The sequence below is a fragment of the Pristiophorus japonicus genome, chromosome Y (assembly GCF_044704955.1).
Source record: "Pristiophorus japonicus isolate sPriJap1 chromosome Y, sPriJap1.hap1, whole genome shotgun sequence".
Taxonomy (NCBI): Eukaryota; Metazoa; Chordata; class Chondrichthyes; family Pristiophoridae; genus Pristiophorus; species Pristiophorus japonicus.
The window spans coordinates 2468968-2541056 of NC_092011.1; positions in this window are offsets into that span (position 1 = coordinate 2468968).

The following is a 72089-nucleotide window of genomic DNA, read 5'->3' on the forward strand; positions in this document are numbered from 1 at the left end:
TCCTAGTGTTCCCAGTGTATTTTTTCTCCCAGTGTTCCCAGTGTATTTAATGTTCCAGTGTTTCCATCGTATTTCATCTCCCAATGCTGTCGGCGTATTGCTCTCCCAGTTAGCCCAGTGTATTTACTCTTACAGTGTTTCCAGTGTACTTACTCTCCCTGTATTCACAGTGTAACTTCTCTCCCGGTGTTCCAGTAAATTTACTTTCCAAATGTTCCCAGTGCATTTTCTCACCAATGTTCCCAGTGTATCTACACTCTCTCAGTGTCCCCAGTGTATTTACTCTCCAAGTTTTCCGGGTGCATTTACTATCCCAACATTCCCAGTGAATTTATTCTCGATGTATGTCCCGTGTATTTACTCTCCCAGTGTTCCCAGTGTATTTACTCTCACCCAGTGTTAGCAGTGTATTCACTCCCACATATTGTTCCCCGTGTATTTACTCTCCCAGAAATCCCAGTGTATTTACTCTCGCAACGATCCGAGTGAATTTATTCTCCATGTATTCCCCGTGTATTTACTCCCGCAGTGTTCCCTGTGTATTTACTCTCCCAGTGTTCCCAATGTATTTAATCTCACCCACTGTTCGCAATGTATTTACACTCAAAGTGTTCCCAGTCTATTTACTCTCCCATTGTTAGCAGTGTATTTACTCTCTCGTATTGTTCCCCGTGTATTTACTCTCCAAGAAATCGCAGTGTATTTACTCTCCCAGTGTTCCCAGTGTAGTTACTCTCTCTCACTCTCCAGTGTACCCAGTTGCCAGGTGCATTTACTCTCCCAACGTTCCCAGTGAATTTATTCTCCATGTATCCCCTGTGTATTTACTCTCCCAGTGTTCCCAGTTTATTTACTCTCTCAGTGTTCGCAGTTTATTTACTCTCACTCACTGTTCACAGTGTATTTACACTCAAAGCGTACCCAGTGTATTTACTCTCCCGGTGTTAGCAGTGTATTTACTCTCTCGTATCGTTCCCCGTGTATTTACTATCCCAGAAATCCCGGTGTATTTGCTCTCCCAGTGTTCCCAGTGTATTACCCTTGCAGTGATCGCAGTGTATTTACTTTCTGCCTGTGTTCCCAGTGTATTCATTCTCTCATCGTGCTCCCAGTGTATTTAATCTCCCTGTGTTCCCAGTGTATTTACTTTTTCAGTGTTTCCATCGTGCATAAACTCCCAGTAATCCAGGCGTATTTACTATCGCAGTTTTCCCAGTTTATTTACTCTACCAGTGTTCCCATGTATTTACTCTGCAAGTGTTCCCAGAGTAATTACTCTCCCAATGTTGCCAGGATTTTTGCACTGCCAGTTTCCCAGTGTAATTACTATCCTAGTGTTCAAAGTTTACTTACCCTCCCAGTGTTGCCAGTATATTTGCTATCTCTCAGTGTTCCCAGTGTATTCACTCTCTTCCAATGTTCGCTTTGTATGTACTCTCGCAGTGTTGCCAGTGTATTTACTCTCCCTGTGTTCCCAGTATGCTTACAATCTCTCAGTTTTCCCAATATATTTACTCTCCCAGTTTTCCTGATGCATTTATTGTCCAAGTCTCCCCGTCTGTTTACTCTCTCAATCTTCGCTGTGTATTTACTCTCCCAGTGCATTTACTCTTGCAGTGTTCCCAATATATTTTATCTTGCTGTGTTCCCAGTCTAATTATTCTTTCCTAGTGTTCCCAGTGTATTTTCCCTCCCAGTGTTACCAGTGTATTTAATGTTACAGTGTTTCCATCGTATTTAATCTTCGAATGCTGTCGTCGTATTGCTCTACCAGTGTTCCCAGTGTATTTACATTTACAGTGTTTCCAGTGTATTTACTCTCTCTGTATTCCCAGTGTAATTTCTCTCCTGGTGTTCCAGTGAATTTATTTTCCAAATGTTCCAAGTGCATTTTCCCACCAATGTTCACAGTGTATTTACTCTCTCTCAGTGTCCCCAGTGTATTTTCTCTCCCAGTTTTCCGGGTGCATTTACTCTCCCAACATTCCCAGTGAATTTATTCTCCATGTATGTCCCGTGTATTTACTCTCCCAGTGTTCCCAATGTATTTACTCTCACCCAGTGTTAGCAGTGTATTCACTCCCTCATATTGTTCCCCGTATATTTACTCTTCCAGAAATCCCAGTGTATTTACTCTCTCAGCGTTCCAGTGAATTTATTCTCCATGTATTCCCCGTGTATTTACTCCTGAAGTGTTCCCAGTCTATTTACTCTTCCCAGTGTTCCCAGTGTATTTACTCTCTCTCACAGTCCAGAGTATTTACTCTCCCAGTTTTCCGGGTGCATTTACTCTCGCAACGTTCCCAGTGAATTTATTCTCCATGTATTCCCCGTGTATTTACTCCCGCAGTGTTCCCTGTGTATTTACTCTCCCAGTGTTCCCAATGTATTTACTCTCACCCACTGTTTGCAGTGTATTTACACTCAAAGTTTTCCATTTGTATTTACTCTCCCAGTGTTAGCAGTGTATTTACTCTCTCGTATTTTTCCACCTGTATTTACTCTCCAAGAAATCGCAGTGTATTTACTCTCCCAGTGTTCCCAGTGTAGTTACTCTCTCTCACTGTCCAATGTATTTACTCTCCCAGTTTGCCGGGTGCATTTACTCTCGCAACGTTCCCAGTGAATTTCTTCTCCATGTATTCCCTGTGTATTTACTCTCCCAGTGTTCCCAGTGTATTTACTCTCCCAGTGTTCGCAGTTTATTTACTCTCACTCACTGTTCACGGTGTATTTACACTCAAAGTGTACCCAGTGTATTTACTCTCCCAATGTTAGCAGTGTATTTACTCTCTCGTATCGTTCCCCATTTATTTACTATCCCAGAAATCCCGGTGTGTTTGCTTTCCCAGTATTCCCAGTGTACTTACCCTTGCAGTGATCGCAGTATATTTACTTTCTGCCAGTGTTCCCAGTGTATTCATTCTCTCATAGTGCTCCCAGCGTATTTAATCTCACTTTGTTCCCAGTGTATTTACGTTTTCAGTGTTTCCATCGTGCATACACTCCCAGTAATCCAGGCGTTTTTACTATCGCAGTTTTCCCAGTTTATTTACTCTACCAGTGTTCCAGTGTATTTACACTGCAAGTGTTCCCAGAGTAATTACATTCACAATGTTGCCAGGATTTTTGCACTGCCAGTTTCCCAGTGCAATTACTGTCCTAGTGTTCAAAGTTTACTTACACTCCCAGTGTTGCCAGTATATTTGCTATCTCTCAGTGTTCCCAGTGTATTCACTCTCTACCAATGTTCGCTTTGTATGTACTCTCACAGTGTTTCAAGTGTATTTACTCGCCCTGTGTTCCCAGTGTACTTACTATCTCTCAGTAATCACAATATATTTACTCTCCCAGTTTTCCTGATGCATTTATTCTCCCAGTCTCCCCGTGTGTTTACTCCTACAGTCGTCGCTGTGTATTTACTCTCCCAGTGCAATTACTTTTGCAGTATTCCCAGCATATTTTATTTTGCTGTGTTCCCAGTATAATTATTCGTTCCTAGTGTTCCCAGTGTATTTACTCTCCCAGTATTCCCAGTGTATTTAATGTTCCAGTGTTTCCATCGTATTACATTTCCCAATGCTGTAGGCATATTGCGCTCCCAGTGTACCCAGTGTATTTACTCTCCCCGTATTCCCAGTGTAATTTCTCATCCGGTGTCCCTGTGTATTTCCTTTCCAAATGTTCCCAGTGCATTTACGTACCAATGTTCACAGTGTATTTACTCTCTCTCAGTGTCCCCAGTGTATTTACTCTCCCAGATTTCCGGGTGCATTTACTTTCCCAACGTTCCCAGTGAATTTATTCTCTATGTATTCCCCGTGTATTTACGCTCCCAGTGTTCTCATTCTATGTACTCTCCCAGTGTTCCTAGTGTATTTACTCTCACCCAGTGTTCGCATTGTATTGACATTCATAGTATTCCCAGTGTATTTACTCTCCCAGTGTTAGCAGTGTATTTACTCTCACATATTGTTCTCCGTGTATTTTCTCTCCCAGAAATCCCAGTGTATTTACTCTCCCAGTGTTCCCAGTGTACTTACCCTTGCAGTAATCGCAGAGTATTTACTTTCTGCCAGTTTTCCCAATGTATTCATTCTCTCATCGTGCTCCAAGTGAATTTAATCTCCCTGTGTTCCCAGTGTATTTACTTTTTCCGTGTTTCCATCGTGCATTATCTCCCAATAATCCCGGCACATTTACTATCGCAGTTTTCCCAGTTTATTTACTCCAGCAGTGTTCCCGTGTATTTACTCTGCAAGTGTTCCCAGAGAAATTACACTCCCAATGTTGCCAGGATTTTTGCACTGCCACTATCCTAGTGTTCAAAGTTTACTTACCCTCCCAGTGTTGCCAGTATATTTGCTATCTCTCAGTGTTCCCAGTGTATTCACTCTCTACCAATGTTCGCTTTGTATGTACTCACGCAGTGTTTCCAGTGTATTTACTCTCCCTGTGTTCCCAGTGTACTTACAATCTCTCAGTGTTCACAATATATTTACTCTACCAGTTTTCCTGATGCATTTATTCTCCCAGTCTCCCCGTGTGTGTACTCCTGCAGTCGTCACTGTGTATTTACTCTCCCAGTGCATTTACTCTTACATTATTCCCAGCATATTTTATTTTGCCGTTGTCCCACTGTAATTCTTCTTTCCTAGTGTTCCCAGTGTATTTACTCTCCCAGTATTCCCAGTATGTTTAATGTTCCAGTATATCCATCGTAATACATCTCCCAATGCTGTCGGCGTATTGAGCTCTCAGTGTTCCCAGTGTATTTCCTCTCTCAGTGTTCCCAGTGCATTTACTCTCCCAGTATTCCCAGTGTAATTTCTCACCCGGTGTCCCTGTGTATTTACTTTCCAAATGTTCCCAGTGCATTTACTTACCAATGCTCACATTGTATTTACTCTCTCCCAGTGTCCCCAGTGTATTTACTCTCCCAGTTTTCCGGGTGCATTTACTTTCCCAACGTTCCCAGCGAATTTATTCTCTAAATATTCCCCGTGTATTTACTCTCCCAATGTTCTCATTGTATGTACTCTCCAAGTGTTCCTAATGTGTTTACTCTCACCCAGTGGTAGCAGTGTATTTACTCTCTCGTATTGTTCCCCGTGTATTTATTCTCCATGAAATCCCAGTGTATTTATTCTCCCAGTGTTCCCAGTGTATTTATTGGTCCAGTGTTCGCAGTTTATTTACTCTCACTCACTGTTCACAGTGTATTTACACTCAAAGTGTACCTAGTGTATTTACTCTCCCACTGTTAGCAGTGTATTTACTATCTCGTATCGTTCCCTGTGTATTTACTATCCCAGAAATGCCGGTGTATTTGCTCTCCCAGTGTTCCCAGTGTACTTACCCTTGCAGTGATCGCAGTGTATTTACTTTCTGCCAGTGTTCCCAGTGTATTCATTCTCTCATCGTGCTCCCAGTGTATTTAATCTTCCTGTGTTCCCAGTGTATTTACGTTTTCAGTGTTTCCATCGTGCATAAACTCCCAGTAATCCAGGCGTATTTACTATCGCAGATTTCCCAGTTTATTTACTCCAGCATTGTTCCCGTGTATTTACTCTGCAAGTGTTCCCAGTGTAATTATTCTCCCAATGTTGCCAGGATTTTTACACTGCCAGTTTCCCAGTGTAATTATTATCCCCGTGTTCAAAGTTTACTTACCCTCCCAGTGTTGCCAGTGTATTTACTATCTGCCAGTGTTCCCAGTGTATTTAATGTTCCAGTGTTTCCATCGTATTTAATGGCCCAATGCTGTCGTCGTATTGCTCTCCCAGTGTTCCCAGTGTATTTACTCTTACAGTGTTTCCAGTGTATTTACTCTCCCTATATTACCAGTGTAATTTCTCTGCCGGTGTTCCAATGAATTTACTTTCCAAATTTTCCCAGTGCATTTTCTCACCAATGTTCCCAGTGTATTTACTCTCTCTCAGTGTCCCCAGTGTATTTATTCTCCCAGTTTTCCGGGTGCATTTACTCTCCCAACATTCCCAGTGAATATATTCTCCATGTATGTCCCGTGTATTTACTCTCCCAGTGTTCCCAGTGCATTTACTCTCACCCAGTGTTAGCAGTGTATTCACTCCGTCATATTATTCCCCATGTATTTACTCTCCCAGAAATACCAGTGTATTTACTCTCTCAGCGTTCCCAGTGAATTTATTCTCCATGTATTCCCCGTGTATTTACTCCAGAAGTGTTCCCAGTCTATATACTCTTCCCAGTGTTCCCAGTGTATTTACTCTCCCTGTATTCCCTGTTTAATTTCTCTCCCGGTGTTCCAGTGAATTTACTTTCCAAATGTTCCCAGTGCATTTTATCACCAATGTTCCCAGTGTATTTACTCTCTCTCAGTGTCCCCAGTGAATTTATTCTCCATGTATTCCCCGTGTATTTACTCCAGCAGTGTTCCCAGTCTTTTTACTCTCCCAGTGTTCCCAGTGTATTTACTCTCTCTCACTGTCCAGTGTATATACTCTCCCAGTTTTCCAGTTGCATTTACTCTCCCAACGTTCCCAGTGAATTTATTCCCCATGTATTCCCCGTGTAGTTACTCCCGCAGTGTTCTCTATGTATTTACTCTCCCAATGTTCCCAATGTATTTACTCTCACCCACTGTTCGCAGTGTATTTACACTCAAAGTGTTCCCAGTGTATTTACTCTCCCAGTGTTAGCAGTGTATTTACGCTCTCGTATTGTTCCCCGTGTATTTATTCTCCAAGAAATCCCAGTGTATTTACTCTCCCAGTGTTCCCAGTGTAGTTACTCTCTCTCACTGTCCAGTGTATTTACTTTCCCAGTTTTCCGGGTGCATTTACTCTCCCAACGTCCCCAGTGATTTTATTCTCCATGTATTCCCTGTGTATTTACTCTCCCAGTGTTCCCAGTGTATTTATTGTCCGAGTGTTCGCAGTTTATTTACTCTCACTCACTGTTCACAGTGTATTTACACTCAAAGTGTACCCAGTGTATTTACTCTCCCAGTGTTAGCAATGTATTTACTATCTCGTATCGTTCTCTGTGTATTTACTATTCCAGAAATCCCGCTGTATTTGCCCTCCCAGTGTTCCCAGTGTACTTACCCGTGCAGTGATCGCAGTGTATTTACTTTCTGCCAGTGTTCCCAGTGTATTCATTCTCTCATCGTGCTCCCAGTGTATTTAATCTCCCTGTGTTCCCGGTGTATTTACTTTTTCAGTGTTTCCATCGTGCATTATCTCCCAGTAATCCCGGCGTATTTACTATCGTATATTTCCCAGTTTATTTACTCCAGCATTGTTCCCGTGTATTTACTCTGCAAGTGTTCCCAGTGTAATTACTCTCCCAATGTTGCCAGGATTTTTACACTGCCAGTTTCCCAGTGTAATTATTATCCCTGTGTTCAAAGTTTACTTACCCTCCCAGTGTTGCCAGTGTATTTGCTATCTGCCAGTGTTCCCAGTGTATTTAATGTTCCAGTGTGTCCATCGTATTTAATGGCCCAATGCTGTCGGCGTATTGCTCTCCCAGTGTTCCCAGTGTATTTACTCTTACAGTGTTTCCAGTGTATTTACACTCCCTGTATTCCCAGTGTAATTTCTCTCCCGGTGTTCCAGTGAATTTTATTTCCAAATGTTCCCAGTGCATTTTCTCACCAATGTTCCCAGTGTATTTACTCTCTCTCAGTGTCCCCAGTGTATTTATTCTCCCAGTTTTCCGGGTGCATTTACTCTCCCAACATTCCCAGTGAATATATTCTCCATGTATGTCCCGTGTATTTACTCTCCCAGTGTTCCCAGTGCATTTACTCTCACCCAGTGTTAGCAGTGTATTCACTCCGTCATATTATTCCCCATGTATTTACTCTCCCAGAAATACCAGTGTATTTACTCTCTCAGCGTTCCCAGTGAATTTATTCTCCATGTATTCCCCATGTATTTACTCCAGAAGTGTTCCCAGTCTATATACTCTTCCCAGTGTTCCCAGTGTATTTACTCTCCCTGTATTCCCTGTGTAATTTCTCTCCCGGTGTTCCAGTGAATTTACTTTCCAAATGTTCCCAGTGCATTTTATCACCAATGTTCCCAGTGTATTTACTCTCTCTCAGTGTCCCCAGTGAATTTATTCTCCATGTATTCCCCGTGTATTTACTCCAGCAGTGTTCCCAGTCTTTTTACTCTCCCAGTGTTCCCAGTGTATTTACTCTCTCTCACTGTCCAGTGTATATACTCTCCCAGTTTTCCAGTTGCATTTACTCTCCCAACGTTCCCAGTGAATTTATTCCCCATGTATTCCCCGTGTAGTTACTCCCGCAGTGTTCTCTATGTATTTACTCTCCCAGTGTTCCCAATGTATTTACTCTCACCCACTGTTCGCAGTGTATTTACACTCAAAGTGTTCCCAGTGTATTTACTCTCCCAGTGTTAGCAGTGTATTTACGCTCTCGTATTGTTACCCGTGTATTTATTCTCCAAGAAATCCCAGTGTATGTACTCTCCCAGTGTTCCCAGTGTAGTTACTCTCTCTCACTGTCCAGTGTATTTACTTTCCCAGTTTTCCGGGTGCATTTACTCTCCCAACGTCCCAAGTGATTTTATTCTCCATGTATTCCCTGTGTATTTACTCTCCCAGTGTTCCCAGTGTATTTATTGTCCTAGTGTTCGCAGTTTATTTACTCTCACTCACTGTTCACAGTGTATTTACACTCAAAGTGTACCCAGTGTATTTACTCTCCCAGTGTTAGCAGTGTATTTACTATCTCGTATCGTTCTCTGTGTATTTACTATTCCAGAAATCCCGCTGTATTTGCCCTCCCAGTGTTCCCAGTGTACTTACCCGTGCAGTGATCGCAGTGTATTTACTTTCTGCCAGTGTTCCCAGTGTATTCATTCTCTCATCGTGCTCCCAGTGTATTTAATCTCCCTGTGTTCCCGGTGTATTTACTTTTTCAGTGTTTCCATCGTGCATTATCTCCCAGTAATCCCGGCGTATTTACTATCGTATATTTCCCAGTTTATTTACTCCAGCATTGTTCCCGTGTATTTACTCTGCAAGTGTTCCCAGTGTAATTACTCTCCCAATGTTGCCAGGATTTTTACACTGCCAGTTTCCCAGTGTAATTATTATCCCTGTGTTCAAAGTTTACTTACCCTCCCAGTGTTGCCAGTGTATTTGCTATCTGCCAGTGTTCCCAGTGTATTTAATGTTCCAGTGTGTCCATCGTATTTAATGGCCCAATGCTGTCGGCGTATTGCTCTCCCAGTGTTCCCAGTGTATTTACTCTTACAGTGTTTCCAGTGTATTTACACTCCCTGTATTCCCAGTGTAATTTCTCTCCCGGTGTTCCAGTGAATTTTATTTCCAAATGTTCCCAGTGCATTTTCTCACCAATGTTCCCAGTGTATTTACTCTCTCTCAGTGTCCCCAGTGTATTTATTCTCCCAGTTTTCCGGGTGCATTTACTCTCCCAACATTCCCAGTGAATATATTCTCCATGTATGTCCCGTGTATTTACTCTCCCAGTGTTCCCAGTGTATTTACTCTCACCCAGTGTTAGCAGTGTATTCACTCCGTCATATTATTCCCCATGTATTTACTTTCCCAGAAATCCCAGTGTTTTTACTCTCTCACCGTTCCCATTGAATTTATTCTCCATGTATTCCCCGTGTATTTACTCCAGCAGTGTTCCCAGTCTATTTACTCTCCCAGTGTTCCCAGTATATTAACTCTCTCTCTGTCCAGTGTATTTACTCTCCCAGTTTTCCAGTTGCATTTACTCGCCCAACGTTCCCAGTGAATTTATTCCCCATGTATTCCCCGTGTAGTTACTCCCACAGTGTTCTCTGTGTATTTACTCTCCCAGTGATCCCAATGTATTTACTCTCACCCACTGTTCGCAGTGTATTTACACTCAAAGTGTTCCCAGTGTATTTACTCTCCCAGTGTTAGCAGTGTATTTACTCTCTCGTATTGTTCCCTGTGTATTTATTCTCCAAGAAATCCCAGTGTATTTACTCTCCCAGTGTTCCCAGTGTAGTTACTCTCTCTCACTGACCAGTGTATTTACTTTCCCAGTTTTCCGGGTGCATTTACTCTCCCAACGTTCCCAGTGATTTTATTCTCCATGTATTCCCTTTGTATTTACTCTCCCAGTGTTCCTTGTGTATTTACTGTCCCAGTGTTCGCAGTTTATTTACTCTCACTCACTGTTCACTGTGTATTTACACTCAAAGTGTACCCAGTGTATTTACTCTCCCAGTGTTCCCAGTGTATTTATCCTTGCAGTGATCGCAGTGTATTTACTTTCTGCCAGTGTTCCGAGTGTATTCATTCTCTCATCGTACTGCCAGCGTATTTAATCTCCCTGTGTTCCCAGTGTATTTACATTTTCAGTGTTACCATCGTGCATAAACTCCCAGTAATACAGGCGTGTTTACTATCGCCGTTTTCTTAGTTTATTTAGTCTACCAGTGTTGCCCTGTATTTACTCTGCAAGTGTTCCCAGAGTAATTACACTCCCAATGTTACCAGGATTTTTGCACTGCCAGTTTCGCAGTGTAATTACTATCCTAGTGTTCAAAGTTTACTTACTCTCCCTGTGTTGCCAGTATATTTGCTATCTCTCAGTATTCCCAGTGTATTCACTCTCTACCAATGTTCGCTTTGTATGTACTCACGCAATTTTTCCAGTGTATTTACTCTCCCTGTGTTCCCAGTGTACTTACTATCTTTCAGTGTTCACAATATATTTACTCTCCCAGTTTTCCTGATTCATTTATTCTCCCAGTCTCCCCGTCTGTTTACTCCTGCAGTCGTCGCTGTGTATTTACTCTCCCAGTGCATTTACTCTTCTAGTATTCCCAGCATATTTTATTTTGCTGTGTTCCCAGTGTAATTATTCTTTCCTAGTGTTCCCAGTGTATTTACTCTCCCAGTATTGCCAGTGTGTTTAATGTTCCAGTGTTTCCATCGTATTACATCTCCCAATGCTGTCGGCGTATTGCGCTCCTAGTGTTCCCAGTGTATTTAATCTCTCTGTGTTCCCAGTGTATTTAATCTCCCAGTATCCCTAGTGTAATTTCTCTCTCGATGTCCCTGTGTATTTACTTTCCAAATGTTCCCAGTGCATTTAGTTACCAATGGTCACGGTGTGTTTACTCTCTCTCAATGTCCCCAGTGTATTTACTCTCCCAGTTTTCCGGGTGCATTTACTTTCCCAACGTTCCCAGTGAATTTATTCTCTATGTATTCCCCGTGTATTTACTCTCCCAGTGTTCTCATTGTATTGTCTCTCCCAGTGTACCTAGTGTATTTACTCTCACCCAGTGTTCGCAGTGTATTGACACTCATAGTGTTCCCAGTGTATTTACTCTGCCAGTGTTAGCAGTGTATTTACTCTCTTGTATTGTTCCCCGTGTATTTTCTCTCCCAGAAATCCCAGTGTATTTACTCTCCCAGTGTTCCCACTGTACTTACCCTTGCTGTAATCGCAGTGTATTTACTTTCTGCCATTGTTCCCAGTGCATTCATTCTCTCCTCGCGCTCCCAGTGTATTTAATCTCCCTGTGTTCCCAGTGTATTTACTTTGTCCGTGTTTCTATCGTGCATTATCTCCCAATAATCCTGGCGCATTTACTACCGCAGTATTCCCAGTTTATTTACTCCAGCATTGCTCCCGTGTATTTACTCTGCAAGTGTTCCCAGAGTAATTACACTCCCAATGTTGCCAGGATTTTTGCACTGCCAGTTTCCCAGTGTAATTACTATCCTAGTGTTCAATGTTTACTTACCCTCACAGTGTTGCCAGTATATTTGCTATCTCTCTGTGTTCCCAGTGTATTCACTCTCTACCAATGTTCGCATTGTATGTACTCACGCAGTGTTTCCAGTGTATTTACTCTCCCTGTGTTCGCAGTGTACTTACAATCTCTTAGTGTTCACAATATATTTACTCTCCCAGTTTTCCTGATGCATTTATTCTCCCAGTCTCCCCGTGTGTTTACTCCTGCAGTCTTCGCTGTGTATTTACTCTCCCAGTGCATTTACTCTTCCAGTATTCCCAGCATATTTTATTTGCTGTGTTCCCAGTGTAATTATTCTTTCCTAGTGTTCCCTTGTAATTACTCTCCCAGTATTCCCAGTGTATTTAATGTTCCAGTGTTTCCATCGTATAACATCTCCCAATGCTGTTGGCGTATTGCGCTCCCAGTGATCCCAGTGTATTTACTCTCTCAGTGTTCCCAGTGTATTTACTCTCCCAGTATTCCCAGTGTAATTTCTCTCCCGGTGTCCCTGTATATTTACTTTCCAAATGTTCCCAGTGCATTTACTTACCAATGTTCACATTGTATTTACTCTCTCTCTGTCCCCAGTGTATTTACTCTCCCAGTTTTCCGGGTGCATTTACTTTCCCAACGTTCCCAGTGAATTTATTCTCTATGTATTCCCCGTTTATTTACTCTCCCAGTGTTCTCGTTGTATTTACTCTCCCAGTGTTCCTAGTGTATTTACTCTCACCCAGTGTTCGCAGTGTATTGGCACTCATAGTGTTCCCCGTGTATTTACTCTCCCAGTGATAGCATTGTTTTTACTCTGTCGCATTGTTCCCCGTGTATTTTCCCTCCCAGAAATCCCAGTGTATTTACTCTCCCAGTGTTCCCAGTGTACTTACCCTTGCAGTAATCGCAGTGTATTTACTTTCTGCCAGTGTTGCCAGAGTATACGTTCTCTCCTCGTGCTCCCAGTGAAGTTAATCTCCCTGTGTTCCCAGTGTATTTATTTTTCAGTGTTTCCATCGTGCATTATCTCCCAATAATCCCGGCGTATTTACCATCGCAGTTTTCCCAGTTTATTTACTCCAGCATTGTTCCCGTGTATTTACTCTGCAAGTGTTCCCAGTGTAATTACTCTCCCAATGTTGCCAGGATTTTTACACTGTCCAGTTTCCCAGTGTAATTATAATCCCAGTGTGCAAAGTTTACTTACCCTCCCAGTGTTGCCAGTGTATTTGCTATCTCTCAGTGTTCTTAGTATAATCACCCTCTACCAATTTTCGCTTTGTATGTACTCTCGCAGTGTTTCCAGTGTATTTCCTCTCCCTGTGTTCCCAGTGTACTTACTATCTCTCAGTGTTCCCAATATATTTACTCTCCCAGTTTTCCTGATGCATTTATACTCCAAGTCTCCCCGTCTGTATACTTCCGCAGTCTTCGCTGTGTATTTACTCTCCCAGTGTCCCCATTGTATTTATCTCCCAATGTTCCCAATGTCTTTACTCTCCCTCTGCTCAAAGTTTATTTAATATCCCAGTGTCCTCATTGTATTTTCTCTTTCAGTGTTCCAAGTTTATTTACTCTCGCATTGTTCCTAGTGTGTTTACTCTCTCCCTGTTTAGTTATTCTGCCAGTGTTCCCAGTGTTTTTACTCCCCCTCAGTGTCCCCAGTGTATTTACTCTCCCAGTTTTCCGGGTGCATTTACTCTCCCAACGTTGCCAGTGAATTTATGTTCCATGTATTCACCGTGTATTTTCTCCCGCAGTGTTCCCTGTGTATTTACTCTCCCTGTGTTCCCAGTGTATTTATTCTCACCCAGTGTTAGCAGTGTATTTACACTCAAAGTGTTCCCAGTGTATTTACTCTCCCAGTGTTAGCAGTGTATTTACTCTCTCGTATTGTTCCCCGTGTATTTATTCACCAAGAAATCCCAGTGTATTTATTCTCCCAGTGTTCCCAGTTTACTTACCCTTGCAGTGATCGCAGTGTATATACTTTCTGCCAGTGTTCACAATGTATGCATTCTCTCCTCGTGCTCTCAGTGAATTTAAACTCCCTGTGTTCCCAGTGTATTTACTTTTTCAGTGTTTCCATCGTGCATAATCTCCCAGTAATCCCGGCTTATTTACTATCACAGTTTTCCCAGTTTATTTACTCTACCAGTGTTCCCGTTTATTTACTCTGCAAGTGTTCCAGTGTAATTACTCTCCCAATATTGCCAGGATTTTTACACTGCCAGATTCCCAGTGTAATTACTATCCCAGTGTTCACAGTTTACTTACCCTCCCCGTGTTGCCAGTGAATTTGCTATCTCTCAGTGTTCCCAGTGTATTCACTCTCTACCAATGTTCGCTTTGTATGTCCTCTCACAGTGTATCCAGTGTTTTTACTCACCTTGTCTTCCCAGTGTAATTACTATCTCTCAGTTTTCCCAATGTATTTACTCTCCCAGTTTTCTTGATGCATTTATTCTTCCAGTCTCCCCGTGTGTTTACTCCTGCAGTCTTCGCTGTGCATTTACTCTCCCAGTGTCCCCATTGTATTTACTCTCCCAGTGTTCCCAATGTTTTTACTCTCTCAGTGCTTAAAGTTTATTTACTCTCCCATTGTTCCCAGTGTATTTTCTCTCTCAGTGTACCCAGTGTATTTACTCTCCCAGTGTTAGCAGTGTATTTACTCTCTCGTATCGTTCCCCGTGTATTTACTCTCCCAGCAATCCCGGTTTATTTACTCTCCAGTGTTTCCAGTGTACTTACCCTTGCAGTGATCGCAGTGTATTTACTTTCTGCCAGTTTTCCCAATGTATTCATTCTCTCATCGTGCTCCCAGTGATTTTAATCTCCCTGTGTTCCCAGTGTATTTACTTTTTCAGTGTTTCCATCGTGCATAATTTCCCAGTAATCCCGGCGTATTTACTATCGCAATTTTCCCAGTTTATTTACTCTACCAGTGTTCCCGTGTATTTACTCTGCAAGTGTTCCCAGAGTAATTACACTCCCAATGTTGCCAGGATTTTTGCACTGCCAGTTTCCCAGTGTAATTACTATCCTAGTGTTCAAAGTTCACTTACCCTCCCAGTGTTGCCAGTACATTAGCTATCTCTCAGTGTTCCCAGTATATTCACTCTCTACCAATGTTCGCTTTGTATGTACTCACGCAGTGTTTCCAGTGTATTTACTCTCCCTGTGTTCCCAGTGTACTTACTATCTGTCAGTTTTCACAATATATTTACTCTCCCAGTTTTCCTGATGCATTTATTCTCCCAGTCTCCCCGTGTGTTTACTCCTGCAGTCGTCGCTGTGTATTTACTCTTCCACTGCATTTACTCTTCCAGTATTCCCAATATATTTTATTTTGCCGTGTTCCCACTGTAATTATTATTTCCTAGTGTTCCCAGTGTATTTACTCTCCCAGTATTCCCAGTGTATTTAATGTTCCAGTGTTTCCATCGTATTACATCTGCCAATGCTGTCGGCGTATTGCGCTCCCAGTGTTCCCAGTGTATTTACTCGCTCAGTGTTCCCAGTGTATTTACTCTCACAATATTCCAAGTGTAATTTCTCTCCCGGTGTCCCTGTGTATTTACTTCCCAAATGTTCCCAGTGCATTTACTTACCAATGTTCACATTGTATTTACTTTCTCTCAGTGTCCCCAGTGTATTTACTCTCCCAGTTTTCCGTGTGCATTTACTTTCCCAACGTTCCCAGGCAATTTATTCTCTAAGTATTCCCCGTGTATTTACTCTCCCAGTGTTCTCATCTAATTACTCTCCCAGTATTCTTAGCGTATTTACTCTCACCAGTGTTCACATTGTATTGATACTCATAGTGTTCCCAGTGTATTTACTCTCCCAGTGTTAGCAGTGTATTTACTCTCTCTTATTGTTCCCCGTGTATTTTCTCTCACAGAAATCCCAGTGCCTTTACTCTCCCAGTGTTCCCAGTGTACTTACCCTTGCAGTAATCGCAGTGTATTTACTTTCTACCAGTGTTCCCAGTGTATTCATTCTCTCCTCGTGCTCCCAGTGTATTTAATCTCCCTGTGTTCCCAGTGTATTTACTTTTTCAGTGTTTCCATCGTGCATTATCTCCCAGTAATCCCGGCGTATTTACTATCGCAGTTTTCTCAGTTTATCTACTCCAGCAGTGTTCCCGTGTATTTACTCTGCAAGTGTTCCCAGTGTAATTATTCTCCCAATGTTGCCAGGATTTTTACACTGCCAGTTTCCCAGTGTAATTGTTATCCCAGTGTTCAAAGTTTACTTACCCTCCCAGTGTTGCCAGTGTATTTGCTATCTCCCAGTATTCCCAGTGTATTTAATGTTCCATTGTTTCCATCGTATTTAATCGCCCAATGCTGTCGGCGTATTGCTTTCCCAGTGTTCCCAGTGTATTTACTCTTACAGTGTTTCCAGTGTATTTACTCTCCCTGTATACCCAGTGTAATTTCTCTCCCGGTGTTCCAGTGAATTTACTTTCCAAATGTTCCCCGTGCATTTTCTCACCAATTTTCCCAGTGTATTTACTCTCTCTCAGTGTCCCCAGTGTATTTACTCTCCCAGTTTTCTGGGTGCATTTACTCTCCCAACATTCCCGGTGAATGTATTCTACATGTATGTCCCGTGTATTTACTCTCCCAGTGTTCCCAGTGTATTTACTCTCACCCAGTGTTAGCAGTGTATTCACTCCCTCATATTGTTCCCCGTGTATTTACTTTCCCAGAAATCCCAGTGTATTTACTCTCTCAGCGTTCCCAGTGAATGTATTCTCCATGTATTCCCCGTGCATTTACTCCAGCAGTGTTCCCAGTCTATTTACTCTCCCAGTGTTCCCAGTGTATTTACTCTCTCTCACTGTCCAGTGTATTTACTCTCCCAGTTTTCCAGGTGCATTTACTCTCCCAACGTTCCCAGTGAATTTATTCTCCATATATTCCCCGTGTATTTACTCCCGCAGTGTTCCCTGTGCATTTACTCTCCCAGTGTTCCCAATGTATTTACTCTCACCCACTGTTCGCAGTGTATTTACACTCAAAGTGTTCCCAGTGTATTTACTCTCCCAGTGTTAGCAGTGTACTTACTCTCTCGTATTGTTCCCCGTGTATTTACTCTCCGAGTGTTCCCAGTGTAGATACTCTCTCTCACTCTCCCAGTTTGCCGGGTGCATTTACTCTCCCAACCTTCCCAGTTAATTTATTCTCCATGTATTCCCTGTGTATTTACTCTACCAGTGTGCCCAGTGTATTTACTCTCCCAGTGTTAGCAGTGTATTTACGCTCAAAGTAAAATAGTGTATTTACTATCCCAGAAATCCCGGTGTATTTGCTCTCCCAGTGTTCCCACTGTACTTTCCCTTGCAGTAATCGCAGTGTATTTACTTTCTGCCAGTGTTCCCAGTGTATTCATTCTCTCCTCGTGCTCCCAGTGTATTTAATCTCCCTGTGTTCCCAGTGTATTTGCTTTTTCAGTGTTTCCATCGTGCATTATCTCCCAGTAATCCCGGCGTATTTACTATCGCAGTTTTCCCAGTTTAGTTACTCCAGCATTGTTCCCGTGTATTTACTCTGCAAGTGTTCCCAGTGTAATTACTCTCCCAATGTTGCCAAGATTTTTACACTGCCAGTTTCCCAGTGTAATTATTATCCCAGTGTTCAAAGCGTACTTACCTTCCCAGTGTTGCCACTGTATTTGATATCTCCCAGTGCTCCCTGTGTATTTAATGTTCCAGTGTTTCAATCGTATTTAATCGCCCAATGCTGTCGGCGTATTGCTCTCCCAATGTTCCCAGTGTATTTACTCTTACCGTGTTTCCAGTGTATTTACTCTCCCTGTATTGCAATGTAATTTCTCTCCCGGTGTTCCAGTGAATTTACTTTCCAAATGTTCCCAGTGCATTTTCTCACCAATGTTCCCAGTGTATTTACTCTCTCTCAGTGTCCCCAGTGTATTTACTCTCCCAGTTTTCCGGGTGCATTTACTCTCCCAACATTCCCAGTGAATTTATTCTCCATGTATGTCCCGTGTATTTATTCTCCCAGTGTTTCCAGTGTATTTACTCTCACCCAGTGTTAGCAGTGTATTCATTCCCTCATATTGTTCCCCGTGTATTTACTTTCCCAGAAATCCCAGCGTATTTACTCTCTCAGCGTTCCCAGTGAATTTATTCTCCATGTATTCCCCGTGTATTTACTCCAGCAGTGTTCCCAATCTATTTACTCTCCCAGTGTTCCCAGTGTATTTATTCTCTCTCACTGTCCATTGTATTTACTCTCCCAGTTTTCCGGGTGCATTTACTCTCCCAACGTTTCCAGTGAATTTATTCTCCATGAATTCCCCGTGTATTTACTCCCGCGGTGTTCCCTGTGTATTTACTCTCCCAGTGTTCCCAATGTATTTACTCTCACCCACTGTTCGCAGTGTATTTACGCTCAAAGTGTTCCCAGTGTATTTACTCTCCCAGTGTTAGCAGTGTATTTACTCTCTCGTATTGTTCCCCGTGTATTTAATCTCCAAGAAATCCCAGTGTATTTACTCTCCCAGTGTTCCCAGTGTAGTTACTCTCTCTCACTATCCAGTGTATTTACTCTCCCAGTTTTGCCGGGTACATTTACTCTCCCAACGTTTCCAGTGAATTTATTCTCCATGAATTCCCCGTGTATTTACTCTCCCAGTGTTCTCATTTTATGTACTCTCCCAGTGTTCCTAGTGTATTTACTCTCACCCAGTGTTCGCAGTATATTGGCACTCATAGTGTTCCCCGTGTATTTACTCTCACAGTGTTAGCAGTGTTTTTACTCTGTCGCATTGTTCCCCGTGTATTTTCTCTCCCAGAAATCCTAGTGTATTTACTCTCCCAGTGTTCCCAGTGTACTTACCCTTGCAGTAATCGCAGTGTATTTACTTTCTGCCAGTGTTGCCAGAGTATTCGTTCTCTTTTCGTGCTCCCAGTGAAGTTAATCTCCCTGTGTTCGCAGTGTATTTACTTTTTCAGTGTTTCCATCGTGCATTATCTCCCAATAATCCCGGCGTATTTACCATCGCAGTTTTCACAGTTTATTTACTCCAGCATTGTTCCCGTGTATTTACTCTGCAATGTTCCCAGTGTAATTACTCTCCCAATGTTGCCAGGATTTTTACACTGTCCAGTTTCCCAGTGTAATTATAATCCCAGTGTGCATAGTTTACTTACCCTCCCAATGTTTACAGTGTATTTGCTATCTCTCAGTGTTCTCAGTATAATCACTCTCTACCAATTTTCGCTTTGTATGTACTCTCGCAGTGTTTCCAGTGTATTTCCTCTCCCTGTGTTCCCAGTGTACTTACTATCTCTCAGTGTTCCCAATATATTTACTCTCCCAGTTTTCCTGATGCACTTATACTCCAAGTCTCCCCGTCTGTATACTTCCGCAGTCTTCGCTGTGTATTTACTCTCCCATTGTCCCCATTGTATTTATCTCCCAATGTTCCCAATGTCTTTACTCTCCCTCTGCTCAAAGTTTATTTAATATCCCAGTGTCCTCATTGTATTTTCTCTTTCAGTGTTCCAAGTTTATTTACTCTCGCATTGTTCCTAGTGTGTTTACTCTCTCCCTGTTTAGTTATTCTGCCAGTGTTCCCAGTGATTTTACTCCACCTCAGTGTCCCCAGTGTATTTACTCTCCCAGTTTTCCGGGTGCATTTACTCTCCCAACGTTCCGAGTGAATTTTTGTTCCATGTATTCACTGTGTATTTTCTCCCGCAGTGTTCCCTGTGTATTTACTCTCCCAGTGTTCCCAGTGTATTTATTCTCACCCAGTGTTAGCAGTGTATTTACACTCAAAGTGTTCCCAGTGTATTTACTCTCCCAGTTTTAGCAGTGTATTTACTCTCTCGTATTGTTCCCCGTGTATTTATTCTCCAAGAAATCCCAGTGTATTTACTTCCCAGTGTTCCCAGTTTACTTACCCTTGCAGTGATCGCAGTGTATATAGTTTCTGCCAGTGTTCACAATGTATTCATTCTCTCCTCGTGCTCCCAGTGAATTTAAACTCCCTGTGTTCCCAGTGTATTTACTTTTTCAGTGTTTCCATCGTGCATAATCTCCCAGTAAACCCAGCTTATTTACTATCGCAGTTTTCCCAGTTTATTTACTCTACCAGTGTTCCCGTTTATTTACTCTGCAAGTGTTCCAGTGTAATTACCCTCCTAATATTGCCAGGATTTTTACATTGCCAGATTCCCAGTGTAATTACTATCCCAGTGTTCACAGTTTACATTCCCTCCCCGTGTTGCCAGTGAATTTGCTATCTCTCAGTGTTCCCAGTGTATTCACTCTCTACCAAAGTTCGCTTTGTATGTCCTCTCACAGTGTTTCCAGTGTATTTACTCACCTTGTGTTCCCAGTGTAATTACTATCTCTCATTGTTCCCAATGTATTTACTCTCCCAGTTTTCTGGATGCATTTATTCTTCCAGTCTCCCCGTGTGTTTACTCCTGCAGTCTTCGCTGTGTATTTACTCTCCCAGTGTCCCCATTGTATTTACTCTCCCAGTGTTACCAATGTTTTTACTCTCCAAGTGCTTAAAGTTTATTTACTCTCCCATTGTTCCCAGTGTATTTTCTCTCTCAGTGTACCCAGTGTATTTACTCTCCCAGTGTTAGCAGTGTATTTACTCTGTCGTATCGTTCCCCGTTTATTTACTCTCCCAGCAATCCCGGTTTATTTACTCTCCAGTGTTCCCAGTGTACTTACCCTTGCAGTGATCGCAGTGTATTTACTATCTGCCAGTTTTCCCAATGTATTCATTGTCTCATCATCCTCCCAGTGAATTGAATCTCCCTGTGTTCCCAGTGTATTTACTTTTTCAGTGTTTCCATCGTGCATAATCTCCCAGTAATCCCGGCGTATTTACTATCACAGTTTTCCCAGTTTATTTACTCTACCAGTGTTCCCGTGTATTTACTCTGCCAGTGTTCCCAGAGTAATTACACTCCCAATGTTGCCAGGATTTTTGCACTGCCAGTTTCCCAGTGTAATTACTATCCTAGTGTTCAAAGTTTACTTACCCTCCCAGTGTTGCCAGTACATTACCTATCTCTCAGTGTTCCCAGTATATTCACTCTCTACCAATGTTCGCTTTGTATGTACTCACGCAGTGTTTCCAGTGTATTTACTCTCCCTGTGTTCCCAGTGTACTTACTATCTGTCAGTTTTCACAATATATTTACTCTCCCAGTTTTCCTGATGCATTTATTCTCCCAGTCACCCCGTGTGTTTACTCCTGAAGTCGTCGCTGTGTATTTACTCTTCCAGTGCATTTACTCTTCCAGTATTCCCAATATATTTTATTTTGCTGTATTCCCACTGTAATTATTATTTCCTAGTGTTCCCAGTGTATTTACTCTCCCAGTATTCCCAGTGTATTTATTGTTGCAGTGTTTCCATCGTATTACATCTGCCAATGCTGTCGGAGTATTGCGCTCCCAGTGTTCCCAGTGTATTTACTCGCTCAGTGTTCCCAGTGTATTTACTCTCCCAGTATTCCAAGTGTAATTTCTCTCCCGGTGTCCCTGTGTATTTACTTCCCAAATGTTCCCAGTGCATTTACTTACCAATGTTCACAATGTATTTACTTTCTCTCAGTGTCCCCAGTGTATTTACTCTCCCAGTTTTCCGGGTGCATTTACTTTCCCAACGTTCCCAGTCAATTTATTCCCTATGTATTCCCCGTGTATTTACTCTCCCAGTGTTCTCATCTAATTACTCTCACAGAAATCCCAGTGTATTTACTCTCCCAGTGTTCCCAGTTTACTTACCCTTGCAGTAATCGCAGTGTATTTACTTTCTACCAGTGTTCCCAGTGTATTCATTCTCTCCTCGTGCTCCCAGTGTATTTAATCTCCCTGTGTTCCCAGTGTATTTACTTTTTCAGTGTTTCCATCGTGCATTATCTCCCAGTAATCCCGGCGTATTTACCTTCGCAGTTTTCCCAGTGTATCTACTCCATGGTGTTCCCGTGTATTTACTCTGCAAGTGTTCCCAGTGTAATTATTCTCCCAATGTTGCCAGGATTTTTACACTGCCAGTTTCCCAGTGTAATTGTTATCCCAGTGTTCAAAGTTTACTTACCCTCCCAGTGTTGCCAGTGTATTTGCTATCTCCCAGTATTCCCAGTGTATTTAATGTTCCATTGTTTCCATCGTATTTAATCGCCCAATGCTGTCGGCGTATTGCTTTCCCAGTGTTCCCAGTGTATTTACTCTTACAGTGTTTCCAGTGTATTTACTCTCCCTGTATTCCCAATGTAATTTCTCTCCCGGTGTTCCAGTAAATTTACTTTCCAAATGGTCCCAGTGCATTTTCTCACCAATGTTCCCAGTGTATTTACTCTCTCTCAGTGTCCCCAGTGTATTTACTCTCCCAGTTTTCTGGTGCATTTACTCTCCCAACATTTTCAGTGAATTTATTCTCCATGTATGTCCCGTGTATTTATCTCCCAGTGTTCCCAGTGTATTTACTCTCACCCAGTGTTAGCAGTGTATTCACTCCCTCATATTGTTCCCCGTGTATTTACTCTCCCAGAAATCCCATTGTATTTACTCTCTCAGCGTTCCCAGAGAATTTATTCTCCATGTATTCCCCGTGTATTTAATACAGCAGTGTTCCCAGTCTATTTACTCTCCCAGTGTTCCCAGTGTATTTACTCTCTCTCACTGTCCAGTGTATTTAGTCTCCCAGTTTTCCAGGTGCATTTACTCTCCCAACGTTCCCAGTGAATTTATTCTAAATATATTCCCCGTGTATTTACTCCCGCAGTGTTCCCTGTGTATTTACTCTCCCAGTATTCCCAATGTATTTACTCTCACCCACTGTTCGCAGTGTATTTACACTCAAAGTGTTCCCAGTGTATTTACTCTCCCAGTGTTAGCAGTGTACTTCCTCTCTCGTATTGTTCCCCGTGTATTTACTCTCCCAGTTTTCCCAGTGTAGATACTCTCTCTCACTGTCCAGTGTATTTACTCTCCCAGTTTGCCGGGTGCATTTACTCTCCCAAACTTCCCAGTGAATTTATTCTCCATGTATTCCCTGTGTATTTACTCTCCCAGTGTGTCCAGTTTATTTACTCTCCCAGTGTTCACTGTTTATGTACTCTCACTCACTGTTCACAGTGTATTTACATGCAAATGTACCCAGTGTATTTACTCTCCCAGTGTTAGCAGTGTACTTACGCTCAAAGTAAAATAGTGTATTTACTATCCCAGAAATCCCGGTGTATTTGCTCTCCCAGTGTTCCCACTGTACTTACCCTTGCAGTAATCGCAGTGTATTTAATTTCTGCCAGTGTTCCCAGTGTATTCATTCTCTCCTCGTGCTCCCAGTGTATTTAATCTCCCTGTGTTCCCAGTGTATTTACTATTTCAGTGTTTCCATCGTGCATTATCTCCCAGTAATCCCGGCGTATTTACTATCGCAGTTTTCCCAGTTTAGTTACTCCAGCATTGTTCCCGTGTATTTACTCTGCAAGTGTTCCCAGTGTAATTACTCTCCCAATGTTGCCAAGATTTTTACACTGCCAGTTTCCCAGTGTAATTATTATCCCAGTGTTCAAAGTGTACTTACCTTCCCAGTGTTGCCAGTGTATTTGATATCTCCCAGTGTTCCCAGTGTATTTAATGTTCCAGTGTTTCAATCGTATTTAATCGCCCAATGCTGTCGGCGTATTGCTCTCCCAGTGTTCTCAGTGTATTTACTCTTACCGTGTTTCCAGTGTATTCACTCTCCCTGTATTCCAATTTAATTTCTCTCCCGGTGTTCCAGTGAATTTACTTTCCAAATGTTCCCAGTGCATTTTCTCACCAATGTTCCCAGTGTATTTACACTCTCTCAGTGTCCCCAGTGTATTTACTTTCCCAGTTTTCCGGGTGCATTTACTCTCCCAACATTCCCAGTGAATTTATTCTCCATGTATGTCCCGTGTATTTATTCTCCCAGTGTTTCCAGTGTATTTACTCTCACCCAGTGTTAGCAGTGTATTCACTCCTTCATATTGTTCCCCGTGTATTTACTTTCCCAGAAATCCCAGTGTATTTACTCTCTCAGCGTTCCCAGTGAATGTATTCTCCATGTATTCCCCGTGTATTTACTCCAGCAGTGTTCCCAGTCTATTTACTCTCCCAGTGTTCCCAGTGTATTTACTCTCTCTCACTGTCCAGTGTATTTACTCTCCCAGTTTTCCGGGTGCATTTACTCTCCCAACGTTTCCAGTGAATTTATTCTCCATGAATTCCCCGTGTATTTACTCCCGCAGTATTCCCTGTGTATTTACTCTCCCAGTGTTCCCAATGTATTTACTCTCACCCACTGTTCGCAGTGTATTTACGCTCAAAGTGTTCCCAGTGTATTTACTCTCCCAGTGTTAGCAGTGTATTTACTCTCTCGTATTGTTCCCCGTGTATTTACTCTCCAAGAAATCCCAGTGTATTTACTCTCCCAGTGTTCCCAGTGTAGTTACTCTCTCTCACTGTCCAGTGTGTTTACTCTCCCAGTTTTACCGGGTGCATTTACTCTCCCAACGTTCCCAGTGAATTTATTCTCCATGTTTCCCTGTGTATTTACTCTCCCAGTGTTCCCAGTATATTTACTCTCCCGGTGTTCGCAGTTTATTTACTCTCACTCACTGTTCACAGTGTATTTACACTCATAGTGTATCCAGTGTATTTACTCTCCCAGTGTTTGTAGTGTATTTACTCTCTGATATCTTTCCCCGTGTATTTACTATCCCAGAAACCCCGGCGCATTTGCTCTCCCAGTGTTCCCAGTGTACTTAACCGTGCAGTGATCGCAGTGTATTTACTTTCTGCCTGTGTTCCGAGTGTATTCATTCTCTCATCGTGCTCTCTGTATTTAATCTCCTTGTGTTCCCAGTATATTTACTTTTTCAGTGTTTCCATCGTGCATAAACTCCCAGTTATCCAGGCGTATTTACTATCGCAGTTTTCCCAGTTTATTTACTCTACCAGTGTTCCCGTGTATTTACTCTGCAAGCGTTCCCAGAGTAATTACACTCCCAATGTCGCCAGGATTTTTGCACTGCCAGTTTCGCAGTGTAATTACTATCCTAGTGTTCAAAGTTTACTTACTCTCCCAGTGTTGCCAGTATATTTGCTATCTCTCAGTGTTCCCAGTGTATTCACTCTCTACAAATGTTCGCTTTGTATGTACTCACGTAGTGTTCCCAGTGTATTTACACTTACAGTGTTTCCAGTGTATTTACTCTCCCTGTATTCCCAGTGTAATTTCTCTCCCGGTGTTCCAGTGAATTTACTTTCCAAATGTATCCAGTGCATTTTCTCACCAATGTTCCCAGTGTATTTACTCTCTCTCAGTTTCCCCAGTGTATTTACTCTCCCAGTTTTCCGGGTGCATTTACTCTCCCAACATTCCCAGTGAATTTATTCTTCATGTATGTCCCGTGTATTTACTCTCCCAGTGTTCCCAGTGTATTTACTCTCACCCAGTGTTAGCAGTGTATTCACTCCCTCATATTGTTCCCCGTGTGTTTACTCTCCCAGAAATCGCAGTGTATTTACTCTCTCAGCGTTCCCAGTGAATTTATTCTCCATGTATTCCCCGTGTATTTATTCCAGCAGTGTTCCCAATCTATTTATTCTCCCAGTGTTCCCAGTGTATTTACTCTCTCTCACTGTCCAGTGTATTTACTCTCCCAGTTTTCCAGGTGCATTTACTCTCCCAACGTTCCCAGTGAATTTATTCTCCATGTATTCCCCGTGTATTTACTCCCGCAGTGTTCCCTGTATATTTACTCTCGCAGTTTTCCCAATGTATTTACTCTTACCCACTGTTCGCAGTGTATTTACACTCAAATTGCTCCCAGTGTATTTACTCTCCCAGTGTAAGCAGTGTATTTACTCTCTCGTATTGTTCCCCGTGTATTTACTCTCCCAGTGTTCCCAGTGTAGTTACTCTCTCTCACTGTCCAGTGTATTTACCCTCCAGTTTGCCGGGTGAATTTACTCTCCCAACGTTCCCAGTGAATTTATTCTCCATGTATTCACTGTGTATTTACTCTCCCAGTGTTCCCAGTGTATTTACTCTCCCAGTGTTCGCAGTTTATTTACTCTCACTCACTGTTCACAGTGTATTTACACTCAAAGTGTACCCAGTGTATTTACTCTCCCAGTGTTAGCAGTGTATTTACTGTCTCGTATCATTCCCCGTGTATTTATTATCCCAGAAATCCCGGTGTATTTGCTCTCCCAGTGTTCCCAGTGTACTTACCCTGGCAGTAATCGCAGTGAATTTACTTTCTGCCAGTGTTCCCAGTGTATTCATTCTCTCCTCGTGCTCCCAGTGTATTTAATCTCCCTGTGTTCCCAGTGTATTTACTTTTTCAGTGTTTCCATCGTGCATTATATCCCAGTAATCCCGGTGTATTAACTTTCGCAGTTTTCCCAGTTTATTTACTCCAGCTTTGTTCCCGTTTATTTACTCTGCAAGTGTTCCCAGTGTAATTACTCTCCCAATGTTGCCTGGATTTTTACACTGCCAGTTTCCCAGTGTAATTATTATCCCATTGTTCAAAGTTTACTTACCCTCCCAATGTTTCCAGTGTATTTGCTATCTCCATGTGTTCCCAGTGTATTTAATGTTCCAGTGTTTCCATCGTATTTAATCGCCCAATGCTGTCGGCGTATTGCTCTCCCAGTGTTCCCAGTGTATTTTCTCTTACAGTGTTTCCAGTGTATTTACTCTCCCTGTATTCCCAATGTAATTTCTCTCCCGGTGTTCCAGTGAATTTACTTTCCAAATGTTCCCTGTGCATTTTCTCACCAATGTTCCCAGTGTATTTACTCTCTCTCAGTGTCCCCAGTTTATTTACTCTCCCAGTTTTCCGGGGGCATTTACTCTCCCAACATTCCCAGTGAATGTATTCTCCATGTATGTCCCGTGTATTTACTCTCCCAGTGTTCCCAGTGTATTTACTCTCACCCATTGTTAGCAGTGTATTCACTCCCTCATATTGTTCCCCGTGTATTTACTTTCCCAGACATCCCAGTGTATTTAATCTCTCAGCGTTCCCAGAGAATTTATTCTCCATGTATTCCCCGTGTATTTACTCCAGCAGTGTTCCCATTCTATTTACTCTCCCAGTGTTCCCAGTGTATTTACTCTCTCTCACTGTCCAGTGTATTTACTCTCCCATTTTTCTGGGTGCATTTACTCTCCCAATGTTCCCAGTGAATTTATTCTCCATGTATTCCCCGTGTATTTACTCCCGCAGTGTTCCCTGTGTATTTATTCTCCCAGTGTTCCCAATGTATTTACTCTCACCCACTGTTCGCAGTGTATTTACACTCAAAGTGTTCCCAGTATATTTACTCTCCCAGTGTTAGCAGTATATTTACGCTCTCGTATTGTTCCCCGTGTATTTACTCTCCAAGAAATCCCAGTGTATTTACTCTCCCAGTGTTCCCAGTGTAGTTACTCTCTCTCACTGTCCAGTGTATTTAGTCTCCCAGTTTTGCCGGGTGCATTTACTCTCCCAACGTTCCCAGTGAATGTATTATCCATGTATTCCCTGTGTATTTACTCTCCCAGTGTTCCCAGTATATTTAGTCTCCCAGTGTTCGCAGGTTATTTACTCTCACTCACTGTACACATTGTATTTACACTCAAAGTGTACCCAGTGTATTAACTCTCCCGGTGTTAGAAGTGTATTGACTCTCTCATATAGTTCCCCGTGTATTTTCCCTCCCAGAAATCCCAGTGTGTTTACTCTCCTAGTGTTCCCAGTTTACTTACCCTTGCAGTAATCGCAGTGTATTTACTTTCTGCCAGTGTTCCCAGTGTATTCATTCTCTCCTCGTGTTCCCAGTGTATTTAATCTCCCTGTGTTCCCAGTGTATTTACTTTTTCAGTGTTACCATCGTGCATTATCTCCCAGTAATCCCGGTGTATTTACTAACGCAGTTTTCCCAGTTTATTTACAGCAGCATTGTTCCTGTGTATTTACTCTGCAAGTTTTCCCAGTGTAATTACTCTCCCAATGTTTCCAGGATTTTTGCACTGCCAGTTTCACAGTGTAATTACTATCCTAGTGTTCAAAGTTTACTTACCCTCCCAGTGTTGCCAGTATATTTGCTATCTCTCATGTTCCCAGTTTATTCACTCTCTACCAATGTTCGCTTTGTATGTACTCACGCAGTGTTTCCAGTGTATTTACTCTCCCTGTGTTCCCAGTGTACTTACTATCTCTCAGTGTTCACAATATATTTTCTCTCCCAGTTTTCCTGATGCATTTATTCCCCCAGTCTCCCCGTGTATTTACTCCTGCAGTCGTCGCTGTGTATTTACTCTCCCAGTGCATTTAGTCTTCCAGTATTCCCAGCATATTTTATTTTGCTGTGTTCCCAGTGTAATTATTCTATCCTAGTGTTCCCAGTGTATTTACTCTCCCACTATTCCCAGTGTATTTAGTGTTCCAGTGTTTCCATCGTATTACATCTCCCAATGCTGTCGGCCTATTGCGCTCCCAGTGATCCCAGTGTATTTACTCTCTCAGTGTTCCCAGTGAATTTACTCTCCCAGTATTCCCAGTGTAATTTCTCTCCCGGTGTCCATGTGTATTTACTTTCCAAATGTTCCCAGTGCATTTACTTACCAATGTTCACATTGTATTTACTCTCTCTCCGTTTCCCCAGTGTATTTACTCTCCCAGTTTTCCAGGTGCATTTACTTTCCCAACGTTCCAAGTGAATTTATTCTCTATGTATTCCCCGTGTATTTATTCTCCCAGTGTTCTCATTGTATGTACTCTCCCAGTGTTCCTAGTGTATTTACTCTCACCCAGTGTTCGCAGTGTATTGGCACTCATAGTGTTCCCAGTGTATTTAATCTCCCAGTGTTAGAAGTGTATTTACTCTCTCATATTGTTCCCCGTGTATTTTCTCTCCCAGAAATCCCAGTGTATTTACTCTCCTAGTTTTCCCAGCGTACTTACCCTTGAGTAATCGCAGTGTATTTACTTTCTGCCAGTGTTCCCAGTGTATTCATTCTCTCCTCGTGCTCCCAGTGTATTTAATCTCCCTGTGTTCCCAGTGTATTTACTTTTTCAGTGTTTCCATCGTGCATTATCTCCCAGTAATCCCGGCGTATTTACTATCGTAGTTTTCCCAGTTTATTTACTCCAGAATTGTTCCTGTGTATTTACTCTGCAAGTATTCCCAGTGTAATTGCTCTCCCAATGTTGCCAGGATTTTTACACTGACAGTTTCCCAGTGTAATTATTATCCCATTGTTCAAAGTTTACTTACCCTCCCAGTGTTGCCAGTATATTTGCTATCTCTCAGTCTTCCCAGTGTATTCACTCTCTACCAATTTTCGCTTTGTATGCACTCTCCCTGTGTTCCCAGTGTACTTACTATCTCTCAGTTTTCCCAATATATTTACTCTCCCAGTTTTCCTGATGCAGTTATTCTTCCAGTCTCCCCGTGTGTTTACTCCCGCAGTCTTCGCTCTGTATTTACTCTCCCAGTGTCACCATTGTATTTACTCTCCCAATGTTCCCAATGTCTTTACTCTCCCAGTGCTCAAAGTTTATTTACTCTCCCAGTGTTAGCAATGTTTCTACTCTCTCGTATTGTTCTCCGTGTATTTTCTCTGCAAGAATCCCAGTGTATTTACTCTTCCAGTGTTCCCAGTGTACTTACCCTTGCAGTAATCACAGTGTATTTACTTTCTGCCAGTGTTCCCAGTGTATTCTTTCTCTCCTCGTGCTCCCAGTGTATTTAATCTCCCTGTGTTCCCAGTGTATTTACTTTTTCAGTGTTTCCATCGTGCATTATCTCCCAGTAATCCCGGCATATTTACTATGGCAGTTTTCCCAGTTTATTTACTCCAGCCGTGTTCCCGTGTATTTACTCTGCAAGTGTTCCCAGTGTAATTACACTCCCAATTTTGCCAGGATTTTTACACTGCCAGTTTCCCAGTGTAATTATTATCCCAGTGTTCAAAGTTTACTTACCCTCCCAGTGTTGCCAGTGTATTTGCTATCTCTCAGTGTTCCCAGTGTATTCACTCTCTACCAATTTTCGCTTTGTATGCACTCTCCCTGTGTTCCCAGTGTACTTACTATCTCTCAGTTTTCCCAATATATTTACTCTCCCAGTTTTCCTGACGCAGTTATTCTTCCAGTCTCCCCGTGTGTTTACTCCCGCAGTCTTCGCTCTGTATTTACTCTCCCAGTGTCACCATTGTATTTACTCTCCCAATGTTCCCAATGTCTTTACTCTCCCAGTGCTCAAAGTTTATTTACTCTCCCAGTGTTAGCAATGTTTCTACTCTCTCGTATTGTTCCCCGTGTATTTTCTCTGCAAGAATCCCAGTGTATTTACTCTTCCAGTGTTCCCAGTGCACTTACCCTTGCAGTAATCACAGTGTATTTACTTTCTGCCAGTGTTCCCAGTGTATTCTTTCTTTCCTCGTGCTCCCAGTGTATTTAATCTCCCTGTGTTCCCAGTGTATTTACTTTTTCAGTGTTTCCATCGTGCATTATCTCCCAGTAATCCCGGCATATTTACTATGGCAGTTTTCCCAGTTTATTTACTCCAGCGGTGTTCCCGTGTATTTACTCTGCAAGTGTTCCCAGTGTAATTACACTCCCAATTTTGCCAGGATTTTTACACTGCCAGTTTCCCAGTGTAATTATTATCCCAGTGTTCAAAGTTTACTTACCCTCCCAGTGCTGCCAGTGTATTTATATCTCTCAGTGTTCCCAGTGTATTCACTCTCTACCAATTTTGGCTTTGCATGTACTCTCGCAGTGTTTCCAGTGTATTTACTCTCCCTGTGTTCAGAGTGTACTTACTATCTCTCAGTTTTCACAATATATTTACTCACCCAGTTTTCCTGATGTATTTATTCTCCAAGTCTCCCCGTCTGTATACTCTCCCAGTATTCCCAGTGTATTTACTCTCCCAGTGCCCCCATTATATTTACTCTCCCAATGTTCCCAATGTCTTTACTCTCCCTCTGCTCAAAATTTATTTAATCTCCCAGTGTGCTCAGTGTATTTTCTCTTTCAGTGTTCCAAGTTTATTTACTCTCGCATTGTTCCCAGTGTGTTTACACTCTCACTGTGTAGTTATTCTGCCAGTGTTCCCAGTGTTTTTACTCCCCCTCAGTGTCACCAGTGTATTTACACTCCCAGTTTTCCGGGTGCATTTACTCTCCCAACGTTCCCAGTGAATTTATTCTCCATGTTTTCCCCTGTATTTACTCCCGCAGTGTTCCCTGTGTATTTACTCTCCCAGTGTCCCCAGTGTATTTACTCTCCCAGTGTTCTCAGTGTATTTACTCACCAAGTGTTCCTAGTGTATTTACTCTCACCCAGTGTTCGCAGTGTATTGACACTCATAGTGTTCCCAATGTTTTTACTCTCACAGTGTTAGCAGTGTTTTTACTCTCTCGTATTGTTCCCCGTGTATTTTCTCTCCCAGAAATCCCAGTGTATTTACTCTCCCAGTGTTCCCAGTGTACTTACGCTTGCAGTAATCGCAGTGTATTTACTTTCTGCCCGTGTTCCCAGTGTATTCATTCTCTCCTCGTGCTCCCAGTGTATTTAATCTCCCTGTGTTCCCAGTATATTTACTTTTTCAGTGTTTCCATCGTGCATTATCTCCCAGTAATCCCGGCGTATTTACTATCGCAGTTTTCCCAGTTTATTTATTTCAGCATTGTTCCCGTGTATTTACTCTGCAAGTGTTCCCAGTGTATATACTCTCCCAATGTTGCCAGGATTTTTACACTGCCGGTTTCCCAGTGTAATTACGTTCACTGTGTTCCCAGTGTACTTACTATCTCTAGTTCCCAGTTTTCCCAGTGTGTTTATTCACTCAGTTTTCACAAGTTATTAGCTCTCCCAATTATACCACTGTACTTACTACCTCCCAGTGTTCCAAGTGTATCTACTCTGCCTGTGTTCCCAGTGTATTTCCTCTCCCATATTTCTTAGTGTATTTACTCACTCCCTATTCCCAGTTATTTACTCTTCCAGTGTTCCAAGTGAATTTACTCTCCCAGTGTTACCACTGTATTTGCTCACCCAGAGTTCTCAATGTTTTTACTCTCTGCCAGTATTCCCAGTGTGTTTATTCTCTCTCAGTGCTCCCCTTTTATATACTCAACCAGTGTTCCCCGTGTGTTTTCTCTCTGCAGGTGTGGTTAGTCTCACAGTGCTCCCAGTGTATTTACTCTCCCAGAGTTCCCAGTGTAGTTACTCTGCCAGTTTTCACAAGTGTATTTGCTCTCCCCCAGTGTTCCCAATGTATTTTCAGTCCAAGAGATGCCAGTGTATTTATACTTTCGCAGTGCTCCAAGTGTAACCAGTCAGTTTATTCTCTCCAATTGTTCTCAGTGTGATAACTCTCCCTGTTTTCCCAGTGTGTATATTCTCTCAGTTTTCGCAATTTACTTACTCTCGCAATTATACCAGTGTACTTACTAACTTCCAGTGTTCCCAGTGTATTTACTCTCCCAGTGTTCCCTGTGTATTTACTCTATCAGTGTTCCCAGCGTATTTACTCTCCTGTTTTTCTTAGTGTATTTACTCACTCCCTATCCCCAGTTATTTACTCTTCCAGTGACCCCAGTGAAATTACTCTGCCAGTGTTCCCACTGTATTTTCTCAGCCAGATTTCCCAATGTTTGCACTCTCTGTCAGTGTTCCCAGTGTGTTTATTCTCTCTCAGTGCTCCCATTTTATATACTCAACCAGTGTTCCCATTGTGTTTTCTCTCTGCCAGTGTGGCTAGTCTCCCAGTGTTCCCAGTGTATTTAATCTCCCTGTGTTCCCTGTGTATTTACTCTATTAGTGTTCCCAGCGTATTTCCTCTCCTGTTTTTCTTAGTGTATTTACTCACTCCCTATTCCCAGTTATTTACTCTTCCAGTGACCCCAGTGAAATTACTCTCCCAGTGTTCCCACTGTATTTTCAGCCTGATTTCCCAATGTTTTTACTCTCTGTCAGTGTTCCCAGTGTGCTTATTCTCTCTCAGTACTCCCATTTTATATACTCAACCAGTGTTCCCATTGTGTTTTCTCACTGCTAGTGTGGCTAGTCTCCCAGTGTTCCCAGTGTATTTACTCTCTCTGTGTTCCCTGTGTATTTACTCTATCAGTGCTACCAGCGTATTTCCTCTCCTGTTTTTCTTAGTGTATTTACTCACTCCTTATTCCCAGTTATTTACTCTTCCAGTGTTCCCTGTGAATTTACTATCCCATGTTCACACTGTATTTGCTCACCCAGAGTTCCCAATGCTTTTGCTCTCTGCCAGTGTCCCCAGTGTGTTTATTATCTCTCAGTGCTTCCATTTTATATACTCAACCAGTGTTCCCAGTGTGTTTTCTCTCTGACAGTATGGTCAGTCTCCCAGTGTTCCCAGTGTATTTACTCTCCCTGTGTTCCCAGTGTACTTACTCTATCAGTGTTCCCAGCGTATTTCCTCTCCTGTTTTTCTTAGTGTATTTACTCACTCCTTATTCCCAGTTATTTACTCTTCCAGTGTTCCCTGTGAATTTACTCTCCCAGTGTTCCCACTGTATTTGCTCACCCAGAGTTCCCAATGAGTTTACTCTCTACCAGTCTTCCCAGTGTGTTTATTCTCTCTCAGTGCTCCCATTTTATATAGTCAACCAGTGTTCCCAGTGTGTTTTCTCTCTGCCAGTGTGGCTAGTCTCCCAGTGGTCCCAGTGTATTTACTCTCACACGGTCCCAGTGTATTAACTCTCCCAATGTTCTCTGTGTATTTACTCTCCCAGTGTTTACAATGTATTAACTCTCCCAGTGTTAACAGTGTGTTTACACTTCCAGTGTTCTCTCTCTATTTAATAACACTCAGTGTTCCCAGTAAGTTTATGCTTCCTGTGTCCCCAGTGTTTTTACTTTCCCAGGGTTCCCAGTGTATTTACTCTCCCATAGATCCCAGTTTAGTTACTCTGCTAGATTCCCCAAGTGTATTTGCTCTCTCCCAGTGTTCGCAGTGAATCTTCAGTTCAAGAGATCCCAGTGTATTTAAACTGTCGCAGTGTTCCAAGTTTTCCCAGTCAGTTAACTCTCTCCCAGTGTTCCCAGTGTGATAACTCTTCCAGTTTTTCAAGTGTGTTTATTCTCTCAGTTTTCGCAATTTACTTACTCTCACCATTATACCAGTGTACTTACTACCTCCCAGTGTTCCCAGTGTATTTAGTCTCCCAGTGTACCCTGTGTATTTACTCTATCAGTGTTCCAGTGTATTTCCTCTCCTGTTTTTCTTAGTATATTTACTCACACCCTATTCCCAGTATTCTTCCAGTGTTCCCAGTGAATTTACTCTCCCAGTTTTCCCACTGTATTTGCTCACCCAGAGTTTCCAATGTATTTACTCTCTGCCAGTGTCTCCAGTGTGTTTATTTTCTCTCAGTGCTCCCATTTTATATACTCAAACAGGGTTTGCAGTGTGTTTTCTCTCTGCCAGTGTGGTTAGTCTCCCAGTGTCCCCAGTGTATTTACTCTCACACGGTACCAGTGTATTAACTCTCCCAGTGTTCTCTGTGTATTTACTCTCCCATTGTTCTCACTAAATTTACTCTCACAGTTTTTCCAATGTATTAACTCTCCCAGTGTAACAGTGTGTTTACTTTTCCTGTGTTCCCTCTCTATTTAATATCTCTCAGTGTTCCCAGTAAGTCTATGCTCCCTGTATTCCCAGTGTTTTTACTTTCCCAGGTTTCCAAGTGTACTTACTCTCCCAGAGTTCCCAGTGTAGATATTCTGCCAGTTTTCCCAAGTGTATTTGCTCTCTCCCAGTGTTCCCAGTGTATTTTCAGTCCAAGAGATCCCAGTGTATTTATACTGTCGCAGTTTTCCAAGTTTTCCCACTCAGTTTACTCTTTCCCAGTGTTCTCAGTGTGATAACTCTCCTACTTTTCCCAGTGTGTTTATTCTCTCAGTTTTCACAATCTACTTACTCTCCCAATTATACAAGTGTACATACTACCTCCCAATGTTCCCAGTGTATTTACATTCCCTGTGTTCACTGTGTATTTACTCTATCAGTGTTCCCAGCGTATTTCCTCTCCAGTTTTTCTTTGTGTATTTACTCACTCCCTATTACCAGTTATTTACTCTTCCAGTGTTCCCAGTGAATTTATTCTCCCAGTGTTCCCACTATATTTGCTCACCCAGAGTTCCCAATGTGTTTACTCTCTGCCAATGTTCCCAGTGTGTTTATTCTCTCTCAATGCTCCCATTTTATATACTCAACCAGTGTTCCCAGTGTGTTTTCTCTCTGCCAGTGTGCTTAGTCTCCCAGTGTTCTCAGTGTATTTACTCTCGCATGGTCCCAGTGTATTAACTCTCCCAGTGTTCTCTGTGTATTTACTCTCCCATTGCTCTCAATATATTTACTCTCGCAGTGTTTCCAATGTATTAACTCTCCCAGTGTTAACAGTGTGTTTACTCTTCCAGTGCTCCCTGTCTATTTAATATCTCTCAGTGTTCCCAGTAAGTTTATGCTCCCTGTGTTCACAGTGTTTTTACTTTCCCACGGTTGGCAGTGCATTTACTCTCCCAGAGTTCCCAGTGTAGTTACTCTGCTAGTTTTCCCAAGTGTATTTGCTTATCCCAGTGTTCCCAGTGTATTTTCATTCGAAGAGATCCCGGTGTATTTACACTGTCGCTGTGTTCCAAGTGTTCCCAGTCGGTTTACTCTCTCCCAGTGTTCTCAGTGTTATAACTCTCCCAGTTTTCCCAGTGTGTTTATTCTCTCAGTTTTCGCCATGTACTTACCCTCGCAATTATACCAGTGTACCTACTACCTCCCAGTGTTCCCAGTGGATTTAATCTCCCAGTGTTCCCTGTGTATTTACTCTATCAGTGTTCCCAGTGTATTCCTCTCCCGTTTTTCTTAGAGTATTTACTCACTCCCTATTCCCAGTTATTTACTCTTCCAGTGATCCCAGTGAATTTACTCTCCCACTGTATTTTCTCAGCCAGAGTTCCCAAACTTTTTAATCTCTGTCAGTGTTCCCAGTGTGTTTATTCTCTCTCAGTGCTCCCATTTTAAACACTCAACCAGTGTTACCAGTGTGTTTTCTCTCTGACAGTGTGGTTAGTCTCCCAGTTTTCCTAGTGTATTTACTCTCACACGGTCCCAGTGTATTAAGTCTCCCAGTGTTCTCTGTGTATTTACTCTCCAAATGTTCTCAATATATTTACTCTCCCAGTGTTTCCAATGTATTAACTCTCCCAGTGTTAACAGTGCGTTTACTCATCCAGTATTCGCTGTCTATTTAATATCTCTCAGTGTTCCCAGTAAGTTTATGCTCCCTGTGTTCCCAGTGTTTTTACTTTCCCAGGGTTCCCAGTGTATTTAGTCTCCCAGAGTTCCCAGTGTAGATACTCTGCAAGTTTTCCCAAGTGTATTTGCTCTCTCCCAGTGTTCCCAGTGTATTTTCTGTCCAAGAGATCCCAGTTTATTAATGCTGTCGCAGTGTTCCAAGTGTTCCCAGTCAGTTTACTCTCTCCCAATGTTCTCAGTGTGATAACTCTCCCGGTTTTCCCAGTGTGTTTATTCTCTCAGTTTTCGCAATTTACTTACTCTCGCAATTATACCGGTGTACTTACTACCTCACAGTGTTCCCAGTGTATTTACTCTTCCAATGTTCCCTGTGCATTTACTCTATCAGTGTTCGCAGTGTATTTCCTCTCCCGTTTTCTTAGTGGATTTACTCAATCCCTATTCCAAGTTATTTACTCTTCCAGTGATCCCAGTTAATATACTCTCCCAGTGTTCGCAGTGTATTTGCTCACACAGAGTTTGCAAAGTTTTTACTCTCTGCCAGTGTCCCCAGTGTGTTTATTCTCTCTCAGTGCTCCCATTTTATATACTCAACCAATGTTCCCAGTGTGTTTGCTCTCTGCCAGTGTGCTTAGACTCCCAGTGTTCTCAGTGTATTTATTCTCGCACGGTCCCAGTGTATTAACTCTCCCAGTGTTCACTGTGTATTTACTCTCCTATTGCTCTCAATATATTTACTCTCGCAGTGTTTCCAATGTATTAACTCTCCCAGTGTTAACAGTGTGTTTACTCTTCCAGTGCTCACTTTTTATTTAATATCTCTCAGTGTTCCCAGTAAGTTTATGCTCCCTGTGTTCCCAATGTTTTTACTTACCCAGGGTGCCGAGTGTATTTACTCTCCCAGAGTTCCCAGTGTAGTTACTCTGCTAGTTTTCCCAAGTGTATTTGCTCTCTCCCAGTGTTCCCAGTGTATTTTCAGTCGAAGAGATCCAGGTGTATTTATACTGTCGCAGTGTTCCAAGTGTTCCCAGTCAGTTTACTCTCTCCCAGTGTTCTCAGTGTGATAACTCTCCCAGTTTTCCCAGTGCGTTTATTCTCAGTTTTCGCCATTTACTTACCCTCGCCAGTGTACTTACTACCTCCCAGTGTTCCCAGTGTATTTACTCTCCCAGTGTTCCCTGTGTATTTACTCTATCAGTGTTCCCAGTGAATGTTCTCTCCCATTTTTCTTAATGAATTTACTCACTCCCTATTACCAGTTATTTACTCTTCCAGTGTTACCAGTGAATTTACTCTCCAAGTGCTCCCACTGTATTTGCTCACCCAGAGTTCCCAATGTTTTTACTCTCTGCCAGTGTTCCCCGTGTGTTTATTCTCTCTCAGTGCTCCCATTTTATATACTCAACCAGTGTTCCCAGTGTGTTTTCTCTATCTGCCAGTGTGGTTAGTGTCCCAGTGTTCTCTGTGTATTTACTCTCGCACGGTCACAGTGTATTAACTCTCCCAGTGTTCTCTGTGTATTTACTCACCCATTGTTCTCACTAAATTTAATCTCCAAGTGTTAACAGTGTGTTTACTCTTCCAGTGTTCCCTCACTATTTAATATCTCTCAGTGTTCCCAGTAAGTTTATGCCACCTATGTTCCCAGTGTTTTACTTTCCCAGTGTTCCCAGTGTACTTACTCTCCCAGAGTTCCCAATGTAGGTATTCTGCCAGTTTTCCCAAGTGTATTTGCTCTCTCCCAGTGTTCCCATTGTATTTTCAGTCCAAGAGATCCCAGTGCATTTATACTGTCGCAGTGTTCCAAGTGTTCCAAGTCAGTTTACTCTCTCCCAGTGTTCTCAGTGTGATAACTCTCTCAGTTTTCCCAGTGTGTTTATTCTCTCAGTTTTCGCAATCTATTTACTCTCCCAATTATAACAGTGTACTTACTACCTCCCCGTGTTCCCAATGTATTTATATTCCCTGTGTTCACTGTGTATTTACTCTATCAGTGTTCCCAGCGTATTTCCTCTCCCCTATTTCTTTGTGTATTTACTCACTCCCTATTACCAGTTATTTACTCTTCCAGTGTTCCCAGTGCATTTACTCTCCCAGAGTTCCCAGTTTAGTTACTCTGCCAGTTATCCCAAGAGTATTTGCTCTCTCCCAGTGTTCCCAGTGTATTTTCAGTCCAAGAGATCCCAGTGTATTTATGCTGTCGCAGTTTTCCAAGTAATCAAAGTCAGTTTACTCTCTCCCAGTGTTCTCAGTGTGATAACTCTCAAAGTTTTCCCAGTGTGTTTATTCTCTCAGTTTTCGCAATTTACTTACTCTCACAATTATACCGGTGCACTTACTACCTCACAGTGTTCCCAGTGTATTTACTCTCCCAATGTTCCCTGTGTATTTACTCTATCAGTGTTCCCAGTGTATTTCCTCTCCCGTTTTATTAGTGTATTTGCTCACTCCCTATTCCCAGTTATTTAATCTTCCAGTGCTCCCAGTGAATTTATTCTCCCAGTGTTCCCAGTGTATTTGCTCACCCAGTGTTCGCAAAGTTTTTACTCTCTGCCAATGTTCCCAGTGTGTTTATCCTCTCTCAGTGCTCCCATTTTATATACTCAACCCATGTTCCCAGTGTGTTTTCACTATCTGCCAGTGTGATTAGTCTCCATATGTTCTCTGTGAATTTTTCTTGCACGGTCCCTGTGTATTAACTCTCCCAGTGTTCTCTGTGTATTTACTGTCCCATTGTTCTCATTAAATTTACTCACCCAGTGTTTCCAATGTATTAACTCTCCCAGTGTTAACAGTGTGTTTACTCTTCCAGTGCTCCCTCTCTATTTAATATCTTACAGTGTTCCCAGTAAGTTTATGCTCCCTGTGTTCCCAGTGTTTTTACGATCCCAGGGTTCCCAATATAATACTCTCCCAGAGTTCCCAGTGTAGATATTCTGCCAGTTTTCCCAAGTGTATTTGCTCTCTCCCAGTGTTCCCAGTGTTTTTTCAGTCCAAGTGATCCCAGTGTATTTATACTGTCGCAGTGTTCCAAGTGTTCCCAGTCAGTGTACTCTCTGCCAGTGTTCTCAGTGTGATAACTCTCCCAGTTTTCCCATTGTGTTTATTCTCTCAGTTTTCGCAATCTATTTACTCTCCCAATTATACCAGTGTACTTACTACCTCTCAGTGTTCCCAGTGTATTTACTCTCCCAGTGTTCCCTGTCTATTTACTCTATCAGTGTTCCCAGCGTATTTCCTCTCCCGTTTTTCTTAGTTTATTTACTCACTCCCAATTACCAGTCATTTACTCTTCCGTGTTCCCAGTGAATTTTCTCTCCAGTGTTCCCACTTTATTTGCTCACCCAGAGGTCTCAATGTGTTAACTCTCTTCCAGTTTTCCCAGTGTGTTTATTCTCTCTCAGTTCTCCCATTTTATATACTACACCAGTGTTCCCAGTGTGTTCTCTCTCTGCCAGTGTGCTTAGTCTCCCAGTGTTCTCAGTGTATTTACTCTCGCACGATCCCTGTGTATTCACTCTCCCAGTATTCTCTGTGTATTTACTCTCACATTGCTCTCAATATATTTACTCTCGCAGTGTTTCCAATGTATTAACTCTCCCAGTGTTAACAGTGTGTTTACTCTTCCAGTGTTCCCTGTCTATTTAATATCTCTCAGTGTTCCCAGTAAGTTTATGCTCCCTGTGTTCCCAGTGTTTTTACTTACCCAGGTTTCCCAGTGTATTTACTTTTCCAGAGTTCCCAGTGTAGTTACTCTGCTAGTTTTCGCAAGTGTATTTGCTCTCTCCCAGTGTTCCCATTGTATTTTCAGTCGAAGAGATCCCGGTGTATTTATACTGTCGCAGTGATCCAAGTGTTCCCAGTCAGTTTACTCTCTCCCAGTGTTCTCAGTGTGATAACTCTCCCAATTTTCCCAGTGTGTTTATTCTCTCAGTTTTCGCCATTTAATTACCGTCGCAATTATACCAATGTACTTTCTACCTCCCAGTGTTCCCAGTGTATTTACTCTCCAAGAGTTCCCTGTGTATTTACTCTATCAGTGTTCCCAGTGAATTTTCTCTCCCATTTTTCTTAATGTATTTACTCACTCCATATTGCCAGTTATTTACTCTTCCAGTGTTCCCAGTGAATTTACTCTCCCAGTGTTCCCATTGTATTTGCTCACCCAGAGTTCCCAATGTTTTTACTCTTTGCCAGTGTTCCCCATGTGTTTATTCTCTATCAGTGCTCCCATTTTATATACTCAACCAGTGTTCCCAGTGTGTTTTCTCCCTGCCAGTTTGGTTAGTCTCCCAGTGTTCTCTTTGTATTTACTCTCACATTGTTCTCAATATATTTACTCTCCCAGTGTTTCCAATGTATTAACTCTCCCAGTTTTAACAGTGTGTTTACTCTTCCAGTGTTCCCTGAGTATTTAATATCTCTCAGTGTTCCCAATAACGTTATGCTCCCTGTGTTCCCAGTGTTTTTACTTTCCCAGGGTTACCAGTGTATTTAATCTCCCAGAACTCCCAGTGTAGTTAACTGCCAGATTTCCCAAGTGTATTTGCTCTCTCCCAGTGTTCCCAGTGTATTTCCAGCCAAAGAGATCCCAGAGTATTTATACTGTCGCAGCGTTCCAAGTGTTCCCAGCCAGTTTACTCTCTCCCAGTGTGTTCAGTGTGATAACTCTCCCAGTTTTCCCAGAGTGTTTATTTTCTCAGTTTTCGCAAATTACTTACTGTCGCCATTATACCAGTGTACTTACTACCTCCCAGTGTTCCCAGTGTATTTACTCTCCCCGTGTTCCCTGTGTATTTACTCTATCAGTGTTCCCAGTGTTTTTCCTCTCCCGTTTTTCTTAGTGTATTTACTCACTCCCTATTCCCAGTTATTTACTCTTCCAGTGTTCCCAGTGATTTTACTCCCAGTGTTCCCACTGTATTTGCTCACCCAGAGTTCCCAATGTTTTTACTCTCTGCCAGTGTTCCCAGTGTGATTATTCTCTCTCAGTGCTCCCATTTTATATACTCAACCAGGTTTCCCTGTGTGTTTTCTCGCGGCCACTGTGGTTAGTCTCCCAGTGTTCCCTGTTTATTTTACTCTCGCATGTTCCCAGTGTATTAACTCTCCCAGTGTTCTCTGTGTATTTATTCTCCCATTGTTTTCAATATATTTACTCTCCCAGTCTTTACAATGTATTAACTCTCCCAGTGTTAACATGTGTGTTTACTCTTCCAGTGTTCTATCTCTATTTAATATCTCTCATTGTTCCCAGTAAGTTTATGCTTCCTGTGTTCCCAGTGTTTTTACTTCCCCAGGGTTCCCAGTGTATTTACTCTCCCAGAATTCCCAGTGTAGTTAACTGCCGATTTTCCCAAGTGTATTTGCCCTCTCCCAGTGTTCTCAGTGTATTTTCAGTCCAAGAGATCGCAGTGTATTTAAACTGTCGTGTGTTCATGTGTTCGCAGTTTACTCTCTCCCAGTGTTCTCAGTGTGATAACTCTCCCAGTTTTCCCAGTGCGTTTATTCTCAGTTTTCGCCATTTACTTACCCTCGCGATTATACCAGTGCACTTACTACCTCCCAGTGTTCCCAGTGTATTTACTCTCCCAGTGTTCCCTGTGTATTTACTCTATCAGTGTTCCCAGTGAATTTTCTCTCCCATTTTTCTTAATGAATTTACTCACTCCCTATTCCCAGTTATTTACTCTTCCAGTGTTCCCAGTGATTTTGCTCTCCCAATGTTCCCACTGTATTTGCTCACCCAGAGTTCCCAATGTTTTTACTCTCTGCCAGTGTTCCCAGTGTGATTATTCTCTCTCAGTGCTCCCATTTTATATACTCAACCAGTGTTCCCTGTGTGTTTTCTCGCGGCCAGTGTGGTTAGTCTCCCAGTGTTCCCAGTGTATTTTACTCTCGCATGATCCCAGTGTATTAACTCTCCCAGTGTTCTCTGTCTATTTACTCTCCCATTGATCTCAATATATTTAATCTCCCTGTGTTTCCAATGTATTAACTTTCCCAGTGTTCCCAGTATATTTTCAGTCCAAGAGATCCCAGTGTATGTATACTGTCGCAATGTTCCAAGTGTTCCCAGTCAGTTTACTCTCTCCCAGTGTTCTCAGTGTGATAACTCTCCCAGTTTTCCCAGTGTGTTTATTCTCACAGTTTTCGCAATTTACTTACTCTCGCCAATATACCTGTGTATTTACTACCTCCCAGTCTTCCCAGTGTATTTACTCTCCCAGTTTTCCCTGTGTATTTACTCTATCAGTTTTCCCAGTATATTTCCTCTCCTGTTTTTCTTAGTGTATTTACTCACTCCCTATTCCCAGTTATTTACTCTTCCAGTATTCCCAGTGAATTTACTGTCCCAGTGTTCCCACTTTATTTGCTCACCCAGAGTTTCCAATGTTTTTACTTTCTGCAAGTGCCCCCTGTCTAATTAATATCTCTCAGTGTTCCTAGTAAGTTTATGCTCCCTGTGTTCCCAGTGTTTTTACTTTCCCAGGGATCCCAGTGTATTTACTCTCCCAGAGTTCCCAGTGTATTTGCTCTCTCCCAGTGTTCCCAGTTTAATTTCAGTCCGAGATTTTAGTGAATTTATACTGCCGCAGTGTTCCAAGTGTTCCCAGACAGTTTATTCTCTCCCAGTGTTCTCAGTGTGATAACTCTCCCAGTTTTCCCAGAGTGTTTGTTCTCTCAGTTTTCACAATTTATTTACTCTCCCAATTATACTAGTGTACTTACTACTTCCCAGTGTTCCCAGTGTATTTACTCTACCAATGTTCCAGGTGTGTTTCCTCACCCTGTGTTCCCAAAGTATGTATACTCCCAATGTGCCAAGTAAGTTTAATTTCTCCCAGTGTCGCCAGTGTGTTTAATCTTCCAGTTTTCCCAGTGTATTTTCTCTCTCAGTGATCCCAGTGTATTTAATCTCACAGTTTTTCCAATATATTTACTATCTCCCAGTTTTCTAGTATATTTACTCTCCGAGGTTTCCCAGAGTATTTACTAACTCGCAGTGTTCCCAGTGAAATTTCTCTCCCAGTGTTCCCAATGCATGTAATCTACCGGTGTTCTAATTGTATTTACTCTCCCTGTGTTTCCTTTGCGTTTACTCTCCCACTATTCATAGTAGGTTTACTCTGCCAGTATTTCCTGTGAATTTACTTTCTGCAACTGCTCCCCATGTATTTACTTTCCCAGTGTTCCCAGAGTAATTAATCTCCCAGTATTCCCGAGTATTTTCTCTCCCAGTGCCCCCAGTTTATTTTCTCTCTCCCAGTGATCCCAGTGTATTTACTCTCCCAGTGTTCGCAGTGTATTTACTCTCCCAGTATGCCCAATGTATTTACTCTCCCAGTGTTCCCAATGTATTTACTATCTCCCAGTTTTCCCAGTAAGTTTACTCTCTCCTAGTGCTGCGAGTGTATTTACTCCCCCATTGTTCACAATAGTATTAACCCTCCCCCCGTGTTCCCACTTTATTTACTCTCCTAGTGTTCCCAACGTATTTACATGGTATCAGTGTTCCCAGTCAGGTTAGTCTCTCCCAGTGTTCCCAGCGTGTTTACTGTGGCAGTTATCCCAGTGTATTTACTCTACATTTTCTCAGTGTATTGACTCTCCCAGTATTTCCAGCGTATTTGTGCTCCCAATTTTCTCAGTGTCTTTACTCTCCCATTGTTCCCACTGTATTTGCTCACCCAGTGTTCACAGTGCTTTTACTCTCTGCAAATGTTCCCAGTGTATTTTCTCTCTCTCAATGTTCCCAGTGTGTTTACTCTCTCTCAGTGTTCCCAGTTTATTTACACCCCTAGTCTCCCCAATGTACTTATCTCTACTAGGGTATTTACTCTCCCAGTGTTCCCAGTTTATTTACTCTCCCAGTGTTCCCTTTTATTTACATGATCCCAGTGTTCCAAATTAGTTTATTCTCTCCGTGTGTTCCCATTGTATTTCTCTGCCAATGTTTGCAATGTATTTACTCTTCCAGTGTTCCTGTGTATTTACTTTCCCAGTGTTGCTAGTGTATTTACATTGTCCCAGTGCCCCCAGTAGGTTTACTCACTCCCAGTTTACCCAGTGAGTTTACTCTCTTGCAGTTTTCCCAATGTGTTTATTCTCCCAGTTTTTCCAGCGTATTTACTCTCCCATTATTCCCAGAATATTTACTTTGTCTCAACGTTCCCAGTTTATTTAATCTCTCAGTTTTCCCAGTGTATTTAAGCACGCAGTATCCTCAGCGTATTTCCTGCCCCAGTGTTCCCAGTGTATTTACTCTCCCAGTGTTCCCAGTGTATTTACCCTCCCAGTGATCCCAGTGTAGTAACGCTCCCAGTGTTCACAGTATATTTACATTGCGTTAGCAATGTCTTTGCTATCTCGCTGTGTTCCCAGTAATATTTCTCTCTCGCAGTGTTCCCAGCGTATTTACTCTCCCAGTCTTCCCAGCGTATATTCTCGCTCAGTATTCCTAGTGTATTTAATCTCTCCAAATGTTCCCAAAGTATTTACTCGCTATTAATGTACCTAGTGTATTTACTCTCTCTCTCAGTGTTCGCAATTTATTACTCTTCCAGTGTTCCAGAGTATTTACTCTCTACCAGTGTATTTACTCTCCTAGTGTTCCCCGTGCATTACGCTCGCAGTGTTCCCAGTGTATTAATTCTCCCAGTGATCCCAGTCTACTTGCTCACCCAGTGTTCCCAATGTATTTACAATTCCAGTGTTCCACATGTAGTTACTCTCTGAGTTCACAATGTGTTTACTGTTCCAGTTTTACCTGTGTATTTATTATCACCCAGCATTCCCTGTTAGTTTATTCTCGCCAGTTCTGCAAGTGTGTTTATTCTCCCAGTCTTTCTAGAGTATTTACTCTCAGTTTTCCAGATTATTATCTTTGTCTCAGTGTTCTAGTGTATATAATCTCCCAGTATTCGCAGTGTAGTTAATATCCTTCAGTATATTTACTCTCCCAGTGTTCCCAGTGTATTAACTCTCCCAGTGTTCCCAGTGTATTTACTCTCTCTCAGGGGTCCTTGTGAATTTACTCTCTCGCAGTGATTTCAGTTTATTTCTTCTCCCAGTGTCCCAAAGTGTATTTACTCTCTCCCAGTGTTCCCAGTGCATCTACTCTCCCTGTGTTCCCAGTGTATTTTCACTGTTCCAGTGTTCCCAGAAAGTTTAGTCTCTCCCATTTTTCTGAGTGTTTATTCTCCCAGTTTCCCAGTATATTTACTCTCCCAGTGTTTCCAGAATATTTACTTTGTCTCAGCATTCCCAGTGTATTTAAACTCCCAGTGTTCCCGTGTATTTATGAACCCAGTGTTACCAGTGTATTTACTGTCCCAGTTTTCCCAGTGTATTTACTCTCCCCATGTTCTCAGTGTTTTGATCTCCCAGTGTTCCCAGTGCCTTTATCCTCCCAGTGTTCGCAATGTATTTACTATCTCCCTGTGTTCTCAGTAAGTTTTTTCTCTTGCTGTGTTACAAGTGTATTCATTCTCCCAGTGTTCCCAATGCATTTACTCTCTCCCAGTGTTCCCAGCGTATTTGCTCTCCCAGTGTTCCCAGTGTATTTACTCTCTGCAAATGTTCCCGGTGTATTTACTATGTCTAAGTGTATGCAGTGTGTTTGATCTCTCCCAATGTTACCAGTGTATTTACTCTCACAGCGTTCCCAGCATATTTACTATTACAGTATTACCAGCGTATGTACTTTCCCAGTGTTCACAGTGTATTTACTATCCCTGTGATCCCACTGTATTTGCTCACCCAGAATTCCCAGTGTTTTACTCTCTCTCACAATGTTTCCAGTGTATATATTCTCTCTCAGTGTTCCCAGTGAGTTTTACTCTATCTCAGTGCACCCATTTTATATACTCAACCAATATTCCCAGTGTGTTTACTCTCCCAGTGTTCCCAGCGTATTTACTCTCCCAATGTTCCCAGTGTATTTACTCACCCAGCGTTAGCTGTGCAATTTCTATCTCCCTATGTTCCCAGTAAGTTTACTCTCCCTGTGTTCCCAGGATTGTATTGTCCCAGTGCTCCCAGTGTATGTAATCTCCCAGTGTTCCCAGTGCATCTACTCTGCCAGTGTTCCCAAGTGTATTTACTCTCCCCCAGTGTTACCAGTGTATTTGTTCTCCCTATGTTCCCTGTGTACCTATACTGTCCCAGTAAGTTTACTCACTCCCTGTATTCTCAGTGTGATAATGCTCCCAATTCTCCCAGTGTATTTTCTCTCTCAGATTTCCCAGTTTATATACTCTCCCAGCTCTACCAGTGTACTTACTTCCTCGCGGTATTCCCAATATATTTACTCTCCCATGTGTTTGCTCTCCCAGTTTTCACAGTTTATTTACTCTCCCAATATTCACAATGTATTAACTCTCCCTCGTTCCCAGCGTATTTACTCTGCCAGTGTTTGCAGTGGATTTACTCTCTACCAGCGTTCCCAGTGTGTTTACTGTCTCCCGGTTCCTAGTGAATTTACTGTCCCAGTGATCCAAATCCATTTAATATGTTCAAGTGTTCCCAGTGCCTTTAAACTCTCCCAATTTTTCCAGTGTATTTACGCTCCCAGTATTCCCATGGATATCATCCCCCAGTCTTCCCAATGTATTTCTTCTCCCAGTATTCCCAGTATATCTTCTCTATCCCAGTGTCCCCAGTGTATTTATTCTCACAGTGATCCCAATGTAATTACTGGACACTGTTCCCAGTGCATTTACTCTCTTTCCATTTTTCAAGTGCCTTTAATCTCCCCGTGTTCCCAGTGTATTTACTCTCCCAGTGCTCCCGGTGTATTTATTCAACCAGTGTTCCCAGTGTATTTGCTCTCCCATTTACTCAGTGTATTTATTCACTCCTTCTTCCCAGTTATTTAATCTCCCAGTGTTTCCAACGTATTAACTCTTCCAGTGTTAACAGTGTGTTTACTCTTCCAGTGTTCCCTGTCTATTTAATATCTCTCATTGTTCACAGTAAGTTTATGCTCTCTGTGTTCCCAGTGTTTTTACTTTCCCAGGCATTCCAGTGTATTTACTCTCCCAGAGTTCCCAGTGTAGTTATTCTGCCAGTTTTCCCAAGTGTATTTGCTCTCTCCCAGTGTTCCCAGTCAGTTTACTCTCTCCCAGTGTTATCAATGTCATAACTCTCCCAGTTTTCCCAGTGTATTTATTCTCTCAGTTTTCACAATTTATTTACTCTCGCAATTGTACCAGTGTACCTACTACCTCCCAATGTTCCCAGTGTATTTACTCTCCCAGTCTTCCCTGTGTATTTACCCTATCAGTGTTCCCAGTGTATTCCTCTCCCGTTTTTCTTAGTGTATTTACTTATCCCTAATCCCAGTTATTTACACTTCCAGTGTTCCCAGTGAATTTACTCTCCCAGTGTTCCCACTGTATTTCCTCATCCGGAGTTCCCAGTGTGTTTACTCTCTGTCAGTGTTCCCAGTGTGTTTATTCTCTCTCAGTGCTCCCATTTTATATACTCAACCAGTGTTCTCAGTGTGTTTACTCTCTCCCAGTGTGGTTAGTCTCACAGTGTTCCCAGTGTATTAACGCTCCCAGTGTTCTTTTTGTATTTACTCTCCCACTGTTCCCATTATATTTATCCTCCCACTGTTTCAAATGTATTTATTCTCCCAGTATTCCCAGCGTATTTACTTTCCTAGTATTCCCAGTGTAATTACTCTCCCAGTCTTCCCAGTGTATTTACTCTGCCAGATTTCCCAAGTGCATATACACTCTCCCAATGGTCCAAATATATTTTCTGACCCAGTGATCCCAGTGTATTTATACTGTCGCAGTGTTCTCAGTGTGATAATTCTCCCAGTTTTCCCAGTGTGTTTACTCTCTCAGTTTTCACAGTTTATTTACTCTCCCAATTATACCAGTGTACTCTACCTCCCAGTGTTCCCAGTATATTTACTCTACCAATGTTCCAGGTGTGTTTCCTCTCCCACTGTTCCCAATCTATTTATACTCCCAATGTTCCCAGTGCTTTAATTTCTCCAGTGTTCTCAGTGTTTTTACTCTCCCAGTTTCCCCAATGTATTTACTATCTCCCAGTTTTCCAGTATATTGATTCTTCCTGGTTTCCCAGTGTATTTACTATCTTGCAGTTCTCCCAGTGAAATTTCTCTCCCAGTGTTTCCAATGTATTTAGTCTACCGTTGTTCCCAGTGTATTTACTCATTCTGTGTTTCACGTGTATTTACTCTCCCACAAATTCACCGTAGGTTTACTCTGCCAGTGTTTCCAGAGCATTTACTTTCTCCAAGTGCTTCCAGTGTATTTACTCTCCTAGTGTTCTCATGTGTTTTCTCTCCCAGTTTTCCCAGTGAATTTTCTATCACAGTGATCCCAGTTTATTTACTCTCTCCCAGTGATCCCAGTGTATTTGCTCTCTCCCAGTGTTTGCAGTGTAATTACTATCTGCCAGTATTGCCGATAAGGTTGCTCTCTGAGCAATGTTCCCAGTGTGTTTACTCTCTGCCTCTTCCCAGTGTATTTACTCTCCCAGTGTTCTCTGTGTATTTACTTCCCACTGTGCGCAATATATTTACCCTCCCACTGTTTCAAATGTATTTACTGTCCCAGTATTCCCGGTATATTTAATTTCCCTATGTTCTCAGTGTATTTACTTTCCCAGTCTCCCCAGTGTAGTTACTCTGCCAGTTTTCCCATGTGCATTTACTCTCTCCCAATGATCCCAGTATATTTTTTGTCCAATTGATCCCAGTGTACTTATACTGTCCCAGTGTTCTCAGTGTGATAATTCTCCAAGTTTTCCCAGTGTTTTTACTCTCTCAGTTTTCGCAGTTTATTTACTTTCCCAATTATACCATTGTACTGACTACCTCCCAGTGTTCCCTGTTTATTTACTCTACCAATGTTCCAGGTGTGTTTCCTCTCCCAGTGTCCCCAGTGTATTTTTGCTCACAGTGTTCCCAGTGTATTTAAACACTCAGAGTGTTCACATTGTATTTAATATCCCAGTGTTCCCAGTGCGTTTACATTCTGCGTGTTCCCAGTGTATTTACTCTCCCAGTGTTCCCTGTGTATTTACTCTCTCGATGTTCCAAGTTTATTTATTCTCTCTCCATGTTCCCAGTGTATTTGCTCTCTGTGTTCCCAGTGAATTTACTCTCTCATAGTGTTTCTAGTTTATTTACTCAGCCAGTGTTCCCATTGTATTTATTCTCTCCGTGTCTTTCCTCTCCCAGTGTTCACAGTGTATTTACTTTCCCAATGTTTCCAGTGCATTTACTCTCCCAGTGTTCCCAGTGTATTATCTCGCCCAGAGTTCCCAGTGCATTTACTCTCCCGGTGTTCCCAATGTATTTACTCTCCCAGTGTTCACATCTGTTTACTCGTCCAATCTTCCATCATATTTATTATCTCCCAGTGTTCCCAGTAAGTTTACGCTCTCCTCGTGCTCCGAGCGTATTTACTCTCCCATTGTTCACAAGTGTATTTACCCTCTCCCCGGGTACCCAGTTTATTTACTCACTTAATGTTTCCCATGTATTTACACTGTCCCAGTTTTCCCAGTGTGTTTACTGTTCCAGTTTTCCCAGGCATTTACTCTCCAAGTGCTCCCACTGTATTTACTCTCCCCGTGTTTCTAATGTAGTAACTATCTCCCAGTGTTCCCAGTAAGTGTTCTCTATCGCAGTGTTTCCAGTTGATTCATTCTCCATGTGTTCCCAGTGTATTTACTCTCCCAGTGTTCACAGTGTGTTTACTCGTCCAGTGTTCCAAGTGTATGTACTTTCCCTGTGTTCCCAGTGTATTCACTCACCCAGTGTTCGCAATTTACTTACCAAGCCAGTGTTCCCAGTGCATGTACTCTCTCCCAGTTTTCTCAGTGTATTGCTTCTCCCAGTGTTTCCAGCGTATTTATGCCCCCAGTGTTTTCAGTGTTTTTATTCTCCCATTGTTCGCATTGCATTTTCTCACCAAGTGTCCCCAGTGCATTTACTCTATGCAAATGTTCCCAGTTTTTTCTCTCTCTCAGTGTTCCCAGTTTATTTACACCCCTAGTGTTCCCAGTGTTTTTATCACTCCCAGGATATCTACTCTGCTAGTGTTCCCAGTGTATTTACTCTCCCAGTGTTCCCTTGTATTTGCATGGTCACAGTGTTCCAAATACGTTTATCTTCTCCCGGTTTTCCCATTGTATTTCTCTGCCAATGTTTGCAGTGTAGTTACTCTCTCCTAGTGTTCCCATGTATTTACTTTCCCAGTGTTCCTAGCGTATTTGCTCCCCCAGTGTTCCTTGTTTATTTACTCTCTCCCTGTGGTCACAGTTTATTTGCTATCTGCCAGTATTCCCAATAAGTTTTCTCTCTCCCAGTGTTCACAGTATTTTTAGTTTCCAGTGATCCCAGTGCAGTTACTATCCCAGTGTTCCCAGTGTATTTACTCCCCCATTGTTCCCAGTATATATACTCTCTCTCAGTGTTCCCAGACTATTTACTCCCTCGCACTGTATTTACTCGCCCAGTGTTCCTAGATTATCAACTCACCTAGTATCCACAGTTTATTTACTGTCTCCCAAAGTTTCCAGTATATTTACTCTCTCTGTGTTCCCAGAGTATTTACACACTCGCAGTGTTTCCAGTGTATTTAATCTTCCAGTGTGCCCAGTGTATTTACTATCTCCCAGTGTAATTGCTATCCCAGTGTTCCCAGTGCATGTTCTCACCCAGTGCTCCCAATGTGGTAACTCTTCCAGTGTTCACAATGTGTTTACTCTCCCAGTGTTCCCAGTGTATTTACTCTCTCTAAATTTTCCAGTGCATTTACTCTCTCCCAGTGTTCCAGGCGTATTTACTATCTCCCTGTGTATTTACTCACCCAGTGTTCCCAATGCATTAACACTCCCAGTGTTCACAGTGTGTTTTCTCTTCGAATGTTACATGGTATTTAATAACTTCCAGAGTTCCAAGTAAGTTTACGCTGTCCCAGAGTTGCCAGTCTATGTACTCTCTCTCAGTGTTCCCATTGTATTTACTGTCCCAGTATTCCCAGTGTATTTACTCTCCACTGTTCCCAGTGTATTTACACTGCCCCAGTGTTCCAAATAGGTTTACTCACTCCCAGTGTTCCAAGTAAGTTTACTCTCTCGCAGTTTTCCCAGTGTATTAAGTCTCCCAGTTTTCCCAGTGCATTTACTCTCCCAGTGTTCCCAGACTATTTACTTTGTCTCAGCGTTCCCAGTGAATTTAACTCCCTGTGTTGCCAGTGTATTTAATTACCCAGTGTTCATAGTGTATTTACTGCCACAATGTTGCCAGTGTATTTACTCTCACCGTGCTCCCAGGGTATTTACTCTCCCAGAGTTTCCCAGTTTATTTTCCCTCCCACTATTCCCCGTGCATTAATGCTCCCAGTGTTCACAGTATATTAACTCTGTGTTAGCAATGTATTTACTATCTCGCTGTGTTCCCAGTAAGATTTCTCTCTTGCGTTGTTCCCAGTGTATTTATTCTCCCAGTGTTCCCAATATATTCACTCTCTCAGTGTTCCCAATGCATTTACTCTCTCCCAGTGTTCCCAGCAGATTTACTATCCCAGTATTACCGGCGTATTTCGTCTTCCAATGGTCCCAGTGTATTTGCTCTCTGCAAATGTTCCCAGTGCATTTACTCTCTCTGTTCACCCAGTGTGTTTACTCTCTCTCAGTGTTCCCAATGTATTTACTCTCCCAGTGTTCCGAGAGTATTTACCCTCTACCAGTCTATTTACTCTGCCAGTGTTCCAAGTGCATTAAGCTCACAGTGTTTCAGTGTATTAATTCTCCCTGTGTTCCCAGTCTACTTGCTCACCCAGTGTTCCCAATGAATTTACAGTCGCAGTGTCCCCAATGTGTTTACTGTTCCAGTTTTCCATGTGTATTTATTATCACCAGCATTCCCTGTAAGTTTACTCTCCACAGTTTTCGAAGTGTGTTTATTCTCCCAGTATTTCTAGTGTAATTACTCTCCCAGTTTTCCCATTGTATTTACTCTCCCAGCGCTCCCAGAATATTTACTTTGTCTCAGCGTTCCCAGTGTATTTAAGCAACCAGTGTTCCCAGTGTATTTACTGCCACAGTGGTCTCAGTGTATTTACTGACCCAGTGTTCACATTATATTTACTCTGTGTTTCCAATGTAATAACTATCTCGTTGTCTTCCCAGTGAGATTTCTCTCTCGCACTGTTCCCAGTGTATTTGCTCTCCCATTATTCCCGAATGTATTCACTCTCTCAGTGTTCCCAATGCATTTACTCTCTCCCAGTGTTTCCAGCGTTTTACTCATCCAGTGTTCCCAGCGTATTTACTCTCCCAGTGTTCCCAGTGTATTTATTCTCTCTCTGGGTTCCGAGTGTATTTATTCTCTCACAGTGTTTCCAGTTTATGTATTCTCCCAGTGTTCCCAGTGTATTTACTCGCTCTTAGGGTTACCAGTGTGTTTACTCTCTCACAGTGTTTCCAGTTTATGCATGCTCCCAGTGTTCTCAAATGGGTTTACTCTCTCCCAGTGTTCCCAGCAAGTTTACTCCCTCCCAGTTTTCCAAGTATGGTTATTCTCCCAGTTTTCCCAGTGGATTAAGTCTCCCTGTGTTCCCAGAATATTTACATTGTCTCAGCGTTCCCAGTGCATTTAATTTCCCAGTGTCCCCAGTGTATTTACGCACCCAGTGTTCACGGTGTATTTACTGGCCCAGTTTTCCCAGTGTATTTACTCTCACCGTGTTCCCAGTGTATTTACTCTCCCAGTGTTCACAGTATATTTACTCTCACAGTGTTCACAATGTATTTACTAACTCGCAGTGTTCACAGTATATTTACTATCACAGTGTTCACAATGTATTTACTATCTCGCCGTGTTCTCAGTAAGTTTTTCTCTATTGCAGTAATCCAAGTGTATTAACTTTCACAGTGTCGCAATGCATTCACTCTCACAGCGTTTCCAATGCATTTATTCTCTCCCAGTGTTCCCAGCTTATTTACTCTCCCAGTGTTCCCAGTGTATTTACTCTCTGCAAATGTTTCCAGTGTATTTACTCTCTGCAAATGTTTCCAGTGTATTTACGCTGTCTAAGTGTACGCTGTTTGTTTGCTCTCTCCCAATGTTATCAGTGTATTTACTCTCACAATGTTCCCAGCATATTTACTCTCACAGTATTCCCAGCGTATTTACTCTGCCAGTGTTCCCACTGTATTTACTCTCTGCAAATTTTCCCGGTGTGTGTACGCCATCTAAGTGTACGGAGTGTGTTTGCTCCCTCCCAATGTTACCAGTGTATTAACTCTCCCACTGATCCAACGTATTTACTCTCACAGTACTCCCAACGTATTCACTCTCTCAATGTGCCCAGTGTATTTGGTCTCTGCAAATGTTCTCAGTGTATTTACTCTCTCTAAGTGTACCCAGTTTGTTTACTCTCTCTCAGTGTTCCAAATGTATTTACTCTCCCAGAGTTCCGAGAGTATTTACCCTCAACCAGTGTATTTACTCTCCCAGTGTATCGAGTATATTATGCTCGCAGTGTTTCCAGTGTATTAATTCTCCCAGTGTTCACAGTCTAAAGATCTCCTAGTGTTCCTCATGTATTTTCAGTCCCAGTGTTCCCAAATGTTGTTACTCTCCCAGTGTTCACAATGTGTTTAATGTTCCAGTTTTCCCTGTGTATTTACTGTCAACAAGTGTTCCCTGTAAGTCTACTCTCCCCAGTTTCCCCAGTGTGTTTATTCTCCCTGGTTTCCAAGTGTATTTATACTCTCAGTGTTCCCAGAATATTAACTTTGTCTCAGTTTTCCCTGTGTATATAATCTCCCAGTGTTCGCAGTGTATTCATGCTACCAGTCTTCCCAGTGTATTTAATCTCCCTGTGTTCCCAATGTAATTATTATCTCCCAGTGTATTTACTCTTCCAGTTGTCCCAGTGTATTAACTCCACCATTATTCACAGTGTGTTTACTCTTCCAGTGTTACATGGTATTTAATAACTTTCAGTGTTCCCAGTAAGTTTACGCTATCCCACTGTTACAAGGTTCTATACTCTTCATCAGTGTTCCCAGTGTATTTACTCGCTTGCAGTGTTTCTAGTTTATTTACAAACCCCAGTGTCCCAGTGTATTTATTGTCCCAGTGTGCCCGATGTAGATACTTTCCCAATCTCCCAGTGTACTTATTCTCCCAGTGTACCCAAATGTATGTACTCTCTCTCAGTGTTCCAAGCTTATTTACTCTCCCAGTGCTCCCAGTGTATTTACACTTTCCCAGTTTTCCCATTCATTTTTCCCACTCCCAGTTTTCCCAGTGTGTTTACTCCCAGTTTTACCAGTGTATTTTCTCTTCCCTGTTTTCCAAGTGTATTTACTATGTCCCAGTCCGCCCGTGCATTTACTCACCCAGTGTTCCCAGTGTATTTACTCTCACAATCTACCCAATGTATTCACTATCTCCTAGTGTTCCCAATAAGTTTTCTCGCTCGCAGTGTTCCCAGTGTTTTTACTCTCCCAGTGCTCCCAATGTATTTAATCTCCATGTGTTCCCAGTGTATTTACTCTCCAAGTGTTCCCAGTGTATTTACTCACTCAGTGTTCCAAGTGTATTTACTCTCTCCAAATATCCCCAGGGTATTTAATCTCTCTAAGAGTTCCCAGTGTGTTTACTTTCTCTCAGTGTTTCCAATGTATTTACTCTCCCAGTGTTCCCAGTGTATTTACTCTCTCCCAATATATTTACTCTCGCAGTGTTCCCAGTGTATTTACTCTCTCTCAGGTTTCCCAGTGTATTTACTCTCTCGCAGTGTTTCCAGTTTATTTATTCGCCCAGTGTTCTCAAGTGCATTTGCTCTATCCCAGTGTTCCCAGTGTATTTGCACTGTCCCAGTGTTCTTAGTAGGTTTACTCTCTCCCAGCGTTCCCAGTAAGTTTACTCTCCCAGTTTTCCAAATGTGTTTATTTTCTCAGTTTCCCCAGTTATTTACTCTCCCAGTGTTTCCAGAATATTTACTTTGTCTCAGCATTCCCAGTTTATTTAATTTCCCAGTGTTCCCAGTGTACTTAGGCACTCAGTGTTCCCGGTGTATTTACTGGCCCAGTTTGCCCAGTGTATTTAATCTCCAAGTTTTCCAAATATATTTATTAATTTATTATTTCCAAGTGTTCCCGGTGTATTAACTCTGCCAGTGTTGTCACTGCATTCACTCCCTCCCATTGTTCCCAGCGTATTTACTCTCCAATGTTCCCATTGTACTTACTCTCTGCAAATGCAATCAGTGTTTTTACTCTCTCTAAGTGTACCCAGTGTGTTTACTCTCTCTAAGTGTTTCCAATTTCTTTACTCTACTAGTGTTCTGAGAGTATTTACCCTGTACCAGTGTATTCAATCTCCGAGTGTATTGCAGTATATTATGCTCGCAGTGTTCTCAGTGTATTAATTCTCCCAGTGTTCCCAGTCTACTTGCTCTCACAGTGTTCGTAATTTATTTACAGTCCCAGTGTTCCAAATGTAGTTACTTTCCCAGTGTTCACAATGGGTTTAAAGTTCCAGTTTTCCCTGTGTATTCACTATCACCCAGTGTTTCCTGTAATTCTACTCTCCCTAGTTTTCCCAGTGTGTTTATTCTCCCTGGTTTCCCAGTGTATTAAATCTGCAATTGTCCACAATGCGTTTACTCTTCCAGTGTTGCATGGTATTTAATAATGTTCAGTGTTCCAAGTAAGTTAACGCTTTCCCAGTGTTCCCAGTTTATATACTCTTTCTCAGTGTTTCCAGTGTATTTCCTCTCTCACAGTGTTTTGGGTTTATTTACACACCCAGTGTTTCAGTGTATTACTGTCCCAGTGTAGTTGGTGTGGTTACTCACCCAGTGTTTCCAGTGTACTTATTCTATCAGTGTTCCCAAGTGTATTTACTCTCTCCCAGTTTTCTCAGTTTATTTACTCTCCCAGTGCTCCAGTGTATGTACACTGTCACGGTTTTCCCATCGACTTGTCTCCCTCCCGGTGTTCCCAGTGTATTTAATCCCAGTTTCCCAGCGTATTTTCTCTTCCCTGTTTTCCCAGTGTATATACTATCGCCCAATCCCCCCGTGCATTTACTCTCCCAGTGTCCCCAGTGTATTTACTCCCACAATGTACCCAATGTATTTACTCTCTCCCAGTTTTCCCTGTACGTATTCTGCCTTGCAGTGCTCCCAGTGTATTTTCTCCCCCAGTGTTCCCAATGTATTTAATCTCCACGTGTTCCCCGTGTCTTTACTCTCCAAGTGTTACCAGTGTATTTACTCACTCAGTGTTTCCTTTGTCTTTACTCTCTCCAAATATCCCCAGATTATTTAATCTATTTAAGTGTTCCCAGTGTGTTTACTCTCATTCTCGGTGTTCCCAGTTTATTTAATTTCCCACTGTTCGCCGTGTATTTACTCGCTCCCAATGTATTTACTCTCGCAGTGTTCCCAGTGTATTTACTGTCACAATGTTACCAATGCATTAACTCTCCCAGTTTTCCTAGTCTATTTACTCTCGCAGTGTTCGCAATGTATTTACAGTCTCAGTATTCCCAATATCGTTACCCCCCAGTGTAAACAGTGCGTTTACACTTACAGTATTCACTGTGCATTTACTATCACCTAGTGTTCCTAGTAAGTTTAATCTTTCCCAATTTGCCAAGTGTGTTTATCCTCCCAGTGTTCCCAGTGCATTTACTCACCCTGTGTTCCCAGAATATTTATTTTGTCTCAGCGTTCCGAGTGTATTTAATCTCCCAGTGTTAACAGTGTATTTATGCTCCCAGTGTTCCCAACCTATTTACTGTCACAGTGTTCCCAGTGTATATAATCTCCCCGTATTCAAAGTGTATTTACTCTCCAAGTCTTCACAAGTGTATTTACTCTTAGCAGTGTATTTACTCTCCCAGTCTTCCGAGTGTATCTTCTCTCCTAATGTTCCCAGTGCATTTACTCTCCCAGTGCTCCCAGTAATTTTACTCCCTCCTAGTGTTCCCAGTGTGTTTACTCTTCCAGTTTTCCCAGTGTAGTTTCTCTCACAGTGTTAGCAGTGTATTTACTGTCCCAGATTTCATAGTGTATGCTTATCTCCCAGTATTCCTAGTGCATTTACTCTCCCAGTTATCCCGGTACATTTCCTCTCCCAATGTTCCTAATATATTTAATATCGCCCAGTGTTCCCAATACGTTTTCTCTCTCTCGCAGTTTTCCCTGTGTATTTACTCTCCCTGTGTTTACAGTGTATTATTTCTGCAATTGTATCTAGTGCATTTACTCTCTCCCAGTGGTCGCATGGTGATTACACTCTCAGTTTTCTCTGTGTATTTACTCTCCAAGTGCTCCCAGTGCATTTACTCATTCTCAGTCTTCCCAATGAATTTACTCCCACAGTTTTACCACGTTATTTACTATTCCAGTGTTCTCAATGTCTTTCATCTCCCAGTGTTGGAAAGTATTTACTCTCCCCATGTTCCCAATGAATTTACTCTCGCAATGTTCCCAGTGTATTTACTATCTACCAGTATTTCCAGTAAGTTTACTCTCTCCTTGTGTTCCCAGTGTGTTTACTCTCTCCGTGTTCTCATTTATTTACTTTCCCAGCGTTCCAATATATCTACTCTCTCAGTGTTCCTAGTTTATTAATCTCCCAGATTCCGCTGTGTTTTTACTATCTCCCAGTATTCACAGTGTCTTTACGCTCCAAGTGTTCCCAGTGTGTTAACTCTCCCAGTGTTCCCAATGCATTTACTATCACCCTGTGTTTTCAATAAATGTTCTCTCTCACATATTTCCCAGTGTATTTACTCTGTCTGCATGTGCAGTGTATTTACTGTTCCAGTCTTTCCAGTTATTTAATCTGCACACGTTTCCAGTGCAGTTACACTCTACCAGTGGTCCCAGTGTATTTACTTTCCCACTGTTCCCAGTGCATTTACTCTCCCAGTGTTCCCAGTGCTTGTACTCTCTCTCCCAGTGTTTCCAGTGTATTTACTCTTCCAGTGATCACAGTGTAATTATTATCTCCCAGTATCTCCAGTAAGATTACTCTCTCTCAGTTTTCCCAGTGTGTCTACTCTCTCAATGTTTCCAGTGTATTTGCACACCCAGTTTTCGAAGTGTGTTTACTATCTCCAAGTTCTCCCAGAAGTTTACTCGTTCCCAGTGTTCCGAGTTCATTTATGCTCCCAGTGTTCCCAGTGTATTTACTCACCCTGTGTTCCCAGAATATTTATTTTGTCTCAGCGTTCCGAGTGTATTTAATCTCCCAGTGTTACCAGTGTATTTATGCTCCCAGTGTTACCAATCTATTTAATGTCGCACTTTTCCCAGTGTATATAATCTCCCCGTCTTCAAAGTGTATTTACTCTCCAAGTCTTCACAAGTGTATTTACTCTTAGCAGTGTATTTACTCTCCCAGTGTTCCGAGTGTATCTTCTCTCCTAATGTTCCCAATGCATTTACTCTCCCAGTGTTCCCAGTAATTTTACTCCCTCCTAGTGTTCCCAGTGTGTTTACTCTTCCAGTTTTCCCAGTGTAGTTTCTCTCACAGTGTTTGCAGTGTATTTACTGTCCCAGATTTCACAGTGTATGCTTATCTCCCAGTATTCCTAGTGTATTTACTCTCCCAGTTATCCCGGTACATTTCCTCTCCCAATGTTCCTAATATATTTAATATCGCCCCGTGTTCCAATACGTTTTCTCTCTCTCGCAGTTTTCCCAGTGTATTTACTCTTCCTGTGTTTGCAGTGTATTTATTCTGCCATTGTATCCAGTGCATTTACTCTCTCCCAGTGGTCGCATGGTGATTACACTCTCAGTTTTCTCTGTGTATTTACTCTCCAAGTGCTCCCAGTGCATTTACTCATTCTCAGTCTTCCCAATGAATTTACTCCCACAGTTTTACCACGTTATTTACTATTCCAGTGTTCTCAATGTATTTCATCTCCCAGTGTTGCAATGTATTTACTCTCCCCGTGTTCCCAATGTATTTACTCTCGCAAAGTTCCCAGTGTATTTACTATCTACCAGTATTTCCAGTAAGTTTACTCTCTCCTTGTGTTCCCAGTGTGTTTACTCTCTCCGTGTTCTCATTTATTTACTTTCCCAGCGTTCCAATATATATACTCTCTCAGTGTTCCTAGTTTATTAATCTCCCAGATTCCCCTGTGTTTTTACTATCTCCCAGTATTCACAGTGTCTTTACGCTCCAAGTGTTCCCAGTGTGTTAACTCTCCCAGTGTTCCCAATGCATTTACTATCTCCCTGTGTTTTCAATAAGTGTTCTCTCTCACATATTTCCCAGTGTATTTACTCTGTCTGCATGTCCAGTGTATTTACTGTTCCTGTGTTTCCAGTTATTTAATCTGCACACGTTTCCAGTGCAGTTACACTCTACCAGTGGTCCCAGTGTATTTACTTTCCCACTGTTCCCAATGCATTTACTCTCCCAGTGTTCCCAGTGCTTGTACTCTCTCTCCCAGTGTTTCAAGTGTATTTACTCTTCCAGTGATCACAGTGTAATTATTATCTCCCAGTATCTCCAGTAAGATTACTCTCTCTCAGTTTTCCCAGTGTGTCTACTCTCTCAATGTTCCCAGTGTATTTGCACCCCCAGTTTTCGAAGTGTGTTTACTATCTCCAAGTTCTCCCAGAAGTTTACTCGTTCCCAGTGTTCCGAGTTCATTTATGCTCCCAGTGTTCCCAGTGTATTTACTCACCCTGTGTTCCCAGAATATTTATTTTGTCTCAGCGTTCCGAGTGTATTTAATCTCCCAGTGTTACCAATGTATTTATGCTCCCAGTGTTACCAATCTATTTACTGTCGCAGTGTTCCCAGTGTATATAATCTCCCCGTCTTCAAAGTATATTTACTCTCCAAGTCTTCACAAGTGTATTTACTCTTAGCAGTGTATTTACTCTCCCAGTGTTCCGAGTGTATCTTCTCTCCTAATGTTCCCAATGCATTTACTCTCCCAGTCTTCCCAGTAATTCTACTCCCTCCTAGTGTTCCCAGTGTGTTCACTCTTCCAGTTTTCCCAGTGTAGTTTCTCTCCCAGTATTCCCAGTGTATTTACTTTCCCAGATTTCACAGTGTATGCTTATCTCCCAATATTCCTAGTGTATTTACTCTCCCAGTTATCCCGGTACATTTACTCTCCCAATGTTCCTAATATATTTAATATCTCCCCGTGTTCCCAATACGTTTTCTCTCCCTCGCAGCTTTCCCAGTGTATTTACTCTCCCTGTGTTTACAGTGTATTTATTCTGCCTTTTTATCCAGTGCATTTACTCTCTCCCAGTGGTCGCATGGTGATTACACTCCCAGTGTTCTCTCTGTATTTACTCTCCAAGTGCTCCCAGTGCATTTGATAACTCGCAGTCTTCCCAATGATTTTATTCTCCCAGTTTTACCACGTTATTTACTATCACAGTGTTCTCAATGTATTTCATCTCCCAATGTTGCAATGTATTTAGTCTCCCTGTGTTCCCAATGTATTTATTCTCCCAATGTTCCCAGTGTATTTACTATCTCCCAGTATTTGCAGTAAGTTTACTCTCTCCCAGTGTTACCAGTGTGTTTACTCTTTCCAAGTTCCCAGTGTATTTACTTTCATAGCGTTCCAATATATCTACTCTCTCAGTGTTCCTAGTGTGTTACTCACCCAGATTTCCCAGTGTTTTTACTATCTCCCAATATTCCCAGTTTATTTACTCTCCCAGTGGTCCCAGTGTATTTACTCTCACAATGTACCCAATGTGTTTAATCTCCACGTGTTCCCAGTGTTTTTACTCTCTAAGTGTTCCTAGTGTATTTACTCATCAGTGTTTGCAGTGTATTTACTCTCTCCAAATATCCCCAAGGTATTTAAACTCTCTAGGTGTTCCCAGTGTGTTTACTCTCTCTCGGTGTTCCCAGTTTATTACTCTCCCAATGTTCCCAATGTATTTTCTCGCTCCCAATGTATTTACCCTCGCTGTGTTCCCAGTTTGTTTACTGTCGCAATGTTCCCAGTGTATTAATTCTCCCAGTTTTCCCAATCTCGCAGTGTTCCCAGTATATTTACAGTCTCAGTATTCCCAATATCGTTACCCTCCCAGTGTAAACAGTGTGTTTACATTTACAGTGTTCATTGTGCATTTACTATCACCTAGTGTTCCCAGTAAGTTTAATATTTCCCAGTTTGCCTAGTGTATTTATCCTCCCAGTGTTCCCAGTGTATTTACTCACGCTGTGTTCCCAGAATATTTATTTTGTCTCAGCGTTCCGAGTGTATTTAATCTCCCAGTGTTACCAGTGTATTTATGCTCCCAGTGTTCCCAATCTATTTACTGTCGCAGTGTTCCCAGTGTATATAATCTTCCCGTATTCAAAGTGTATGTACTCTCCAAATCTTCACAAGTGTATTTACTCTTAGCAGTGTGTTTAATCTCTCAGTGTCCAGAGTGTATTTTCTCTCCTAGTGTTCCCAGTGCATTTACTCTCCCAGTGTTCCTAGTAATTTTACTCCCTCCCAGTGTTCCCAGTGTGTTTACTATTCCAGTTTTCCCAGTGTAGTTTCACTCCCAGTGTTCCCAATGTATTTACTGTTCCAGATTTCACAGTGTATTCCTATCTCCCAGTATTCCTAGTGTATTTACACTCCCAGTTATCCCGGTACATTTACTCTCCCAATGTTCCTAATGAATTTAATATCTCCCCGTGTTCCCTATACGTTTTCTCTCTCGCAGTTTTCCCAGTGTATTTACTCTCCCTGTTTTTAAAGTTTATTTATTTTGCCAATGTATCCAATGCGTTTACTCTCTCCCAGTGGTCGTATGGTGATTACATTCCCAGTTTTCTCTGTGTATTTACTCTCCAAGTGCTCCCAGTGCATTTACTAATTCTCAGTCTTCCCAATGAATTTACTCCCGCAGTGTTACCACGTTATTTACTATTCCATTGTTCTCAATATATTTCATCTCCCAGTGTTGCAATGTATTTACTCTCCCCGTGTTCCCAATGTATTTACTATCGCAATGTTCCCAGTGTATTTACTATCTATCAGTATTTCCAGTAAGTTTACTCTTTCCTCGTATTCCCAGTGTGTTTAATCTCTCCGTATTCCCATTTATTTACTTCCCAGCATTCCAATATATCTACTCTCTCAGTGTTCCTAGTGTATTAATCTCCCAGATTTCCCTGTGTTTTTACTATCTCCCAGTATTCCCAGTGTATTTACTCTACAAGTATTCCCAGTATGTTAACTCTCACAGTGTTCCCAATGCATTTAATATCTCCCCGTGTTTTCAATAATTTTTCTCTCTCACATATTTCCCAGTGTATTTACTCAGTCTGTGTTTCCAGTGTATTTACTGTTCCAGTGTTTCCAGTTTATTTAATCTGCACACGTTTCTAGTGCAGTTACACTCTAGCAGTGGTCCCAGTGTATTTACTTTCCCAGTGTTCACAGTGGATTTACTCACCCAGTGTTCCCAGTGCTTTTACTCTCTCTCCCAGTGTTTCCCGTGTATTTACTCTTCCATTGATCACCGTGCAATTATTAACTCCCAGTATCTCCAATAAGTTTACTCACTCCCAGTTTTCCGAGTGTGTCTACTCTCTCAATGTTCCCAGTGTATTTGCACTCCCAGTTTTCGCAGTGTGTTTACTATCTCCAAGTGCTCGCAGAAGTTTAGTCATTCCCAGTGTCCCCAGTTCATGTATGCTCCCAGTGTTCCCAGTTTATTTACTGTCCCAGTGTAGCCAGTTTACTCTTAGCAGGGTATTTACTCTCCCCGTGTTCCGAGTGTAATTTCTCTACTAGTGTTCCCAGTGTATTTGCTCTCCCGGTGTTCCCAGTAAGTTTACTCCCTCCCAGTGTGCCCAGTGTATTTACTCTCCCAGTTTTCACAGTGTATGCCTATCTACCAGTATTCCTAGTGTATTTACTCTCCCAGTTATCCCGGCATATTTACTCTCCCAATGTTCTTAATGCATTTAATATCTCCCCGTGTTCCCAATACGCTTTCTCTCTCGCAGTTTTCCCAGTGTATTTATTCTCCCTGTGTTTACGGTATATTTACTCTGCCAATATATCCAGTGCATTTACTGTCTCCCAGTGGTCGCAGTGTAATTACTAGCCCAGTGTTCTCTGCGTATTTACTCTCGAAGTGCTCCCAGTCATTTACAAACTCGCAGTCTTCCCTATGAATTTATTCTCCCAGTTTGACCACGTTATTTACTGTCACAGTGTTCTCAATATATTTCATCTCCCAATGTTGCAATGTATTTACTCTCCCTGTGTTCCCAATATATTTATTCTCCCAATGTTCCCAGTCTATTTACTATCTCCCAGTATTTCCAGTAAGTTAACTCTCTCCCAGTGTTACCAGTGTGTTTACTCTCTCCATGTTCCCAGTATTTACTTTCATAGCATTCCAATATATCTACTCTCTCAGTGTTCCTAGTGTATTACTCTCCCAGATTTCCCAGTGTTTTTACTATCTCCCAATATTCCCAGTTTATTTACTCTCCCAGTGGTCCCAGTGTATTTATTCTCACAATGTACCCAATGTATTTAATATCTCCCAGTTTTCCCAGTAAGTTTTCTCTCTCACAGTTTTCCCAGTGTATTTACTCAGTCTGTGTTTCCAGTGTATTTACTCTACCAGTATTTTCAGTTTATTTTATCTGTGCACGTTTCCAGTGCATTTACACTCTCCCAGTGGTCCCGGTGTATTTGCTTTCCCAGTATTCCCAGTTTATTTACTTTCGCAGTTTTCCCAGTGCTTTTACTCTCTCGCAGTGTTCCCAGTGTATTTACTCACCCAGGGTTCCCAGTTAATTTACTCTTCCTGTGATCCCAGTGTACTTACTATCTCCTAGTATTTCCAGTGAGTTTACTCTCTCCCAGTGTTCCCAATTTATTTACGCCTTCAATGTTCCCAGTAAGTTTATTCTCTCCCAGTGTCTTTACTCTCTCATTGTTCCCAGTGTATTTGCACTCCCAGTTTTCCCAGTGTGTTTACTTTCTCCAAGTGTTCCCAATAAGCCTAATCGTTCCCAGTGTTCCCAGTTCATTTATACTCCCAGTGTTCCCTGTGTATTTACTGTCCCAGTGTACCCAGTTTATTTACTCTCCCAGTGTTCCCAGTTTATTTACTCCCTCAATTTTCCCACTGCGCTTACTCTCCCAGTTTTCAACGTGTTTTTATTCTCCAAATGTTCCACGTGTGATTACTCTCCCAGTGTTCTGAATGTTTTTAATCTCCCAGTGTTCCTAGTGCAATTAAGTCCCAGTGTTTCCTGTAAGTTTACTACCTCCCAGTTTTCCCAGTATATATACTTTCCCAGTTTTCGCAGTGTATTTTATATCTTCAAATGTTCCCAGTGTATTTACTCTCTCAGTTTTTTCAGTGTGTTTGGTCTCCCGGTGTTCCTAATGTACTTAATGTCTCCCAGTGTACCCAGTGAGTTTTCTCTCTCGCAGTGTTCCCAGTGTACTTACTCTCCCAGTGTTCCCAATGTATTTACTGTCCCAGTGTTCCCAATATATTTAATCTCCCACTTTTCCCAATATATTTAATCTCCCAGTGTTCACAGTGTGTTTACTCTTCCAGCGGTCCATGTGTATTCACGATCACCCAGGGTTCCCAGTAAGTTTACTCTCTCCTAGTTTTCCCAGAGTGTTTACTCTCCCAGTGCTCCAGTGCATTTACTTTCCCAGTGTTCTGAGAATATTTACTCTCTGTCAGTGTTCCCAGTATATTTTATTATCCCAGCGTTCCCAGTGTATTTACACTATCAGATTTCCCAGTGTCTTTACTGTCCCAGTGTTCTCAGGATATTTGCTCTCCCAGTGTTTCCAGTGTATTTACTCTCCCAATGTTCACAGTGCGTTTAATCTTCCAATATTCTCTGTGTATTGACTAGCACCCAGCGTTCCCACTAAGTTTACTCCTTCCCAGTTTTCCCTGTGTGTTTACTCTCCTAGTGTTCCCAGTGTATTAAATCTCTCAGAGTTCCCGGTGTATTTAAGCTCCCAGTTTTCCCTGTATATTTATTGTCCCAGTGTATATACTCTCCTAGTGTTCCCAGTGTATTTACTCTCCCAGTCCTCCCAAATGTTTTTCTCGTTCCCAGTGTATTTACTCTCCCAGTGTTCGCAATGTATTTATACTGTCCCAGTGTCCTAAATATTTTTATTCACTCCCAGTGTTCTCAGTATATTACTCTCACAATGTTCCAGGTGTATTTCCTCTCCAAGTTTTCCCAATGTATTTACTTTCTCAGTTTTCCCAGTGAATTTAATCTCCCAGTTTTCCCAGTGTATTTACTAACACAAATTGTTCCCAGTGTATTACACTCCCATTGTTCCAGGTATATTTCGCCTCTCAGTGATCCCAATATACTTACTCTCCCAGTGTTCTCAGTTTGTTTGCTCTCTCAGTGTTCCTAGTGTATTACTCTCCCAGATTTCCCAGTGTTTTTACTATCTCCCAATATTCCCAGTTTATTTACTCTCCCAGTGGCCCCAGTGTATTTATTCTCACAATGTACCCAATGTATTTAATATCTCCCAGTTTTCCCAGTAAGTTTTCTCTCTCACAGTTTTCCCAGTGTATTTACTCAGTCTGTGTTTCCAGTGTATTTACTCTACCAGTATTTCCAGTTTATTTTATCTGTGCACGTTTGCAGTGCATTTACACTCTCCCAGTGGTCCCGGTATATTTGCTTTCCCAGTATTCCCAGTTTATTTACTTTTGCAGTTTTCCCAGTGCTTTTACTCTCTCGCAGTGTTCCCAGTATATTTACTCTCCCAGGGTTCCCAGTTAATTTACTCTTCCTGTGATCCCAGTGTACTTACTATCCCCTAGTATTTCCAGTGAGTTTACTCTCTCCCAGTGTTCCCAATTTATTTACTCTTTCAATATTCCCAGTAAGTTTATTCTCTCCCAGTGTCTTTACTCTCTCATTGTTCCCAGTGTATTTGCACTCCCAGTTTTCCCAGTGTGTTTACTTTCTCCAAGTATTCCCAATAAGCCTAATCGTTCCCAGTGTTCCCAGTTCATTTATACTCCCAGTGTTCCCTGTGTATTTACTGTCCCAGTGTACCCAGTTTATTTACTCTCCCAGTGTTCCCAGTTTATTTACTCCCTCAATTTTCCCACTGCGCTTACTCTCCCAGTTTTCAACGTGTTTTTATTCTCCCAATGTTCCACGTGTGATTACTCTCCCAGTGTTCTGAATGTTTTTAATCTCCCAGTTTTCCTAGTGCAATTACGCTCCCAGTGTTTCCTGTAAGTTTACTACCTCCCAGTTTTCCAAGTGTATATACTCTCCCAGTTTTCGCAGTGTATTTTATATCTTCAAATGTTCCCAGTGTATTTACTCTCCCAGTTTTTTCAGTGTGTTAGGTCTCCCGGTGTTCCTAATGTACTTAATGTCTCCCAGTGTTCCCAGTGAGTTTTCTCTCTCGCAGTGTTCCCAGTGTACTTACTCTCCCAGTGTTCCCAATGTATTTACTGTCCCAGTGTTCCCAATATATTTACTCTCCAACTTTTCCCAATATATTTAATCTCCCAGTGTTCACAGTGTGTTTAATCTTCCAGCGTTCCATGTGTATTTACTATCACCCAGGGTTCCCAGTCAGTTTACCCTCTCCTAGTTTTCCCAGAGTGTTTACTCTCCCAGTGCTCCAGTGCATTTACTTTCCCAGTGTTCTGAGAATATTTACTCTCTGTCAGTGTTCCCAGTATATTTTATTATCCCAGCGTTCCCAGTGTATTTACACTATCAGATTTCCCAGTGTCTTTACTGTCCCAGTGTTCTCAGGATATTTGCTCTCCCAGTGTTTCCAGTGTATTTACTCTCCCAATGTTCACAGTGCGTTTAATCTTCCAATATTCTCTGTGTATTGACTAGCACCCACCGTTCCCACTAAGTTTACTCCTTCCCAGTTTTCCCTGTGTGTTTACTCTCCCAGTGTTCCCAGTGTATTAAATCTCTCAGAGTTCCCGGTGTATTTAAGCTCCCAGTTTTCCCTGTGTATTTATTGTCCCAGTGTATTTACTCTCCTAGTGTTCCCAGTGTATTTACTCTCCCAGTCCTCCCAAATGTTTTTCTCATTCCCAGTGTATTTACTCTCCCAGTGTTCGCAGTGTATTTATACTGTCCCAGTGTCCTAAATATTTTTGTTCTCTCCCAGTGATCTCAGTATATTACTCTCCCAATGTTCCAGGTGTATTTCCTCTCCAAGTTTTCCCAATGTATTTACTTTCTCAGTTTTCCCAGTGAATTTAATCTCCCAGTTTTCCCAGTGTATTTACTATCACAAATTGTTCCCAGTGTATTACACTCCCATTGTTCCAGGTATATTTCGCCTCTCAGTGATCCCAATATACTTACTCTCCCAGTGTTCTCAGTTTGTTTGCTCTCTCAGTGTTCCTAGTGTATTACTCTCCCAGATTTCCCAGTGTTTTTACTATCTCCTAATATTCCCAGTTTATTTACTCTCCCAGTGGTCCCAGTGTATTTATTCTCACAATGTACCCACTGTATTTAATATCTCCCTGTTTTCCCAGTAAATTTTCTCTCTCACAGTTTTCCCAGTGTATTTACTCAGTCTGTGTTTCCAGTGTATTTACTCTACCAGTATTTCCAGTTTATTTTATCTGTGCACGTTTCCAGTGCATTTACACTCTCCCAGTGGTCCCGGTGTATTTGCTTTCCCAGTATTCCCAGTTTATTTTATTTTGCAGTTTTCCCAATGCTTTTACTCTCTCGCAGTGTTCCCAGTGTATTTACTCTCCCAGGGTTCCCAGTTACTTTACTCTTCCAGTGATCCCAGTGTACTTACTATCTCCTAGTATTTCCAGTGAGTTTACTCTCTCCCAGTGTTCCCAATTTATTTACTCTTTCAATGTTCCCAGTAAGTTTATTCTCTCCCAGTGTCTTTACTCTGGCATTGTTCCCAGTTTATTTGCACTCCCAGTTTTCCCAGTGTGTTTACTTTCTCCAGTATTCCCAATAAGCCTAATCGTTCCCAGTGTTCCCAGTTCATTTATACTCCCAGTGTTCCCTGTGTATTTACTGTCCCAGTGTACCCAGTGTATTTACTCTCCCAGTGTTCCCAGTTTATTTACTCCCTCAATTTTCCCACTGCGCTTACTCTCCCAGTTTTCAACGTGTTTTTATTCTCCCAATGTTCCACGTGTGATTACTCTCCCAGTGTTCTGAATGTTTTTAATCTCCCAGTGTTCCTAGTGCAATTACGCTCCCAGTGTTTCCTGTAAGTTTACTACCTCCCAGTTTTCCCAGTGTATATACTCTCCCAGTTTTCGCAGTGTATTTTACATCTTCAAATGTTCCCAGTGTATTTACTCTCCCAGTTTTTTCAGTGTGTTTGGTCTCCCGGTGTTCCTAATGTACTTAATGTCTCCCAGTGTTCCCAGTGAGTTTTCTCTCTCGCAGTGTTCCCAGTGTACTTACTCTCCCAGTGTTCCCAATGTATTTACTGTCCCAGTGTTCCCAATATATTTACTCTCCCACTTTTCCCAATATATTTAATCTCCCAGTGTTCACAGTGTGTTTAATCTTTCAGCGTTCCATGTGTATTTACTATCACCCAGGGTTCCCAGTAAGTTTACCCTCTCCTAGTTTTCCCAGAGTGTTTACTCTCCCAGTGCTCCAGTGCATTTACTTTCCCAGTGTTCTGAGAATATTTACTCTCTGTCAGTGTTCCCAGTATATTTTATTATCCCAGCGTTCCCAGTGTATTTACACTATCAGATTTCCCAGTGTCTTTACTGTCCCAGTGTTCTCAGGATATTTGCTCTCCCAGTGTTTTCAGTGTATTTACTCTCCCAATGTTCACAGTGCGTTTAATCTTCCAATATTCTCTGTGTATTGACTAGCACCCACGGTTCCCACTAAGTTTACTCCTTCCCAGTTTTCCCTGTGTGTTTACTCTCCCCGATTTCCCAGTGTATTAAATCTCTCAGAGTTCCCGGTGTATTTAAGCTCCCAGTGTTCCCTGTGTATTTATTGTCCCAGCGTATTTACTCTCCTAGTGTTCCCAGTGTATTTACTCTCCCAGTCCTCCCAAATGTTTTTCTCATTCCCAGTGTATTTACTCTCCCAGTGTTCGCAGTGTATTTATACTGTCCCAGTGTCCTAAATATTTTTGTTCTCTCCCAGTGTTCTCAGTATATTACTCTCCCAATGTTCCAGGTGTATTTCCTCTCCAAGTTTTTCCAATGTATTTACTTTCTCAGTTTTCCCAGTGAATTTAATCTCCCAGTTTTTCCAGTGTATTTACTATCACAAATTGTTCCCAGTGTATTACACTCCCATTGTTCCAGGTATATTTCGCCTCTCAGTGATCCCAATATACTTACTCTCCCAGTGTTCTCAGTTTGTTTGCTCTCTCAGTGTTCCTAGTGTATTACTCTCCCAGATTTCCCAGTGTTTTTACTATCTCCCAATATTCCCAGTGTATTTACTCTCCCAGTGGCCCCAGTGTATTTATTCTCACAATGTACCCACTGTATTTAATATCTCCCAGTTTTCACAGTAAGTTTTCTCTCTCACAGTTTTCCCAGTGTATTTACTCAGTCTGTGTTTCCAGTGTATTTACTCTACTAGTATTTCCAGTTTATTTTATCTGTGCACGTTTCCAGTGCATTTACACTCTCCCAGTGGTCCCGGTGTATTTGCTTTCCCAGTATTCCCAGTTTATTTACTTTTGCAGTTTTCCCAGTGCTTTTACTCTCTCGCAGTGTTCCCAGTGTATTTACTCTCCCAGGGTTCCTAGTTAATTTACTCTTCCTGTGATCCCAGTGTACGTACTATCTCCCAGTATTTCCAGTGAATATACTCTCTCCCAGTGTTCCCAATTTATTTACTCTTTCAATGTTCCCAGTAAGTTTATTCTCTCCCAGTGTCTTTACTCTTTCATTGTTCCCAGTGTATTTGCACTCCCAGTTTTTCCAGTGTGTTTACTTTCTCCAAGTATTCCCAAAAGACCTAATCGTTCCCAGTGTTCCCAGTTCATTTATACTCCCAGTGTTCCCTGTGTATTTACTGTCCCAGTATACCCAGTTTATTTACTCTCCCAGTGTTCGCAGTGTATTTATACTGTCCCAGTGTCCTAAATATTTTTGTTCTCTCCCAGTGTTCTCAGTATATTACTCTCCCAATGTTCCAGGTGTATTTCCTCTCCAAGTTTTCCCAATGTATTTACTTTCTCAATTTTCCCAGTGAATTTAATCTCCCAGTTTTCCCAGTGTATTTACTATCACAAATTGTTCCCAGTGTATTACACTCCCATTGTTCCAGGTATATTTCGCCTCTCAATGATCCCGATATACTTACTCTCCCAGTGTTCTCAGTTTGTTTGCTCTCTCAGTGTTCCTAGTGTATTACTCTCCCAGATTTCCCAGTGTTTTTACTATCTGCCAATATTCCCAGTTTATTTACTCTCCCAGTGGCCCCAGTGTATTTATTCTCACAATGTACCCACTGTATTTAATATCTCCCAGTTTTCACAGTAAGTTTTCTCTCTCACAGTTTTTCCAGTGTATTTACTCAGTCTGTGTTTCCAGTGTATTTACTCTACCAGTATTTCCAGTTTATTTTATCTGTGCACGTTTCCAGTGCATTTACACTCTCCCAGTGGTCCCGGTGTATTTGCTTTCTCAGTATTCCCAGTTTATTTACTTTTGCAGTTTTCCCAGTGCTTTTACTCTCTCGCAGTGTTCCCAGTGTATTTACTCTCCCAGGGTTCCCAGTTAATTTACTCTTCCTGTGATCCCAGTGTACTTACTATCCCCTAGTATTTCCAGTGAGTTTACTCTCTCCCAGTGTTCCCAATTTATTTACTCTTTCAATGTTCCCAGTAAGTTTATTCTCTCCCAGTGTCTTTACTCTCTCATTGTTCCCAGTGAATTTGCACTCCCAGTTTTCCCAGTGTGTTTACTTTCTCCAAGAATTCCCAATAAGCCTAATCGTTCCCAGTGTTCCCAGTTCATTTATACTCGAAGTGTTCCCTATGTATTTACTGTCCCAGTGTACCCAGTGTATTTACTCTCCCAGTGTTCCCAGTTTATTTACTCCCTCAATTTTCCCACTGCGCTTACTCTCCCAGTTTTCAACGTGTTTTTATTCTCCCAATGTTCCACGTGTGATTACTCTCCCAGTGTTCTGAATGTTTTTAATCTCCCAGTGTTCCTAGTGCAATTACGCTCCCAGTGTTTCCTGTAAGTTTACTACCTCCCAGTTTTCACAGTGTATATACTCTCCCAGTTTTCGCAGTATATTTTATATCTTCAAATGTTCCCAGTGTATTTACTCTCCCAGTTTTTTCAGTGTGTTTGATCTCCCGGTGTTCCTAATGTACTTAATGTCTCCCAGTGTTCCCAGTGAGTTTTCTCTCTCGCAGTGTTCCCAGTGTACTTACTCTTCCAGTGTTCCCAATGTATTTACTGTCCCAGTGTTCCCAATATATTTACTCTCCCACTTTTCCCAATATATTTAATCTCCCAGTGTTCACAGTGTGTTTAATCTTCCAGCGTTCCATGTGTATTTACTATCACCCAGCGTTCCCAGTAAGTTTACTCTCTCCTAGTTTTCCCAGAGTGTTTACTCTCCCAGTGCTCCAGTGCATTTACTTTCCCAGTGTTCTGAGAATATTTACTCTCTGTCAGTGTTCCCAGTATATTGTATTATCCCAGCGTTCCCAGTGTATTTACACTATCAGATTTCCCATTGTCTTTACTGTCCCAGTCTTCTCAGGATATTTGCTCTCCCAGTGTTTCCAGTGTATTTACTCTCCCAATGTTCACAGTGCGTTTAATCTTCCAATATTCTCTGTGTATTGACTAGCACCCAGCGTTCCCACTAAGTTTACTACTTCCCAGTTTTCCCTGTGTGTTTACTCTCCTAGTGTTCCCAGTGTATTAAATCTCTCAGAGTTCCCGGTGTATTTAAGCTCCCAGTTTTCC